Below are 68,849 nucleotides of genomic sequence, written 5' to 3'. Positions count from 1 at the left end.
AGTGCGCCATGAGCGACTTATACATGATACTGTGTATAACCCCCCCTCAAACTCAAATAGGTGTGAAGATAGAAACCTATTTGAGGTTGAAACAAAGGGATTGATAAAGCTGACTGGTGTAGAAGACACTGTATGAGTGTGTAGATAGGCTGCCCAAAAAAAAAAAAAAAATATACATGTAGATATATATCGAGCCCTCAAAAGTCGTGCCCAATCCATAAAAAGGTGTTCCATCAAAAGGTGTGCCATCAAAAGGCGTGCCGGACATGATGGGGAGGCACGTGGGTGCCTTGGTTGGCGCGCCCGTTTGTCGGCTGGTGGTAAGAGGCGCGCGATGCGCGTGGCTGCCTCGGCTATAAGACGGAGGCTGAGGCTGAGGCAGAAAACCTGCGAGAGATATTCTGAGAGAGATTTCGGAGAGAGATTCTGTAACACTCTGTTTTCTGAGAGAGATTTCGGAGAGAGACACTGTGTAACACTCTGGTGCCGAGAAAATGGCTTCATCTTCCTCGTCTTCCCGTGGTCTGCTTACTCTCTTTCCCGAACTGAACGAGTCAAGAAGAGAGAGAACTGGTGCGGAGACCAGTGAACCTCAACCAAACACCTCTGTGTTTGCTCCGTTGAACTTTCCGATGCGGTCGGTGGAGCAAAAAATGGCGATGCAGTCGGATGTAGAGGCCAATCAGTATACTTTGAAGGCATGTGTGGAAAGCATGACGGCGGTCACAAACTTGTCGAACCGGCTGCAGAGTAGGACAAATGAGGTGCAGCATTTAAACGCCCAGCTGGCTCTGCTCCAACGCATGTATAAGGATGCGCGAGCAGAGATAAGTGTGCTAAAGGCAGAAAACAAGGAACTGAAGCGGAAGGCCACCGTGATGTTCCGATTTGGAGGTCCGCCATATGCTGCAGTGGAGGAGCAGGGAGGAGTGATCGTGCCCAGTGGAGTAGGAAACACGGAGGCAATACCGGCAAGGGCCGCTCAGGACGGAGGCAAGAAGAAAAGACCGGCGGCAGAGTAGAGAAGAAAATCCGGCCTGTGGATGTGGGTGGTTTGTTGGGGTTGTTGTTGTTGTTGTTGTTGTTGTTATTGTTTTTTTTTTTTTTTTTTTTTTTTTTTTTTTTGTGCTGTAAAATAGGGATCGGGGTTGAGCCCCTGATATGAATAAAAGGACAAGGTGGTGGAATGGGGTTGGTGTTATGTGGTGTTGTTGTTTTGTGTAAGAATAAAAAATAAAATAAAATAAAACAATGGATAAAGAAAATAGATAAAAATATGGGTGGAAGGGGAATAAAAAAAAAACATTTGGTTTTTTTTTTTTTTTTTTTTTTGGTGGAATATATAAAAAAAAAAAAAATAAGAATAAGATAAGGGAAAAACGGGTGAGACTCTCACTAATAATGGTAGGGATAGGGGAAATAGAGTATAATAAAAAGATGAGAGAGGGATGTCATGTGTGAGGGGGCAGTGTGTTGAGTGGGTGCCCATGTGCAGGATGTATCAGTGTGTATTTTCTGGTTTTTTTTTTTTTTTGTTTTTTTTTTTTGTTTTTTTTTTGTTTTGTTTTGTTGTGTTTTTTTTTTTTTTTTTTTTTTTAAGTTGAAATCGTTCGTTGCCTTGGGAAGATATTATAATAAAATATATATATATATATATATATATATATGAGTATGGAGGGAATGATGAGGATAATGTGATGTGGTGGGTGGAGGATGAATTATTTATTTTAAAAAGAGAGTGGATGGGAAGGAAAAGACAAGGATTTTGAAAAAGGAGAGTGGGAGTGGGGAACATGGACGGGAGGGATGGGATAAAGAGAATAAAAAAGTAAAATAAATAAATAAAAGAAAAAGTGTGCTCAAGCAGAGAGTGAGTGGTCAAGACACTGCGGGTACACCTTTTGAGTATCCCCAAATGTGAGGTGTTGTAAGAGCACCGAACTGCTGTTGTAAATCCTCTTGGAGATGAAATTGGAGTCCCAGCAGAGGAGAGCAGAGTCGCCGGACTTCACGCCGCAGAAATTATCCCGGCCACCGGCGATGTAGTCGAAGGATCTCGCCGGTGAGATTTCGATCAACTGGTCGTTGCGCCTGCATGGGATTTGCCGGGTTGTTTGTTCGGCGACGATGCCGCAGACGGTGGCGGAGCCGTAGATTACGGCGATGGTGGAGGAGGAGCCGCCGAGGGCGTGGGCTGGAGAGACGGCGGCGATGAGGAGGAGGGTGATATTGAGTTTCGCCTTGGATGCTTTCGCTTGTTTTTCGATCTCGGCAGGAGTGTAGAACGGGTTGGCTGTGATAATAGTTATGCCGCTGTACGATGCGCCGAGGAAGGAGAACACGAATTCGGGAGAATTGTGGAGCAAGAGCATGATGACATCGCCTTGTCGGATGCCGAGGTTGTTGAGGCCGGCGGAAACTTTGCGAGCGATGAGCTCGACATCGGCGTAGGTGTAGGTGTCGCCGGTGGAGCCATTGATGATGCAGGGACGAGAGCTGAATTGGGATATGTTTTCGAAGCAATATGTGTGGAGTGGCAAGTGATTTGGGATGTAGATGTCTGGAAGTTTGGATCTGAAAATGAATTCTTGTTTCTGTTTTTGGTTCTCCATTGAGAGAGAGAGAGAGAGAGAGAGTGTGTGTGGCTCTCGGGTTTCCATGCTTGCTCAACGTGAGAAGCGGCAACAACAGTTTCGCAGCCTTAGTTCTCGCGATCTTGGCTCCAATTCTGCTTCCATTGTAGACTTCGCAGATCGTCATCATTTGAGCTTGGAAAAAATGGAGAAGAGCCTGATTTATCATGGGTTCAATCACTTGTCAAAGAATCTCCACAAGTAATGAAGGAAAGGCCTGCAGCACCAGTCTTAGGTGGTGTTGATGGATCTGGATCTTCTGGTGAGGGCTCAAATTCGAACTTGCAGATTGAATGTTGAAGAATCGGCGGCGGAAGCGGCCGCGGAGGACCGAAACTGGGAGGTATGGCAGACATGTTTTGTGATTAGTTTTCTCATCGTCCGGCGGGCGGCCAAGGCGAGGTTGCCGCCCGCCGGTGAAGCGAAATTAGTAGGTTGTTAACCTAGCTCTGATACCATGTAAGAGTTGATGTATAAAGAGAGAATAAAGAGAGAAATACGGAGAGAATAAATTGTATGTATTATTATTGATTGATATGTGTATATTTAGTGATTTACAACACTCTCATTTATAGAGAGTAAATAGGATACATTGGATGCTAACCCACCGAAAGCATAAAGATACAACAACAACATGAGTGGGACAGCTAGATAGTGCAGCTGTATTACATTAATATTTACAATAATAATACTAACAGGATTTATGGACCAACTGTCCCAAACAAAATACATTAAAAAAAATAAGAAATATGTAAGATAAGATTACACTTTAAAAATAAGAATTTGCAATGTATATCTTTTGTCGATTTGCTTTGTCTTCTTCTAAGATTTTAATCTATTAAATTGGGAAGTGTCATGGAAGCCTATTTCATATGGGACATATGAAAGACTTGTCCTTCCAACCCTGTTACGTAAATTATGAAGCAAGTTAAAGCAAACCCATAAGAACAATGTATTATATTGAAGCAAAATTCAATTTGAACTTTTTCTCCATTATAAGGATGAAAGCAAATTGTAAAATCTCACTATAAAATGGGAGTCTAGCAAAGCGTTTGAAACTTGAATTAATCAAGAGATTTGTTGAGGAATAAAAAAATAAACTTAGAAGCTATTTAATTTGTAGTTCATTTATTTTTTCTTGACAAATTTAAAATTTAAACACAATTAAAATTGTTAGTTTTGTAGATATAGAACTATGTTTCGACAATTTGTCTAGGGATATTTATATGGTGCTTGTTTGAAATATGCTATATAAATATAAATCAAAGGTAATATATATATTTCAAATGGTAGAAGAATATCCAAACAATCATAGTCCAAGAATTCTAATAGTCTTAACAACTAACCCAAAAAAAGTGCCCATAATCAGAAGGTGATTAATGAAATTATTCGGTACGAAGAACAAAATTATTATTTTCAAGAATTATTTTCTATATTTTTACTTCATTGCAACTAGATTACTGTAATTTTTGAAAAAGTCACTAGTTGCTACAGGTAGTGTTGGTGATATAGACAAATTGGATAGAGAGATAGGTGACATATGAATAAATAGAGATGACAAGTGGACAAATAGACGACGGTTGAACAAATAGGTGACATGGATATATAAGTGGATAGTAAATAGATAGATAAGGATAATATGGTCGTTTCAAATTGATTTATTCTTTTGGTTCCAAAAGAATAGACCTTGGGCCTGTTGCCCAAAATTTTACTAATGATACTCGTAAAAAAATGGGTAAACTATTAATATATTCTAATAGTTGAACTTAATTTCCATCAAGTTCTATTGAAAATTAGTCTTGGTAAAATTGTCGCTAAAAATAATTTTTTTATGAGAATTTTTTATATATGTCGTTAAAAATTGATAATTAGTGACTTTTTTTGGTAATGATTTTTATAAATTGTTGCAAAAACTTACAATTAGTTACTTTTTTATGATAAATTTTTCTCATAGGACCTATTAGATAATAAATCCACTTATTAAGACCTATACGTAAGTACTCCTAAAAAAATTAATTAATTAAGTTGAATTTTATCAAGTTGTTAATATGGATAAATCCCTTGAGTTATCTTTTTTTTCCATAAGATAACGATTAAATGACATAGTCATGAAATAAAAAAAACGGAAAGTATATATATAGACAGATATCTATACTATATATATAATCAAATGTAGTGGTTTTGTCAAAAATTTGTAAATATTTATTCCTAAATTCTTATAATTTTAAAATTCTTTCTTTCCTACGTGGCAACCCTCTTTGATTGTCTTTCGTGTTTTCTATTTTCCTCAATTTTCTATTTGTTTGATCAATTAAAATGAAAATTAATTTCATGGCTTATGGATAAAGATTTGAATTTCAAAATTCCTACATATAGATAAACATATAAAAACTGATAAATAATTTATGAAAATTAATTTCATGGTATACAGATAAAGATAAAAATTAAATAATTAATTTCATAACTTATAGACAATTTAAAATTTCTTCCCATAAATAAGCATATAAAAATTGATAAATAATTTATAAAAATTAATTTCATGGCCTACTGATAAAAATAAAGGTTAAAAAATTGATTTTAAACAAAATTACTCATGTTTTTTGCCCTTCATTTTGTACTTTAATTAATTTCATTATAAATAAACATATAAAAAAATCATAAATAATTTATGAAAATTTATTTCATGACATTTAGATAAAGATAAAGATTTTAAAAATTATTTGAAAAATAATAATTTCATGACTTATAGATAAATAAACATATAAGAATTGATAAATAATTTATAAAAATTAATTTCGTGATCTACAGATAAAGATAAAGATTAACTAATTGATTTACAAAAAAAAATTAAAATAATAAAATTTAGATAAATACATGATTTGTTAATCTATATCTATCAAAAACATATCTATCTAAATCTTTATTTTGGTTTACTTATATTTTTTTTCTCCTTTTATCACATATTATATTTTTTTATTTTGAATTTTTTATCTTGTGAAATACTCTTATCTATAACTTATAAAAAATGATAAATAATTTATAAAAATTAATTTCATGGCCTACTGATAAAAATAAAGGTTAAAAAATTGATTTAAAAAAAAATTACTCATGTTTTTTGCCCTTCATTTTGTACTTTAATTAATTTCATTATAAATAAACATATAAAAAAATCATAAATAATTTATGAAAATTTATTTCATGACATTTAGATAAAGATAAAAATTTTAAAAATTATTTGAAAAATAATAATTTCATGACTTATAGATAAATAAACATATAAGAATTGATAAATAATTTATAAAAATTAATTTCGTGGTCTACAGATAAAGATAAAGATTAACTAATTGATTTATAAAAAAAAATTAAAATAATAAAATTTAGATAAATATATGATTTGTTAATCTATATCTATCAAAAACATATCTATCTAAATCTTTATTTTGGTTTACTTATATTTTTTTTCTCCTTTTATCACATATTATATTTATTTATTTTGAATTTTTTATCTTGTGAAATACTCTTATCTATAACTTCTTATCTCCTCTTAACCTACTCCTCATCATTTTTATTATTTGTTATTATCTACCAAGTGATAAAGATATATATAAAAAAAGAATGGTTGGCTATGAATAAGAAGAGTATTAATAATTAAAAAATAAAAGCTGTATGGGAGAAGGCAATACAAAAATCTCACAAAGTTGTTTTCCATCACTATATTTATCCAAGGTAATAATTTGATATTCTTTCTTTTCATTTTTAAAAATAGTTTACATTAGATCATTGCTATGTGTTTTTTCTTTTTCTTTCTTTTTATTTTTTTATAAGATTGTCATTTTTATAGTATTTTTTCAATCTCATCTCTAAATTTTCTCTATGAAATTTCTGTTTTTTTAATAATAAAGTTTAGAACTAATTTCTTATCAAATTTGTTTTCTTGGTGCTTATTTTATTGAAAAATTGAGACGAGTAAAACTTTCATATGATATATGAAATTAATGAATATAATACAAAGATGGTAGAAAAATACTACATATTTGTCGATATCTCTCTTTTATTATTAGTTGATTTATTAGATTATATTATCAATTTAGAGCCCATATGATTTAATTCAATGTCCATGACTTTAGTTATATTCGGCCATTTTGTTGTTGAGTAACCTATATAATTTTTTTTTTGAATATATAATGATTAAAGCTATCATTTGTTATATTTCTTCAAATACAATTCAAATAATTTGTCATCATTTTTTTTTTATAAATAAAATGGATTAAACTATTTTCTTATATAATTTTTATAATCCTACGAAATTCTTATCTTGATTTTTTTTTAAAATGTTGTAGAAACTATGCAAGTATTATTCAAGTTATGGAGAATGATTACTTACAAATTATAATTAAAAGCTGAGATTTATTCATAATTTGCTCCTAAAATAATAATATAAATCATTGATTTAAAATAAGTAAATTTATGATAACTTATAAAATTTATTTCTTTTAATGCTTTGTTTTTGTTTTTGTTTTTTTTTTTTTTTTGCATGACACTATAGTCTGATACAAATTATTTATGTTATCAAGTGATTGTATAACTATTATCCCAACAATCTTTATAATTAATAATTTTTTATGTATATCAAATTTTTATTGTGAAATTTTGTAGATTAATTACTGTTAACATCAACCAAGATGGCCTAACATCATGACTTACTGCTATTAAAATATAATTCAAGATTAGAATAATTTATATATCACACAAAATGTATATAGTTTATTTTTCCGTGCATCGCACGGGTTACCGCTAGTATAAACAGATAAATATGATACATAAATACAAGACAGTCCACATTGGAACGAATATATAAACTGAGACAGATGATATCAACACATATGTCACTTGGTTTCGTTTTTATTATTTTTTTAAGAATCAACTGAACCAAATTTCTTGTTTTTATTACTTAATCATGTCACATAGTATTTAAGTAATATTTACTCCAATCATTTATGTAGTCTTAAATATCAGGTCAAAAAGTTATTCAAATTGGCCTACTGTTTCTATTTACAATAATCCTTCCTTCAAATACGTGGCAGCCCAAATTGTCCCTATTTGAGGTTTTATTTGGAATGTGAGCTGAATTTTTAAATTTTTGATTATTTTAATTTGGAGTTAAAAAGTTTTATTTTGGACGAGCTTTTATTTTTTTAACTTTTGTGAAAGAAAAAATAAAATTATTATAGTTTAGATGTGATATTTTATTTTTTTATTTTTTAATTTTTTTTTATGATTAAAATAGTCAAAAAAAACCTTCTAACTTTTTTATACCGAATGAGTGCCATGTTTCAATAATTATAAATAGACCTCTATAGAATTGAAAAATTACAAAAAACCATAAAAGATATTAGGAAAAATTATATTTGTATGAAATCTTAAAAGTAATAATTATATGTATTTAGTTACAATGCTTAGAGCTGAAATAAAAAATAATTTAGATTGCATTTCTATGTTAGAAAAGTGAGTTAAATAGATTAAATTTTATTTTGACTATTGCTTCTGAACAATCTATAATAAATTATAATTAGAAAATTATTAGTATTAAAGATAAAAATATCAATAGAAATGTAGATTATGAACGAAATTTTTTGCAAGAGTTAATATTAAACTAAATCCACAAATTCGCAATTGAAATTGGTATCAGTGTTCGATTTCTCAGCCTTGTCAATAATATTTGCATTAGTATAAAATATAACGAAGAAATAGAATTTGATAACCTAAATAATCACTATAACAAAACTAACTTTTTACACATCAACGGCATACAATAAATACACGCCGTAGTTTTTCATTTTTACGACTTGATTTTTTTGCACGTCGTAAATACTTTTTCAACCACGACGTGTCTATTGTGTAGGCTGTAAATGGTAATAACGATAATTTTTTTACAGCTTGTAATGCACGCTGTAAATAATAAAACTTTTTATGACGTGCATATGGTGTGACGTTAATACATCAATTATACACAACACACATACGCCAACCGTGAAAAGATTTTTCACGGTACACACAACGTTCACCGTTAAAAGTATTACACTTTTTACGACGCACACATCGCCTACCGTTAAAAATATTGCCTTTATATAACGCACAATGCATGTCGTGAATTATATGATAAAGAAAAAAGGCGCCAAAATGAAATTTATGGCGCCAATCACCACAAACAAAAAAAAAATTAAAATTGTTATTAGAATTTTTATTTTATTTTATTTTATTTTTTTTTCAAAATAACTATTTTGCCTTTCTCTAATCAAAATGGAACATCACAAGGGTTTGAATCTCTCTCAGTGATGATGATAAAGGCCGAATCAATTGCTAGGGTTACCAGAATCATCTCATCTCATCTCTTCTCTTCTCTTCTCTTCGATTGTGTATCTGAAATCAAAGGTATCTATAGTCGTTTCATGCTTCTCTTCTCTTCTTGGTTTTGTATCTGAAATCCCTAATTCATTCTCACTCCCAGCCCAGTCTTGCCCTAGTCTCTTTCGCTTCTCTCTCTCTCTTTCAGTGACCGTAACATCGTGTGTAGAACCCCATACAGCGACGTGGTGGCACCGCCCTGTCTCAACCACAACAATGACATCTCTCACCCCTGGCATCCTCTCCAAACTTCTCCATGTTAATGTACACCTAAACCTACTCCACTAAACCTAACCCACTACACCACTCCACCTCCACTTCACCTACTCCACTACACACTCCACTTCACCTACTCCACCACTCCACCTCCACTTCACATCTCCATCTCCTATATAATGTACATACAATACATCAAAACCTATATCAATCAATAATACATACAATTTATTCTCTCTCTATCAATTTATTTTACATGGTATCAGAGCAGGTTTAGAACCTAGTATTTTCGCTTCACCGGCAGGCGGCAACCTCACCTTGACCGCCTGCCGGACCTCAACCTAGTCTGCTAAAATTCTCTACACATACCTTCGCTTTCCTCTTCTCTTCCAGCACCTTCTCATACTCTTCAAGTGTCATCTCCTTATCCTCAGGTTCTTTTCCTCCAGCCTCATTTGCAGTGTTCTCCTTGTTGACATCTGTTGCATCCTCCTGAGGCTTCTCAGCACCCTGATTTGTCTCACCTTCATTGACAATTTCCTCGATCACTTGAGCAATTTCATCAGTTGTTGTTCCCCAGTTTCTTCGACTAGCTCCTTCACGTTTGAAATCACTTCCTCGTCCAGTTCCACTGTGGCGTTCAAAATCACCACCGGAGTTTGGCCGGAATCGAAGAGTTTTGATGATTCCGGTATGCCGGACGTTCCTTCACGGTGGCGAGGAGAGTGCGAGTTGGCTTCCGATTTCAGCACTAAACTCTGCAACAAAAAAATTGATCGGCGCTCGAAGCTTCTCAAGAGGCTACCATATGGCTTTGGGGAACGATCCGACGCTCACAGCCGGAGGAGCCAATATGGCTAACGCGCACCTCCTCGGCTACGCCAGCAGGACGGCGCGTTCACGGCAACGGAAATGGGGATCTTCGTATCTTGCTCGGCTGGAAACAGCTAGAAATCTCTCTCAGATTCTTCTCTCCCTCCGCGGCCCCTCTCACTCCCTCGGTGATAACCACATTGTTTTTCTTCTCACTACTCACCCCATGTGATCCACTCTACCACAAACAAATAAAATAAATAAATCAATCAGTAAATGCATTGAACCTCCTCGGTGATAACCACATTGTTTTTCTTATCACTGCTCACCCCATGTGATCCACTCTACCACAAACAAATAAAATAAATAAATCAATCAGCAAATGCATTGAACCTCCTCGGGCCACCCAATTCCCTATTCTTATTATTATTATATATATACTTTTCCCTTTTCACATATTTTCCACCCCACACCATCATCACATTTTCCACCGCCTAAACATTCTTTATCTTATATATATATATATTGTTTTTTTTTTTTTTTTTTTTTCTTCTTTCCACCGCCCCATTTTTCCTTGAACCTCAACTTTTTATCTTTTCTTTAAAAACAACACAAAATAAATAAATAAATAAAATAACTACATACAAAATAAAAAATACACAAAAAAAAAAAAAAACTCATTCCATCTACTTTTTTCTGCTCCGTCTTGTACCTTCACGCCATTCGGATTTGCACAATACACTCATTTTATTCATATCGGGATCAACCCCGATCCACATTTTACACAAAAAAAAAAAAAAAAAAACATCACAACAACAACAGATTTGTTTTCTTTTCTGCAGACGGCCACCCACCGACCTCACTTCTTCGCCTCTGCCGCCGGTCTTTTCTTCTTGCCTCCGTCCTGGGCGGCCCTTGCCGGTGTTGCCTCCGTGTTTCCCACTCCACTGGGCATGATCACTACTCCCTGCTCCTCCACTGCAGCATATGGTGGACCTCCAAATCGGAACATAACGGTGGCCTTCCGCTTCAGTTCCTTATTTTCCGCCTTTAGCACACTGATCTCTGCTCGCGCATCCTTATACATGCGCTGGAGCAGAGCCAGTTGGGCGTTTAACTGCTGCACCTCATTTGTCTTACTCTGCAGCCGGTGCGACAGGTTTGTGACTGCCGTCATGGTCTCCACACATGACTTCAAAGTATACTGATTTGCCTCAATATCAGTTTGCATCGCCATTTTTTGCTCCACCGACCGCATCGGAAAGTTCAACGGAGCAAAACCAGAGGCGCTTGGTTGAGGTTCACTGGCCACCGCACCAGTTATCTCTCTTGTTGACTCGTTGAGGTCGGGAAAGAGAGTGAGCAGACCACGGGACGAAGAGGCCATATTCTGGGTAGCTGAACGGGAAGACGAGGCCATGTTCTGGGCAACCGAGTGTTACAGAGTATTACAGAGTTTCTCTCTCCGCAAACGCAGACTTTTTTTTTCAGAAGTTTTTCTTCGCAAGTTGTTTGTCTTCGCCTCAGCCTCAGCCTTCGTCTTATAGCCAAGGCAGACACGCGCATCATGCGCCGCTCGGCGCTCGACGACAAACTGGGCACGCCTTTTGATGGCACACCTTTTTATGGATTGGGCACTCCTTTTGATGGCACGCCTTTTGAAAGATTGGGCACACCTTTTGAGGGCACGACTTTTGAGGGCTCGATATCTATATCCATGTATATCTTTTGGGCAGCTTATATACACACTCATACAGTGTCTTCTACACCGGTCAGCTTTATCAATCCCTTTGTTTCAATCTCAAATAGGTTTCTATCTTCACACCTATTTGAGTTTGAGGGGGGGTTATACACAGTATCATGTATAAGTCGCTCATGGCGCACTCCCTAAGTCGCCCCCTTGGTGCACCACCACAATCTGCTACAACGGTCTGACACGACCACACAATGTCTGCTACAACGGTCCGACATGACCCCATAAGCTGTCTTCTACATCGGTCTGACACGACCACACAGTGTCTGCTACAACGGTCCGACATGACCCCGTAAACTGTCTTCTACATCGGTCCGACATGACCCCATAAACTGTCTTCTACATCGGTCTGACACGACCACACAGTGTCTGCTACAACGGTCCGATATGACCCCGTAAACTGTCTGCTACATCGGTCCGACATGACCCTATAAACTGTCTTCTATATCGGTCTGACACGACCACACAGTGTCTGCTACAACGGTCCGATATGACCCCGTAAACTGTCTGCTACAACGGTCCGACATGACCCCATAAACTGTCTGCTACATCGGTCTAACACGACCATACCGTGTCTCCTATCCTGTTTTATTTTATTTATCAATTTACTTTCCTGTTTTGTTACTCTCTTCAAACTCAAGTTGGTTAGTTCCTATCCTCCTTGAGTTTGAGGGGGCTGTTAATGTACACCTAAACCTACTCCACTAAACCTAACCCATTACACCACTCCACCTCCACTTCACCTACTCCACTACACACTCCACTTCACCTATTCCACCACTCCACCTCCACTTCACATCTCCATCTCCTATATAATGTACATACAATACATCAAAACCTATATCAATCAATAATACATACAATTTATTCTCTCTCTATCAATTTATTTTACACTCCAAAATCTCATCAACACTGTCGCCAGAGGGTATTGAGAAGAAAGTGGGTGTGAAATGGGAGATTGAGGGTTCGGAGGGTCTTCGATCTTCGGAGCCATTGATTAGCCCCCAATCATATTGTGGGTCGAATACAAAACCTGATTTAGGGGTTTTTGAGAAGGTCTCGGTAAAAAAAAGAAGATTTTATGGATGCGTTTGATGAGTTTAAGATTGTAGAGAGAGAGGCTAGAGAGAGAACGTTATCCTTCGTTGTAGAAGTAGCAATCTTCGAGAGTCACAGCAACAATGGCCGCAATGGCTGCTCTTCAGAGCTCTCACTTCTTTTTCTCTCTCCTCAAATTCCTTCTTGGGCCAACGCCTCTCGTCCCCTCCCTGGTATTTGCTCTGTTCTCTCAAATTTTGTTTCTTTTTAGCTTTTAAACCCATATTCTCATGGAACTTGAATTGCCCATACTAATTTAATTTCAATTTTTTGGTGATTTTCATTCATATTATGATTTTTTGTTGATAATATCAAATGGGTTTCTCACAATTTAGAGTAATTGCTCTTTACCTGGTCATATATCAATTATTAACCCTCAAGTACTGTTGGGTTCAGTGTTTAATTTGAGCTCTTGTTCATAATTTTTGAATAGGTCTGCACAGATTGTTCAAAACCCAGGTGTTGTTTTTAATTGTCATACAAATCATAGGACACCCTACTTTCTTCTTGAATTACAGAACAGGATGCCATGACAGGGCACTAATATTCTTAAGTCCAAAAAAGCAAAAGATTTGGGTTGTGTTTGGTTAACACTTTAGAAGTACAAATTACCTTTTTGTATACTTTCAAAATGCCATTAAAACAATCTCTGACTAGATCACTATCTTGTCGCTTCCTTTTTTGTAATTGACTACATACTCCTAAGGCCAATCATGATGCTCAATGATAAAATTGAGGAGCAAAATAATACTTTTGTTTCATATGCCAACATTGTGTTACTTTTTTATTTTTTATTTTGTAAACAATGTTTGTTTCCAAAACCTGTTGCAAACTTGATTTGCTTAAAACTATGGTTTATGCAACATGAAACATTAGATGGAAATGTACTACCTATACCAACATAGTTCTATAAATTGTTTGGTTATTGTGAACGAAGATACGTTAGAGACCAGCACATATCGAAATATATCAGAACACTCAGAAATTATTAGAGAAAATCATATGAAAAACATTACATTTGGAAAAAAAAATTGGATCACTGTGGATTTGAGGGCAACTCTACCAGTTGCTGTACATTGTGCTATTGCTAAAATTTAGCAAGATGGACATAAAAAGGGGAAAGAAAAAAAGAAAACTCTAGCAGTGTGCTATCATTGTGCCAAATTTTGCATGATGTTGTCCACATCATTGTATTTTTAATATAAATTCAATAACTTAATTTAATTTTTTTTAAGATAAGTGTTATATTAAATATTTAGAATTTGAAAGAATTCCATCAGCAAATACCTATTATTAAATTTTATTTAATGCAAGTATGAATAAAGCTAAATGAATTGAAGTTTTGGATATATCAATTACTGAATTATAAGTTTAGTTTAACATTACTCAAATACATATAATTTGGTACATGTGGTAGAAATTAAATCATGTTAAAAAAATATCATTTGCACTGCTGGAGTGGGTTCTCGAAACATAGGATTTGGTTAATATGATGCGACTTTTCACAGCCATGTAACTGGATGTTGCTGTGATTGCAGAGAAAGGGTGAGAAGGTTGCTTCATATTTAAATGGCTGCTGTATATTTCTTGTTGGTGAGTTTTCTTTTGAGAATTGTCTTCCATAATCGTACTTCAAGTTGTTTTTGTGATTGAACTCTATGGAATGTGGAATCCAGGAATGATGGGCTCCGGAAAGACTACAGTGAGCAAGGTTTTTTCTGAAGCACTAGCTTATTCTTTTGTTGATAGGTTAGTGTGTTAACTTTAATGTGCTTGTTCTGTTTTTTGATGAGTACAATATGTTATGGACCAAAAAACACCGTAAGGAGGTGAACCCTGAACAATACCAAGCACAAACTATACATCATAGTTGGGATTACTTAACAAGGAGGTCATTTAGTTTGTCGCCATTAATTGGTTCTCAAAGGCATACTGTATATAGGTTCTGGAATTAAGTTTGGAATCTGAAAAAAGTATGAAGTGGGTGGATTTAGACAATTAAAAAAATATATAGGGTGTGTTTGGTTTGTATTTGTAGAATAGTTTTTGAGATAAAAAGTATGAAAACTTGTTTGGTTTTCTTTTTTTCAGAAATGGTTTTGGAAAATTGTTTTGGGGAGAGAGTTTTAAAAAAAGTGATTGATTTGATGTGTATGAGAGAAAGAGTCATTTTGGAAACTAGGTAACCAAACAAAATTTTGAGATTTTTTTTGAAAAAATTTGTTTGGTTTGATTATTCTTGAAAATTGGTTTGTAGAGAATTTTTCCTAAAATTTTTTCTAAAAAACAAACCAAACAAGGCCATATATTTTTCCCCATTGATATTGTAGAATGCTGCTAATTTTTAAGGTACTTCAACTCATAAAAACAATGTCTATTGGTGCAAACAAGATATGCAGAACTAAATATTAAATTGGTTGGGCTTGAGTTTATGGGATTTAAATTGAGCTTAGGCATTTTGAAACTTGATTTGTATACTTTTCACCAAGCTTCAGCTTGTTAACTACCCTAATTGAACATACATATATTTCCATTTCATAGCATACTAGTAGAATTAGTGATTGGAAGTTGCTGGCACACTACACTTGCTTACTTCATTGCCCATGAAACTGCAGTGGCTTTGTAGTATTTGTTAGCATCTCACTTTGAATCAAGCTTAGTGATGTTCAACTTGGCTTGTTAGGTGCCCAGAAAGATGGCAAATAGGGGGATGAAAAGAGTCTCTTTTACCTTTAAAATGTTCCAGATTTCAGATTTTTTTAGTCTCGATTTTACACTTTTACATGACAACATTTCATGTACATATTGTAAGCTGCATGCTTGTTTCGATTCTTTGCAACTCCTTTCACATAAGTTGTTCTTGCTGGTGTCTAATGAAATCTCTGCATATCCAAAAAGAGAAAATATGAAGAAAGTAGTGGTTGCAATAATGTATTTCTTGTTGGAATTCAGTAATAAAGCTTCTTCTTTCATCACTCAATTTTGTTTAGTGATTCCATTTATACCTAACATGGGATGTACAAAGGTTTCATTTTGACATTCAAATATTACAAAATGTATTAAAAGCAAATGTCTTCATTGTTTTGCATGGGTCAATCACCATGGAAGGAAGTAGAGGGATCAAATTGAATCAATCAGGATACTTGTGGAAAGTTCAGTGATAAATTTCATTAAAAATGAAGCAGTAGGTTTTAAAGAAGTCCTTGAAGAACGGTAATTGGAGTTTTTGGTATTTTTTTAATTTTTAATTTTTGAGTCTTCTAAAAGGCTTCAAAAACATTGAAGAACATACCAACGATGGACATGTGTGTATCAAAAGTTGATTAGGAAATTGGTAAGAGTTCATAAAAATATCCTCTTGCGGTTTTTTTTTTTAATTGTTGATATTCCATTGGACACCTCCTTTCCTTTCCCATAAAATATCCTGGATATTTTCTCCTCAAAAGGCATGTCATGTTGGGACCAAATTTCATGGTACATATGGAAAAACTATCATTTGGTGGGAGTAATTGTTATAACAGATTAGTCAAACTAAATTACATGTATATTGAGCATCTGATTTTTTTGACAAAGTATGTTGAGTTTCTAATTCTCTGTCCTCTTTTTTTTCTTTGCTGCCAAATTGGGGCTTCACTTTTTGTTTTACAGAATCCAACTTGTATACAGAATGTAGCTTTAGAATATATAAGGAGAAAATCTCATGTTTCTGATACTATTGAGGGTGTTGAGGAAGGAAAATCTGGTAAAGATCTTATCCCGTAAATAAATTTAGTGAGATAGTATTTGTATCTGCTGCTGCTGTTTTATTGTCATTGATACAGTTGTTATTGTTGTTTTTCTTTTCTTCTTATCTCCCTTTTGCTCTTTTTGTTGTGAAATTTTTTCTATATGGTTGGACTGCTTTACCCTCTGTTGAGCTAGGATTCTTTTTGCTTTAGCTGCAGAGCTGCGTCTGTAGTAGGAAGGATTTGGTGGATTATATTATGAGGGTGATATCTAGACAGATATCACATGCGTAGAATTGTTTAGGCAGGTTTTTGGAATGTTTTTCTTTGGAGATTCTGAATTCAAATTCCGTATATGTAGTATAGAATTACACATGTTGGTACAAAATTGTACAGATACAGTTGTGGAAGTGTCGGATTGGTCTTGATAAGGTAAATATCGAAAGGATTGCATAGAAGACGTCGTTGCTTTCTACAAACCAATTTTGGTTTTATCTTCAGATTTATTATTTATTTATTTTTTTAACCAAGCAAAATGATTGGGAGACTTTAAGGAGAGAGTGTGCTTCTATATCTTGGTATTGTTGACAGGAGAACTCTTTGTGCTTGGCCTAGTAGTGGTCCAAATGTATCATCCATATAACGAAATTTTGGAACAATTGATTCCTTCATTGTTGAGTTGTGTAGCGATTTCGGTTTCGACCCTTCTTTCATGTTTTGTGTAGCACTTGTACCCTTTTTAAAGCTTTTGAGAAGTGTATTTGAATCATTTATTATGTTTTGGGAATCTTGGGTGTTGTTGTATCTTGGTTTTGGATGAGTGAAAATTTATCTAAACTTGTTAGGATTGCTCGTTCACGCTTGTTTACGTTGAAAAATTGTTTGGAAGCTTAAAAATCTTGTTCTGGGGTCGACATCGGTCTTGGTGGTGTTGACACCTCCTCTTTTTGTTGGTCACAAGGGTCGATACCAATCTGGGAAGGGTCGACCCTTGTTTTGAAATTGCCCACTGCTTTTTGGTGTCGACACCAACCTGGGAAGGGTCGACACCATGCCTGTGCACTCTTTGTTTTCTACCTGAAGGGTCGACACCTCTGCTGTAAGGGTCGACCCTTGTTTAGATTTTGCTTACTGCTTTTTGGTGTCGACACTAGACTTGGAGGGGGTCGACACCTGTTTTGCTGTCCAGCAAAAGTTCTAGATTTTCTTCCTAAGGGTCGACACCTGTGCTGCAAGGGTTGACACCTGCGAACTTTTCTCCAGATTTTCAGTCTGGTTTTGGGTTCAACTTTTGGGGGTTTTGACTTGGTCTTTTGGGACTTTATTTCTTGTTGACCTAGTACTATAAATAGGTCCCTCACCTAACTTCTTCTTGACTTTTTCCCCTCTTTTTCTTTTCCCAAACCGTGAAACCCTTTTACCCTCTCCAAAATCACTTTTTGCTCAAAGATCCTTAGATCTACTCACTTGGAGGCATCTCCTCGCCTAGCTCCTTTGAGAAAGATTGTAGATCTCGTCAAGAGCTTCACTTTGATCCAAGTAAAAGTTGGTTTCGTCAACTTTGGAGTTACAACCTTTTGCTCATCTCCTCTTCTAAGCTTGAGGTAGGGACATTCTTGAGTTATATATACAAGTTTTGCTATTTGATGATGGTTTTAAGAGTTTTCTTCTAGTTCCTTATTGATTTCAATCTTGTGTTTCAAAAATGTAGAGAGTTTTAAATGTGGGTTGTTCCTCAACTCTATAAATCCTAGAGGGTTTTCCTTTGAGTTATACATATATTTATATAAGTTTTTAGTTGATTTTGTAACTCTCCTTGAAAATTTTGAAAATGGGTTTGGTGGCTCAAGAGGTTGGTGATTTTATAAAACAAACTCTATCTTGTGTTCATTTAGAGATTTTCTTGAAATCTTGGACAACTTGAGTTGAGATTGAAGTGTAGGATGAGATTTTATAAAAGAGGTGAACAATGTTAGGGTTTTTGTGAAAACCTAGAAAATTGGGACTTTTTGAAAACATGAAAAATCTAGGGAATAACTTCTTTTCTTATGCTAAATGGAGAAATTATTTTCTTTAAGTTGTTGTTAGATGCATGAAAAATATTTAATTGAGAAATGGTAATTGTTGTACATAATGGATGGTGAGAATGTTGAATGGTGGAGGTTAGTATTTGAAAACCTCATATGTGGCTTGAAAGGATTAAATTGATGAGAAATTGATGTTGTGTATTGAAGACACATGATTATCATGGGAAAGAGTAACGAAAAGAGAGAATGGAAAATATGATTGTTGGCATTGTCGTAGAGACTTGGAAATGGGAAATGTTATGAGTTATGGAAAATCACTGCATTGCATATGAATTAAATTATTATTTTTGCATTGTAAATTTTGATTAATGATATGTATTTCATGAAAGAAAGTGATGTGCATTAAGAACTATGGCAATGTATATGGGGTAAATACGGTGGTAAGTCCGGATAGGGGGTGTAGATGATTTGATAAGTTGGCCTGAGTGTCCTTGGTGAAAGACCAAAAGGATAGGTGTCGAGCCTTCCGGTTAATACCGGTAAAAATGACAGTTTGGTAGCACTCGTAGAGTCTACTTGCAGACATCGGCCTAGAGATTACCAGTGTCATATTTACTGCCCCTATTGAATTAATAATGGAAGTTAGAAATTGATGAGATCACATGATGATATTGAGAACACGGTGATTTTGAAGCAATGCATTGAAATGACTATTTTTCCTCATTGACTAACCTTGGCATAGCATTGCACTTCATTTACTTTTGTGTTGAGGAAGAAGCATAACTGTATATACTTTGTGAGAATTTCTCTACTGGGCTTTGTGCTCACCCCTATGGGTTTTAGTGCAGGTAAAGATGTGGTGATCCCGCCGAACTGAGGGCGTGGATATTTTTTTTGTGAAGAGTAGATGACTCTCCTTTTTGTTGTAATTTTTGTAAAGCCAAGGACTAACATGTATGGGTCCGAGCAACCATTTTGGTGTAACCAGGCTATTGCCTTGGAAGATGTAAGCCCTTAAGGGCATTTTGTTGTTTTGAGAATAGATGTTTCACATGCTATAGATTCATGTGTTTTCTTATCATTAAATGTATATCCGCATGTGGAACTTTTGTAAAGACTCTTTTATTAATTATGCAAAGATGGAAGAATTGTTGTAATTAATGTGGGATGGTTAATTAGTGTGGGTAGTTCATGTTGAATAAATTTCGGGGTGTTACATTTTGCCACTTCGATTGGGTAGGTCGGGGATTGAGCTGCCCGGTTAGCTCGCGGGGGTCCAGGGGGTAGCGCCCCTTGGCGGGTCTAAAGGCAGCGCCCTGGTGGGGTCGAGGGGCAATGCCCCTGAAGCAAAAATGCAAAATGCAAAATGCATTCGAAGTTGCTTGAGCCGCACATGCGAAAGACAGGAGAGGGCTTGTTTGGCTACTGCAATAAATGCAGGTGTGGGAGTGCAAGTGCTAGAGAAGCGCCGCACGTGCGGTGGTAGGTGAGTCCGAAATTTTAGTCTTTTCTTCTCCTTAGACTGAGTGTATCTCACTCTTGTTAGGTTTCTCTCTCTCTCTAAAAAAACCCTTTTCTCTCCCTTTTCTCTACATTTCCCTACGCCAAATTGGATCAAAATCTTGATTTCTCAAGATCCATTAGAGTTCTGCCATAGTTTCTTTATCAAAGTTGGTTAACTTCTCGAGGGCTTTGTTGTGTGCGGTGAAGATCGAGTTTCGACGCCGTTGATTTTGGGGGTTTCATCTCATTTCTTCTTCAAAACTTGAGGTAGAGATTTTCTTAGAGTTATATATATATATATATATATATATATTTGCAAGATCTAGATGATTTTCGAAATCATCTTTCGATAACTTTGAAAATTGATTGTTGATTCAAGAAGTTGAGCGATTTTGAAAGTGAGTTTGTCTCTTGTTCTTTTAAAATGATCTTATGGGTTTTGATCTTCGTTGATTGAAGAAAAGATGATTTTGGAAAGTTTTCTTTCAAAAGATTTGAGTTGTACAGTTTTGTGAAAAAACCTAGAAATTGGAAATTTTTAAAAGATTGAAAATCCATGAATAATATTGTTATATTTATTTTATGTGTCAAAATAAATGGATGTTTGGAAAATTTCTTATTTATATTTACATAAATAATGAATTTCCTGGAATATGAGAATTGTTGTTCATTTTGGAAATTATTGTTCAAACATTGAAATAGTCTTAAAATGACTAATTGTTGAGGATACTTGAGAAGAGGGAATTGTGTTATTCCTTAGATGATGAATTGGAATAAAAGTATTTATATTCATCTTGTGAAATTGGCATATCAATTCATTTGATTACATTAAACTTTGAAAGTTGATTTGAAAACTTGCATTGCAAACACCGACCTAGGGATTACTAGAGTCGTATTTACCGCTCTTGAAATGAATTGTTAAGTTTTGAAGAATTGAAATTGCATGACATCATCGAGCATGAGGGTTTTCAAAGTTGAAGATGTGATTTTCTTTCAAAAGAGCATAGCATGGCATGTGCATTTTATGTCTTGAGACTTGTATAAAATGTATATACTTTGTTAAAGAATTCTTACTTGGCTTTATACTCACTCTACGGGATTTTTGTGCAGAAAAAGATGTGGTGATGCCGCCTAACTAAAGGCAAGGAAATGTGTGTTGAGAGTACGAGACTCTCATTTTGCTGTGACTCTATGTGTAAGCCAAGGGCTGTATGTGTGTGGATTTGAACAACCGTTTTGTGTAACCAAGCTTAAGCCTTAGAAACTTATAAACCCTTAGGGGTATTTATTTGTTTATTTACTTCTTGTTGGATTAATGTATTGTTGCATGAAGAACTATTGTATCATGTAATGTAAGTTTGGAGATTTATATTCGGATTTCCTTGAAAGAGCCATGATTGTTGTAGAATCATTTGGGCTAGAAATCTGGGCGTTACAAGTTGAGGGATTCTTTGATCCATGGGAACTGCTATTCTTGTAGGTTATCTGTTAAAGTGGATAATGGAATCTAGAGTCAAAGAGAGAGAAATTGTAGAAAGAGTTCTAGAGAGTATTAGAGAGAAACTCTAAGACAAGCTCAGAAAAATATCTATTACAAATGATTCAAAAGTTGGTTTCTTGAATGAAGCAGTATGTAAACTTTTAAGAAATGCTTACTGGTGCCTAAAGTACTGGAAGGTCAACATGTTGTATATACCTTGGTCATTTTCATCTTTTCTTGTTGTTCATAATCAAAATAATCCATGCTAGCAGTTTGGTTGGCAATATGATGTCTTATAATTTGTTCAATTGCTACAGAGAACCAATGTAGTGACTATTTGATTTATTACATCTGAAAGAATTGGCTTGCTATTTGTAATCATCTTGATACATCAACATAATTGAAATCCAAGCCAAGAGAAAAGTTTAAAAAAAAAGAAGATAAAATCACCAACTTGATTGAAAAGCATACTTTATATTTTACCTTTTTGGTGCTATGAACTTAAAGTGATTTGTATTTATCTTTCAGCTTTTTACTGATGATCTATCAACCTACTAAAACCTACTGATGTTTTATTTTGACGAGTTTGAGAATTGTGGCATCATTTACGTTTCTACAGATTATAATTTATATTTGAATCTTGATTACACGGCTTAATTTTGGCACCAGAATTGATAGATGGGGCTCTTTTCGTTGCAGTTTTGTGTTAGAGGTGTGTCTTTTTGTGGTTTCCTTTTGGACATTTTTGTAGTGATATATACTTATAATGTAATTCCTAATAAATTAAGTTGCTTTGTTGCTTGGCATTGAGGTCCACGCGTGTCTTTTGTTCATCAGTTCATGGTAAAATTACAATCATGATTATAGTTTTCTTCCCTATAATTCTTATGTATAGTGACTTCCACGCATGGAAAGCGTTATATATTGCACTTGAGATGCCTACCCACGTTGCTCATATATCAAACAAGTTACAAGATGAATTGTCTTCTACTTTGAAACTCGTTAACTTCGAGCCAAGAGTCAATTCTTGTTGAAAAGAGCATCAGAATAGGATACGATAATGAAGAGAAGGAAAAGGAAAGGAAAAGGAAAAGGAAGGAATGAGACATTGGGGTGGAAAATCAATACACATGCGTACCCCCCCCCCCCCCCCCCCCCCCACACACACACACACACACACACACACACAGAGTTTTGGAGTCGGTGCTTCTTTCAATTGAGATAAACATAAGACATATTAGTAGTGTTTTATCTGTCATACATTGGCCAACCAATTCATCCTTCTCACTACTTGTCTTGTGCCATTATATTTTATCACTGGGTTAGTTGCAAGCCATTAAGTCTTAGTTGTCTGATTTGCTGCTTGTTTATCTCAATCCATGCAATATTGTTGTACTAGTTTATGCTCAAAATAATCTGCCTTGAGAATTTTCTTATCCTTATTTCCTGTTTTGATTTTCTTTTCTTTGTTTAATTTCAATATCTAGGAAGCTTCAATGTGATACAAAACTTTTGAAACTTCCCTTCTTCAATCCGAGAAAAATATTATTCATGGTTGGATAATAAGGGGGGAGAGAGAGAGAGAAAGAGAGAGCTCCTAGCCTCCAAATGATATGTAGAGTGAAATAGAAAAAGGGATAAGAAAGGGAGAGAAAGAGGAGAGGAAGCTAAATTTGTGACACCTGGAAAATGAGTAGAATATTTATTCTGAAATCTTTCGATCATGCCCTTCCCTTCCTCTTGCAAGTTGGTTATGGGATAATCTTTTGCTGGCCCAGCTCACATGCACTGAAGGCACCACCAAAATCCAAATAGCTTCCTTTGTAGGTTAACAAATTCATTAAGCACGAAAATAAATAGGAAGATGCCTTTTCATTATAGAATCCTTTTCAAGACCTACATCTGGTTGTTGCCTTTCGGTAAGGTTTATAGTCCTGTTGTCATCTGCTTCACCATTTACTGATTATATCACTAGAATTGTCCTCCCAAGAAGAGGTCTTTTTTCAATTTGCCATGTGTTCCTATCTTGATATCTTTGCAATTACAGCATGAGATGGCAGTAGACAGTGCGTGGATTTTTGATATGGATTGTTATTATCAAACTCTGATTCTTGCTAGAAGGATTTTTGGGATGGGTGGGATGGGACACATATACTCAAGAGGCTAAAGTTCTTGCTCAAAGAAGTAAACTTTATTTTGCAACATATGCATTCATATCTAAGTTTATTCAGAACTTACACTCAACTCTTCTGTTCATAATCAGTTTTGAACGTGCTTTTCTAGATTGACTTGACGATCCAAATCAAAATGAAGACATAAAACTTCCTTCAAATACAAAAGCTGTTAAAGATCTACATGTCTCCCCTTGTGGGAGACTTGTACTTTTAGCTTCGATGGGTAAAAAATTATCAATTATTAGGTATACTTATTGTCTTTTCTTTTTGTCAAGAAGATATTAGTTTTTCTACACTTTCTTTTGGAGTTTAGCTGACTTAGTTTCTTTTATTGTTTCAGCATGGGCTGCAACAAAGTTGTCATCAGTTATAGTTTACCGGTAAAAGTTTGTTACTTCTTGTTTACATGTTTGTGGATATATCTTTACTCATGCTCTCTTCTTTTTTTTTTTTTTTTTTTTTTTTTTTTTTTTTTAACTTGAGCATAGTTCTGTTTTGAAGTTCCAATTCCTGTGAAAATAATGAACCCTTCCAGTTTATTTGACTGTATTTTGCCAAGTGTCATCTTGTTAGTTGAAGTACTGTCTGATGTAGTACCTATTGCACATCAGTATAACTAGGGGACCATATGATACCAGTCCCCAAAAATGAGTAATTAGTCCTAGATGACACTGAAATTTAATTGTTACAAATTTGTCATACCTATGATCGAGTCTGGAAAGACATAAACATGTCTTTACTATAACCCCCTGCACTAGTTGTGAATATTATTGAAAAGTAGGCATGCCAAGATCCGTTTTATTTATTTTTTTCATCTCCCACTTCTTATTCTTCAGTGGCTGAAACCCTTTTCCCTGAACTTGTCGGCAAATTTTATGGTTTTGGATTAATCTGGACTGTGTCTAGAAAAGGTAAAACTAGATCAGCTAAGTTACAATAGCAAAATTTAATGGAAATCATCTAGCTCTTAGTTAATGATGTTTAAGAAATTGAGCTTGAAGCTTAAACTTGAGCTCAGTTTGTTCCAATGCAGAATGAGTGGGGACGTGTTTCTAATTTAGTTACGATTATGCTGTTCTCTATGTATTTGTCTTGCCTTGTAAACAAGTTTCTCTATATTTATGGTTAGTTTTATTTTATTTCGCTTGTTTGATTATCAATCTTTTTTCTATTAAAATTCTTGAGGAAGACAAAATCCTGATGGTCCTCAAAAGAACCATTTGTAACTGAACAATTTCTGTTGAATATTTTGGGTAGGTAATGGATAAACCTATACAAACCTAAACCTCATACATAGAGATCCTTTAACGTAATTATGCAAGTCCCAAGTAGGTGGTGCATTAAAGTAGATTAATTACACCTCTTCTTCTTTTTAAATTTGATTTTTCTCTTGAGCTTCTTATGGCCTGGATTTAGTAGCAAACTACTGAGATCTTGAATTTTTGCTAATTTTTCATTATGACATTGCTTTTATAGGGCCATTGAATTATCTTATTAATTTTGAAAATGTTTTGTTGATGTTTTAAAATTTCTTAATCATTTTTTAATACCTCAAGAAATATTTTTTTTCCCTGAGTCGTACATATGTGAAGTTTTCTTTGTTAGGCAGACAAGAAATGCAACAGGGTTAGTTGCTCCAGCTATTACCGCGGGTTTAGGTGACTTAACACATACATTGGGCACCATCGTCCCTGTGATAGGAGCAAGTGGATTTGCTACAACTGCAGCTGCAATTGCTATAGGAACTGTAGTCGGTAGTTTTAGATAATCTCTTAATAGATGTCGATATGTTTAGAAAGTTAGATATGCATAGTTTTGGATGGTTTAAAATTTTTGTACAGTTTATAACTTAAGTATATAGTTTTCGAATGTTTGGAATGTATCGACACTTGTTGAATGTTTATAATTTATAGATATAGTTTCTTTTTGATGTTTCAAGCAATATTTTGGTGGGTGATTGATGTTTTGTGATACTTATTTGTAATATTTGTTAGATTGTACAAAATTGGTCAAATAGAACCTGCTGAATTTAAAAATAAAAAAATTACATATTCTACGGCAAGCATAATAAGTCGTCGTATTACATATTTTACGGCGCGCAATCAGCGTCGTTATTTGTCTCACCAATTGACAGTGTGCGAAAATAGTAGTAGAAAAAGTAACAATGACGTACAAAATCTGTCATTAAATAGTTTTTAACGGCATACTATAACATGTCGTAGAAAAAGTAACGACGACACACAAAATCTGCCATTAAATAGTTTTTAACGGCGTAAGAAGCATGTCATTGAAAGTGAATGACTTTCTATGATTGGTCATAATATGATGCGCGTTGCACATCGCAAAAGGGTTTTTACGACGTGCATTGCGCGCTGTAAAAACCTTTTTTTTTGTTATAGTGAATAGTACTTCTTTACAAGTAGTAATAGAACAAAATAATACATTAATTAAGCTATTAAAAAATTAAGAAAAAACTTAGAACTAATCAATTAGAAATGATAAACGGAGTTAGACATTTGATACAAGATTCAAAATAATAGCAGCTATTTTTGAAGAAAAATAAGAAAAATAAAAAGAATTAGATTTATATCCCTACCTATATAAAAGAAATAATCCAGAAGAACTATTTGAACTAATTTCACTTGAAAATCAAAAAAAATAATGGAGTTAAGTAAGTACAATCTAAAAAAGCTAAAAGAAATGGTTAAAAAAGAAAAAGATAGTGAAATCAAATATAAAATAATATTAGAGATAGATGAACAATTAGATAAAGCAGATGATGAAATAATAGAAGAAATAAATAATAATAATAAAATAGAACTAGAAAAAGATATTGTGGGCGTTGATTTCCGACTTTACAACCAAGCGTGGAACTTAGCCGAAGGGCACACAGAAGAATAAATTAAACCAAACACCTGCCAATACGAAGACAAAAATACCTCGGTGGCTCGTCTGCCCGGGAGCACTTCGACGATCAAGATAGTCAACTTATCTTATCAGATATCAAACAAGTATTTAGTATACAAGTAAAAGCATACCATAGAGCCACGGGGTGCCTCACTTTTATAGCTAACAGTGCCCTTGTCCCCTAGAAATCTCATTTCGTAGGACTCAAGCACAATACTTATCTCAGACTTTTAGGTAGATAGGGATGAACTCCTCAAAAGTCTCATCCTTATCCAAACTAAGCGCATCACTTATATAGGACTCTTGTCCTCTATCTAAATATCTCAGATTCCGGTATTATTGCACTAGATCTCGGCAATACCACAATCATATCAGCAATCTGGCTTGTCCACGTGGCACCTCGGCCCATATCTCGGCCACGTGGCAGGACCTTGAAAATACATCCCCACAGATATATATATACAAACAATTAGGGTTAATTAGTCTGGGAGAAATGGAACACATTCTAATTGAAGACTTAGAATAAATAATGAAAAATATTGAAAAAGAAAAAAAATAAAATAATGTCTTAGCAGATTTTGAAGAAACAAATAATGTTAATGATATTGAAATGGCAGCATTAAACCAGAAGGAAATAGTTCTACCCCTCCACCTAATCCAAATCATCAAAATTTTAGGAATTTTACTAGATAGCAACTGGAAGATAATACTAGAAACTATGACTGTAAAAGAAGAACGAGACACTATAATTATCTAAATAGAGTGTTATTTGCTAGGGAAACACCTAATTATGCAAACTTTATCCCTAGAAAAGAAGTATTTTTAAGAGAAGTACCACTAAAATCGATACGTAATATAGGTTATTTATTAGATATTGATTGTATTACAAATACAAGTGAGATAATAAAATAATGGAAGAGAGATATGTACCATGTCTTCAATATCCATAGCAGCTGGAGCACACACAATTTTCTAAATTATATTGAATATAGCTTCATTGGTATAGTCACAAAATAGTATGACAACCTGAGAGAAAGTGACAGAGAAAAATTAATAGCAGATACTACCCCAGAATGTATGTTAAATTTATTTGTAAAACTTATTGAAAATGAATTCATAAGAAAAAAGTGGAATGAAGATAAAAGAAAAAGAAAAAGAAAAAGGGTTAGAAAATTAAGCAATATAGAAATATAATATATATATATAGAAAATTATATGTGTGAATATTCCTATTACTATTATCAAATAAGTAGAAATAAAATTCATTTAACTATATATATATTTTTTAAATTACCATATTCTATAAATGTTAATATAGAAGAAAAATATTAAAAATGTAAAATAATTAGGAGACACCACAAGCAACACCTTACGTCATAGAATTAGATATCTAAGAGAATAGGTAGAATAAGAATGCATAAAAATGAAATAATGAAGAAAAATAGAAAAAATAATATTTACACTGCTAGAAAACATTCAACTCATGGGGATGTGAACCTTCAAAAAAGAAAACATACAATAAGAAAAAGAAAAAATTTTATAAAAGGAAAAATTTTAACAAACAAAGATGAAAAAAATATAAAACAAAATATTATAAAAAGCCTTACAATTTCAACAAAAGAAGAAGATTTTTTAGAAAAAATAATTTTCAGAAGGAAAAAAACTTGTAAATGTTGGGCATATGAAGAGATAGGTCACTTCGCTAATAAGAAAAATAATAAAATAATAGAAGCATTAGGAAGCTTGGATTATGTAGAATTAAAAGAAGAAGAAGAAGAAGAAGCATTAGAATTGGCTCTAAAAAATAATAAATGAATAACAGAATTAATTGAAAAAGAAATAAAAATAGAAAATGAAGATTATAGTGATACTGATGAAGAATTGAACTTTATAATGATAGAAGAAATAAGTATAGAGAACTTAAGAAGAGAATAATTTGTCATAGAAAATTCTCAAGAATTTTTTTTTTTTTTTTGAAAAAGACTAGATATTACCAATAATAGGGAAAGACGAAATATATCAAAAATTAATATTCAAATTAAAAAAACAAATATATATGTGAAAGAATGGAATGAGATATTGAAATTAAAGATTGTGAACATGACGTAAGAGAAATAAATTTAATAAATTATGAAAATATATTAAAAAATAATAAAGATAATAAGTATAAATATATGCATATAGGGAGTGTATAAATACAAGTTACACCATTGTTTGATAAATGACAAGATATAGATATATATGCATATTTGTATGATATTAGACAATGAAATTTTGGAAATTCCATAATCAGTGAAATAAAAAGTAATCTATGAGGGGAACCATTAGATTTTAATTATAGACCAGGATATTATATTAGTTTAAAATTTGAATTCATAATAGATTTTTAATATTAAAAATAAAAACTGTAGGAATCGATATGCATGAAATTGCCTATCCATTGAGAATATTTTGAAAAATAATATATAAGTTAGATAATACTATAGATCCTAAAATACAACATAAAATTATAAAAGCAAATAAATTTGAACCTACTAATGAAATACTAATAGATAGAATTACACCTAAAAGAATAATTCCTAATGAGATTAAATTAGATAATCGATGGATAACAAGTTTTAACAATCCTACAAATATTACAAAAAGAAAAAACGTAACTAAAATTGATAATTCCAGGAATATTAAAATATAAACTCCCAACACTTTGGAAAATGATGATGAAATGGATAATGCTTGAGAAAGATGAAGAAGAGGCACAAAAAGAATATGACACATTCGTACAAAGATACAACAAAAAGAGTGAGAAAATAAAATGTAACTATTATATACTAATGTTAACAACATATATATACCTATAAAAATATTTATAGAAAAATTTAATAATTATGAACTATGTGGTTACTTAGACAGCAGATGCTTAGTATGCTTTGGGAAAACGAAACTCTTTCCTGAGTATATGTACAAAAAAAAAAAATTCACCATTAATAGTTAGCTAATAATATTACGATGATCCATAATGATGTTGAAAAATTAGTTATAGAAATTAATTCATTACCTTTATCATTCCTAAACTTTGGGCAACTGATCAACCATCACATGATGTAATCATATAAAATAACTTTGAACGATTATATAGCCCTTGTACTAAAACATTACACTCGGTTATCTTTACTATAACGATTCTGGTTTGAACCCGACCCATTCATTGTTTTGGGATCCGGGCTTTCTTGTCTTGATGGTTATTCATGTCTTCTTCATTTCATTCCTTGTTGAGTTTGGTTATTGGAGCGTCTTGGTTGAATTTGAAATGGATTGAGAGTTAGTTTTTCAAAACTGTTGCTGCCCAAATTTTGGCTTGTTCGCTCGAGCAAACTTTGAGAACTTCCAGTACATTTGCAGGTCTGCAAAACTACTAGGTGTATAGCATTCTTCGCTCGAGCGGTATTTTTTGCGATCGAGCGGTCTTTCTTGCGCTTGAGTAGCCTTTTGGAACTCTCAATACTTTTGTAAGCTTGCAAAAGTACTAGAAGGGTGGTGTTCTTCACTTGAGCAGTACTTTGTTCGATTGAGCAGTCTTTCTTTTTGTGTCCGGTCGCTCAAGGTACCATTCCTGCACTCGAGAGGTCTGCACAAATATCAGACCGTAAAAGTCACTTTTTGGATCACTTTTTCACTTCTCTCTCTCTGAGTCTCAAATCTACACACTCTCTCTAGAAACCATCTCCAAACTTCAAATACACCTTGATCCATCGATCTCTACACCCTAGTCCCTTTGATAAAAAAAAAGAGAGCACGTCGAGGTTTTTGTTCTAATCAAAGAAGTTTGTGTTTTCGGCTTCGTCGAGTTTCAACCATCTTTCCTTTGAGTCTTCTTCTTTGAGGTAAGGATTACTTTGACTCTTTTTATAATTTTTAACTTAGTTATTTGTCTTTTAAAAAGGATATTGTGATTTGGGAATTTTTGATAAAATCTAGGGTTTTGGTTTGAAATCAAAAGAATGTATATGGGATTGTAAATATAGTTGTGTTGTGATAAATGGTGGATTTTCATTCTTGAAATTGATTTTCAAAGAAAGGGTTTTTGCCCTAAAATGTGAATCTTGGATTTTGTAAAGAGAAAATGGAATTGATGTTGGCTTTATGAAATTGAAAAGATGATGATGATAGTTATGGAGTTGGATATAAATTATCACCCATATTTGGAAATGTTGGAAAGTATATCTGTGTTGAAAACTAATTATCTGTTTAGAGATATTTGTTTTGGGCTATTGGTGGAGGATAATTATGATTGTTATAGAAATTGCTTGAGAATTAGGTAAATTGAAACTAATTTCTCATCCATTTCCATTGAGCATTGTAGCATATTTAACACATTGAAAATGTTTATTGTTTTGAGAAAAAATAGTGAATACCCTGGTGAATCTGGGTAAGAAGTGTAGTTGTGGTATTAAGTTAGCCCGTGTCCTTGGTGAAAGTCCAGAAACCCGCACAGATAGGTGTCGAGCGTTCCGGTAAATCGGTAATAATGGCAATTGGTTGTGCTTGTAGCCTACTTGCAGACACATCCTAGAGATTCCTAGTGCTGTATCCACTACCCTATTTCTGTTGTAAAGAAAGTGATTTCATGAATTGTGATATAACCTGGCATTACATGGTTTTTGGAAAGAGATATAAAATGTTTTTGGCATGAGCATTGCTTATGCATTCACTTTATAACTCTGTTAAGATTCATACACTGCGTTAGAGTATCTTGACTGGGCTTTGGTTCACCCTATGTGGAAAACAATTTTCAGGTGCTGATGATATGCCTTCGCCATGGTTGTAGCTTGGAAGGACTGGGAGCCGAGAGCTTTTTGTTTTGTTTTTGTTGTATTTATGTTGTACAAGCCTAGGGCTTTATTTGTATTGAGTTTCAAACTCACTTTTGTTGTAACCAGACACCGTCTTGGAAAGTTGTAGCCACTAAGGAAATTATACATCCGTTTAACTTTTATTTCATATCTTTTGTTTATAACACATGCTATAGATTTAGGGTTAAGGCTTATGAATGTATAAATGCATGTGTTACTCTTTTGTACACTTGAAGTTTATGAATAAAGAAATATTGGTCATTATTTTGGGGACATTTACAAATAACAATAAATCAGTTGAAGTCTTAAAGCTAAAAACGACGGTTACACATCACACTATTGACTTCATCAGGAGCCAGCATGGTGAGGAGGTAATTTCTCCAACTGAGCGAAACTGCACTAAGTATTAAAGAAATTAGTTTTCAAAAAGAAATCCAAAAAGAGCAACACAAAAGATGTAAAAATTTATATAGCGACGATTCCTTAAAATTTTAGCATAAAGATAAAAGTATAGCTACATTAGACCTAAATGACTCTAATAAAATAATTGGAGTAAAATAAAAGGTACATACTTATAATGATATAGAAGAACTTAGAAAAGAGATAGAAGATCTCAAATGAAAAGGGCTAATTAGAGATAGTAATAATCCACATAACAGTCCAGCCTTTATGATTAGAAATCATATTGAAATTAAAAAAGGAGAAGCAAGGTTGTTAATAAATTATAAAAAAAATTAAATAATAACACCAGAATAAATGGTTATTTTATTCCAAATAAGTAAGTCCTTTTTAATAGAATACAAGATGCCTCCTAGTTCTCCAAAATAGACTGTAAAAGTGGCTATTGGCAAATCAAAATGGATAAAAAAAAAAAAGAGTATACTCGTAATAGCCTTTAGTGCACCACAAGGATATTATGAATGGCTTGTAATGCCATTTGAATTAAAAAAATACAACTCAAATATTCCAAAGAAGAATAGATAACATCTTTAAAGAACTAAATAACGTTTCTCTTTTATATATAGATGATATTTTAATTGTTTAAATCTATAGAACAACAAAGAATGGATATCAAATTAATAACAGAAAAATGTGAGGAATACAAAATAGTTTTGGGTGAAAAGAAATGTGCGTAAATAACGACCCCGGTTTTGACCCGACTCTTGTGGTATCCCAGACTCGGGTTCATGGTTTCTGGATGTTGTTCATTGTCTTTTCCTCTTTATTCCTCTTTAAATTTAGTTATTTGGACGTGTTGAGTGTGTTTGGAACAAGTTGGTTGCCTGGTTTTCAAACCCTGTGTTGCCTAGAATTTTGGTCCGCTGCTCGATCGTCCCTTTTTGTGCTCGAGCGGGATTTACAAACTCTCAGTACTTTGCATGTCTGCAAAAGTATTGGAGGGGTGTTTTCCACGCTCGAGCGGCGTTTTCTACGCTTGAGCTAGTGGGTGCTCGAGCGCCACTTCTTACACTCGAGTGGTTTGTTTGTTGTCTACACAAGTACTGGAGGTGTGTATTTTGCGCTTGAGCAGGACTTTTTGCGCTCAAGCGCGTCAACTCTTGTGCTTGAGCGGACTGTGCATATATCAGATCACGAAAATGACCTTTTACATCACTTTTTCAGATCTTTTCATCCTAAACCCTAAAGCTGAGACCCTCTCTCTCTACATTTGCACCTAGATTTAGTCATCTCTACACTCGTGTGCCTTTATTAAAAGAGAGTGTGTCTCAAGAGCTTCCTCTTGGTCTGTTTGACGTTTGATTTCGGCGTCTTTGAAGATCCTCAATCTATTCCTTTTCTTTCCTAAGCTTGAGGTAGGGATATTCTACACCTTAATATGATTTTCAGCCTAGTTATTTGTTGTTATGTATAAAGGATGGAATATTGGGGATATTTGTGGATAAACCTAGGGTTTGAGTGTGGAATGAAAGAGGGGTTTTCAAATGTAATTGGTAAAAGTGGTTTGGGTGTAAATGTAAAGGTTTGTTGTTGAAAAAGAGTTGATTTGGGAACCTGAGTTAGTATTTGGATAAATAGGAGTTGTGCTCTAGATGGGTCAATTTTTGTTTTGTATAAATAAACGAAATTGACTATGGTGGTATGGAATTGGATAGTTGTTGATATACATGGTGGAGCCGGATACGTGTTATCTCGCTCCTATGGAAATTTGAATAAATTATTTATCTTGAGATTGAATATCTGTTTAGAAATATCTGTATTGGTCTATCGGTAGAGGATAGCTATGATTGTTGTAGAAATTGCATGAGGATTAGGTGAACTGAAACTAATCATTTAACTGGTGTCATTAAATATGACAACACTTTAAATACATTGTATATGTATAATATTTTGAGAGGAGAAAGGGGATATACTCCATGTTCTGGGAAGAGATAGGGGATGGATTCCAGTGAAATTAAGTTGGCCGGAGTGTCCAAGGTGAAAGTCCCAAAATCACGTATATACATGGGTGCCGATCCTGTAGATGAAATTTTCGTAAAATGGCAAGATTGAAGTGCATGTATGATGATTGTGTTGATTGAGAACCACTGAGTTGTAGTCTCAGTTGGGTTATTCGGAGAATTATAAACTTGGCTCATGAATTTAAATGAAATGATTAACTTGAAATCAATAGATGGGAATGGATTAAGATGTGAATATCGGTACTCTATGGTCATGTGGAGAATGTGTGCTTTGTCATAAATATTGAATATACACTCGACACTTATATCTTCGTTAAACCTCATATATTGTGATAGGTTGTTTCTACTACGTTTTAGCTCATCCTACTTGGGAAACCACTTTCAGGTACTGGTGACATGTTTCCTCCAAGGACGTAGTTTGGGAGGACCTAGCAGCTGGAGGCTCTATTTTGTTGTTTTGTGCTTAAATGTTTATTCAAGCCAAGGGTTTTAGATATACTGAGCTTATGACTCTCTTTTGTTGTAACCAAGCAATGTCTTGGAAAGATTTAAGCCCGTAGAGCATTTATTTTGTTGATCATTAACTAGTATTACATGCTATAGATTCAGGATGTACATTTATGAATGTATATTGCATGTGTAATCTTTTGTAATACGAACTCTGATGAATAAAAGTACTTTATTTCTATTTTTCTTCCGTTTATGAGTTGGATTTATTATATTATTTTCGAGGGCATGACAACTTGGTATCAGAGTGTACCGGGTTTGAATACTTTGGGTACGTAGGAAGTGGTTAGTATCACAATAGGTTTGTCTCGCTTGGTTGAGACGTTAGTATGTATTGTATGCTTAGGTGATAACATGCTTATATGACTATATGTGTATGAGATTTAGTTCCTAAGATATCGATTGGGTCTACGGGTTTCTGGAAGTCCTATTAGAATAGCACTTGATCACTGTTGTTTCTAATTGGAACTCTAGCAACGCCATGAGACGGTCATTATCTAGGAAGGAGATTCATATGTGCTTATGTGATTATGTACTTATATGGAGTGATTTATTGTTGTCCATTGCATTAGGACGTGAGTGAGTTAGCTTTGGCACATCTGGAAATGTGTTAATCTCTTTTGTTACCTTTATTAGGATGTCAGGACGTGGACGCAGTGGTGGTAGGCGTGGTAGGCCTAGAAGGCATAAGATGCCTTTACCGAATGATATTCCAACACAAGAAGAGGAGGTTGGTCAGGCCAATGTGGTTGAACCGGTTGGTTAATAGGCCATGGGTGCCTTAGCCCGCAAAATGGCTGGAGCTTTGCAGGAATCCATAGACATTCTCAGGGCTGAAAATAAAGTCCAAGCCCAAGTAGCTGAGGCAAGGCTATCTTTCTTGAAGAGAAAGTTTTTCCGGTCGAGTTCGGACGAGTTTTTGGGTGATTCCAAGGAGCCACTGAAAGCAGATGAGTGGTTAGAGCAGATAATGAAAACGTTTGAGATGCTCGGCATCGAAGACGGGGGTTTAAGAGTGACCTTGACGTCCTTCCAGCTGAAGGGAGACGCGGGTCAATGGTGGAAGTATGCGTAGGGGTGCATTGGAGGGACTTGGGAGGCCTTCGTCAATGCGTTCTAGGAGAACTTTTTGCCTCCCATGGTTATAGAGAAGTTGAGAGACTAGTTCACAAAGTTGGTACAGTTGAACATACCTATGGCTGAGTTCGAAGCCACCTTTACCAACTTGTCTAGGTTTGCACCCAAAGTTGGTGCAGTTGAACACACCTCTTCTCTTGGAGTTTGAGAAGAGGCTGAGGATCAGGCTAATGTTTAAGGTGGCCAGTTCGATGATTAGAGATTACGAACTCCTTGTGGAGGCGGCGGCTCATCTTGAAACTGTGATGCAGATGAAGGAGGAGAGGATAAGGGGCTCCAGGAAGAGTCAGGGTGCCCAAGGGGATAGCAAGAGGCAGAAGGGTTCTAAGCCCCAGTAGTCTCATGGATACCTTTCTAGTACTGAGTTTTGGTTCTAGGAGAGGTGGATAAGCGGATTTCACTTGTTTCAAGCGTGGCTAGTCGGGCCACAAATCCCTGGCTTGCCCGCAGAGAGGAGCAAGGCAGCGATCTGTACAGTCTTTGGCTCGTTCTCAGAGCCAGGGTCAGGGGAAAGGCCAGCCGCTCACTTGTTACTAGTGTGGGCATGCAGGGCACATCAAGAGGTTTTGCCCACAGTTGGGTGGCACACCTAGTACATCTGGTTCAAGGCAAACACAGAGTCACCAGCCAGCACAGTCAGCACAGGCCTCAAGGGCCAATCAGGGAGCCTCTTCAGCTCAGTCAGTGCATCAGTCCTATGCTTTGAGGGGTGAGCAGGTAGATCAGAGGCCTACAGGGCGTGTGTATTTTGTTACCGCGCCAGATCTACTACCAGCGCATTCTGTTGTGAGAGGTACTTTCTTGTTTTGCAATTCAGTTGCTAATGTGTTGATTGATACGGGGTGCGTCCCATGCATTTATCTCGTCTGCATTTGCATCAGTTTTGGGATTAGAGTTGGCCCAGTTAGCATCTTCTATTTGTGTGGTGTCACCTATTGGTGGTGAGATGGTTCTGAAGCAAGGGTGTCGAGGTTGTGATATAGAGGTTGTCGATCGCCGACTTTCCTTTTATTTGTGTTAATGCATATGTCTTGTTTTGATATTATATTGGGTATGGACTGGTTGTCTTCATACTGTGCTGTTATAGATTGCTACTGTTAAAGGGTTACTGTATGTACCTTGAGCGGTGACTGCTTTCATTTCTTAGGGGACCGAGTTGGTAGAGTCTCATCACCGGTATATGATCCGCGTGGGTGGAGTGAACTTAGTTGTCTCCTTGCTAGCTTCTCGAATAGTGAGTGTGATGAAGTCCGAGTTGAGTTGCCAAGAGTGGTTTGTGAATAGCCAGACATCTTTCCTAAGGATCTTGCTAGTTTACCAACTCACCGTGAGATCGAGTTCTCTATTGATTTAGTGTATGGTACAACATCAATTTCTATGGCACCGTATCGGTTTACACCCGCTAGGTTGAGTGAGTTGAAGATTTAACTCCAGGAATTGTTAGATAAGGGTTTCATCCGCCCGAGTACTTCACCTTGGGGAGCACTAGCTCTCTTTGGAAAAAAGAAAGATGGAGTATTGCGACTTTGTATAGATTACCGGAAGTTAAATAGGGTAACTGTTAAGAACAGGTATCCAATGCCTCGTATAGATGATCTGTTTAACCAGTTAAAGGGGTCTTGTGCTTCTCTAAGATAGACCAGTTGAGGGTAAGAAAGGATGACATCCCGAAGATTGCTTTTCATACGTGGTATGGCCGCTATGAGTTTCTAGTAATGCCTTTTGGGCTAACCAATGCATTGATTGCAATTATGGATTTGATGAACTGGATCTTCCGTGAGTTCCTAGATCATTTCGTGGTCGTCTTTGTGGACAACATTTTGATTTACTCACCCTCCAAGGAGGAGCACAAGGAACAATTGCGAGTGGTGCTTGAGTTGCTTAGAGTCCATAAACTATATGTTAAGTTTGGAAAATGTGAGTTCTGGCTGAAAGAGGTTAAGTTCTTAGGTCATGTGGTATCTGGGGAAGGGGTGACTGTAGACTCATCCAAAATAGAGGCAATTCAAGATTAGGAACAACCTAAGAATGTTTTTGAGATCCGTAGTTTCTTGGGGTTGGCCGGGTATTACCGTCGATTCGTGAAGGATTTTTCTAGACTAGCCTCACCTTTGACTAGATTAACGAGGAAAAGAGTTAAGTTTGTGTGGAGTGAGACCTGCGAGAAATTATTTCAAGAACTTAAAGTTAGGCTGACTACCGTTCCCGTTTTGATTATTCCGGAGAGGGGTTTGGGTTATTTAGTATATTGTAATGCCTCACGAGAAGGTTTGGGTTGTGTGTTGATACAAGGGGGAAGGTAGTAGCCTATGGATCGCGGCAGTTGAAAACACATGAGAAGAATTACCCTACTTACGGCTTAGAGATAGCGGCGATGATCTTTGCTTTAAAAATTTGGAGACACTATCTGTATGGTGAGAGATTCGAGGCATTTTCTGATCACAAGAGCTTGAAATATCCGTTTACACAGAAGAATTTGAATTTGAGGCAGAGGTGGTGGATGGAGTTCATAGAGGATTGTAACTTTGAGCTGTATTATCAGTCGGGGAAGGCCAATGTCGTGGTCGATGCATTGAGTAGGAAATCTATTAGCAGCATAGCTTGCATTGCTATCTAGGAATGGGAGATGTTGGGTACTCTTGGGGAGTTTGACTTGTATCTTGATGAGTCTGTTGAGTCTGCGGCCTTGTTTACGGTAGTTGCCCAACCTACACTCGTGAATCGAGTGTTAGAAACGCAGAAGAGTGACCTTGAGGGAGAATCCCTCTGGGAGAAGATCTCCAGCGAGAAAGTGGAAAGGGGCTTGAATGTGTATCCTGACTAGAGTGTGAGATACCGAGATCGGTTGTTTGTGCCGGAGTCTTACTGAGAGGAAGTACTCCAAGAGTTTCACTATTCACACCTTGTGGTGCATCCAGGAGGCACAAAGATGTATCATGACCTGAGTTGCTAGTTTTGGTGGAGAGGTATGAAGAGGGATGTGGCCGTGTTTATGTCGATATGCCTTACTTGTCAGCAAGTGAAGGCCCAACATTAGAGGCTAGCGGGTTTGTTGCAACCCTTGCCTATAGCCGAGTAGAAGTGGGAGCATGTCACGATGGATTTTTTTGTGGGCCTTCCGAGGACTCAATGAGGTAGTGACGTCATTTGGGTAGTAGTTGATCGGTTAACCAAGTCTACACACTTCATACCTATGCGCGTGAGTGATTCGATAGACCATCTTGTCGACTTGTATATTAGGGACATAATGAGGTTGCACGAGATCCCTATGACGATTGTTTCAGATAGAGATCCGTGTTTCACAGCTCAGTTATGGCAAAGCTTGCAGAGTGCCTTGGGCACTAGATTGACCTTTAGCACTACGTATCATCCTCAGACTGACGGACAGTTCGAGCGTACTATTCAGATCCTTGAGGGTATGCTTCGAGGTTGTGTCATTGACTTCAAGGGGTCATGGGAGAGGCACCTGCCCTTAGTGGAGTTTGCCTATAACAAATAGCTTCCAATCAAGTATTGGCATGGCACCATTTGAGGCCTTGTATGGCCGACCGTGTAGGTCCCCTGTGTGTTGGGCAGAGGTGGGTGATACACCTTTGTTAGGTCCAGAGTTGGTTCGGAAAACGACGGAGAAACTAGCACTTATCCGTAAGCGGTTAATTACGGCTCAGAGTCGTCAAAAAAGTTATGCCGACTGTAGATGGAGGCCTTTGTCTTTTGAGGTGGGAGATCATGTCTTTTTGAAGATATCACCTAGGCAGGGTTTGATGAGGTTTGGGAAGAGTGGGAAGTTGTCCCTTCGATTTATTGGGCCATTTGAGATCCTTGAGCGAATTGGAGAGGTAGCTTACCATTTGGGGTTGCCGCCACAGCTTTCCGGGGTTCATGATGTGTTTCATGTTAGTATGCTTTGGAAGTATGAGCTAGATCCATCGCACGGGTTTGATTGGACCAACTTTGAGGTAGACGAGGATGCCTCGTATGAAGAGACACCGGTGAGAGTCTTAGACACACAGGACCAAGTCTTGCGAGGCAGGACGATTCCCATGGTTAAAGTTTTGTGGAAACATCACGGGGTTGAGGAAGCAACTTGGGAGCGTGAATTGGAAGTCCGAGAGAAATATCCGGACTTATTTGTTGGTGTTTGAACATATATTGAGAATTTGATTATGTTAATGAAATGTATAAGCATTGTATATGTTGAATATGTTTTGAAAATGCAAGCTTAATATGAACATTGTATATGTTGTTTAAGTTTTGGAAATGCGAGTTTATCATGAACATTGAGCGTGTTTTGGAAGTATGGAATATAGTTTTGAAATTGGTTAAAATTACGGGAAATGTATATTGGAAGTGTATGCTGAGATGTATATTGAGACTTGTTCCTTGTGTGATGAGATTGAGTGACCGGTGGATGGGTCATGGTGTTGGAAATTGATTTGTAAGCATTGTGGGAATTTGTTTAAAAACATGATTTTTAAAATGTGCTTTGTAATTTTGGGGACAAAAATTCTTTAAGGGGGGGAGGTTATAGCGATCCCGGTTTTGACCCGACTCTTGTGGTATCCAGGACTCGGGTTCATGGTTTCTGGATGTTGTTCATTGTCTTTTCCTCTTTATTCCTCTTTAAATTTAGTTATTTGGATGTGTTGAGTGTGTTTGGAACAGGTTGCTTGGTTGGTTTTCAAACCTTGTGTTGCCCAGAATTTTGGTCCTCCGCTCGAGCGTCCCTTCTTGCGCTCGAATGGGATTTGCAAACTCTCAGTACTTTGTATGTCTGCAAAAGTACTGGAGGGGTGTTTTTTACGCTCAAGCGGCGCTTTCTACGCTTGAGCTAGTGGGCGCTCAAGCGTCCCTTCTTGAACTCGAGCGGTTTGTCTGTTGTCTGCACAAGTACTGGAGGTGTGTATTCTGCGCTTGAGTGGGGATTTTTAGCACTCGAGTAGAACAACTTATTGTGTCTGACGCTCGAGCGTCAACTCTTACGCTCGAGCGGACTGTGTATATATCAGATCAGGAAAATAGCTTTTTACATCACTCTTTCAGATCTTTTCATCCTAAACCCTAAAGTTGAAACCCTCTCTTCCTTCAACACACTCTCTCTCTACATTTACACATATATTTAGTGATCTCTACAGCCCTGTGCCTTTATTAAAAAGAGAGTGCATCTCAAGAGCTTCCTCTTGGTCTGATTGAAGTTTGATTTTGGCATCTTTGAAGATCCTCCATCTCTTCCTTTGCTCTCCTAAGCTTGAGGTAGGGATATTCTACACTTTAATATGATTTGTAGCCTAGTTATTTGTTGTTATGTATAAATGGTGGAATATTGAGGATATTTGTGGATGAACCCAGGGCTTTAGTGTGGAATGAAAGAGGGGTTTTCAAATGTAATTGATAAAAATGGTTTGGGTGTAGATGTAAAGGTTTGTTGTTAAAAAAGGGTTGATTTGGGCACTTGAGTTAGTATTTGGATAAATAGGAGTTGTGCCCTAGATGGGTCAATATGTGTTTTTGTATAAATAAACGAAATGCACTATGGTGGTATGGAATTGGATAGTTGTTGATATATATGGTGGAGCCGGATACTCGTTATCTTGCTCCTATGGAAATTTGAATAAATTATCTATCTTAAGATTGAATATCTGTTTAGAAATATCTGTACTGGATATCGGTGGAGGATAACTATGATTGTTGTAGAAATTGCATGGGGATTAGGTGAACTAAAACTAATCATTTAATTGGTGTCATTGAATATGACAACACTTTAAATACATTGTCTATGTATAATATTTTGAGAGGAGAAAGGGGATATACTCCATGTTCTAGGAGGAGATAGGGGATGGACTCCAGTGAAATTAAGTTGGCCGGAGTGTCCAGGGTGAAAGTCCCGAAATCATGTGTATATATGGGTGCCGATCCCGGTAACGAAATTTCTGTAAAATGGCAAGATTGAAGTGCTTGTATGATGATTATGTTGACTAAGAACCACTGAGTTGTAGTCTCAGTTGGGTTATTTAGAGAATTATAAACTCGGCCCATGAATTTAAATGAAATGATTAACTTGAAATGAATAGATGGGAATGGATTGAGATGCGAATATCGATACTATACGGTTATGTGGAGAATGTGTGTTTTGTCATAAATATTGAATATACACTTGACATTTATATCTTCGTTAAACTTCATATATTGTGATAGATTGTTTCTACTGGGGTTTGGCTCACCCTACTTGGGAAACCACTTTTAGGTACCGGTGACATGCTTTCTCCAAAGACGTAGTTTGGGAGGACCTAGGAGCTGGAGGCTCTATTTTGGTGTTTTGTGCTTAAATGTTTACTCAAGCCAGGGGCTTTATATGTACTGAGCTTATGACTTTCTTTTGTTATAACCAAGTAACGTTTTGGAAAGATGTAAGCCCGTAGGGTATTTATTTTGTTTATCATTAACTGGTATTACATGCTATAGATTCAAGATGTACATTTATGAATGTATATTGCATGTGTTATCTTTTGTAATACGAGCTCTGATAAATGAAATGCTTTATTTCTATTTTTCCTCCGCTTATGAGTTGGATTTATTATATTATTTTCGAGCGCGTGACAGTGTATGTGGAAAAGGAAATAGAATTTTTAGGATTTGAAATAAAAGCAAGGTCAATAAAAATGTAGGGTCATGTTCTCGAAAAAATTGATAAATCTTCAGATAAAATCATGGGTGGAAAACAATTAGAAGGGTTTTCCAGAAGTTTAACTTGTGTGCCAACTTTTATAAAAGATTTAGCTAAAATAAGAAAACCATTACAAAAGAAATTAAAAAATGATGAGATTTGGACTTAGAACTCAGCCGACTCTACTTTAGTAAAATTATTAAAAGAAAAATGTAATGATTTGCTTACCCTAACTCTTTCTAATAAAAACAATGATCTAGTACTGGAAACGGATGCAAGAAACAATCATTGGAGCACGATATTAAAAATAAAAGAAAATAATCAGGTATGTAGGTGTTGCAGAAGAAGTTTTAATCAAGTTGGATGCAATTATCCCACTATGGAAAGGGAATTATTAGCCATAATAAAAGGAATAGAAACATTTTTAATATTTTTGGCTCCAAAACTTTTTTTTAATAAGAATTGATTGCAAAGGCCTACTAGGTTTCGTAAATAAGAATTCATCTAACAGGCAAGCGTTAGGGAGGCTTTTACGATGGCAACTCTGGTTAAAACAATTTACCTTTAATATAAAACATATTAATGGCAATAAAAATAGTTTAGCAGAGATACTTTAACTTGAGAACTTGCATATGGCATCCACATCCACAAGACTTACATTGCTAGAGAAGGAAACACTTCTAGCAGAGACTCAAGAAGTGGTGACATTATCAAAAAAATGCAGGCTATAAAGAAGAGCCGTTCCGTGAATGAGCTCATTAGGACCACCCACTTAGTTGCTAAAACTATTTTACAATTAGAAGTATTAAAATTATTTCTTCAGCTTCCCTATGATATCCAAACTAAAATAAGAGAATGTTCTTTTGTTAAGTTATTTTTGAAATGGTACAAAGAAAGTGTCACCCATCTGGGAGCTCAGTGGTGCTACTTTAACGGATGGATAGCCGTGTACAGTTATAGAATGTTAAAGGTCTCATTCGATCCAGATAAGGTTATCAGTCCTAAAGATCCTTTGGTTCAAATGTGGAAATTAGGAATAGTCAATACATTCTACGTTTCACCTCACCCTTTGGCCATATTTGTTTGGGTGGACTGGATTAGGTTGGATTAGCATTCCCATGACTAATTGTCCTAGGACTATGAATCCCTTTGGATTGTGTATCCCATTCTATGTTTGGATTGAGTTAGGATTATAAGGAGGGATTACCAAAATATTATCCAATCTGAGGTTTGTTTAGAGGGATTGGAATGGATAGGACATGACAGGATATGGGACATCCAATATATAGACCATAATACCTCTATCATGGTCATTCGATAGGTTAGTCCAGACTTTGACTTAGTTTCCTAATTTATGTCCCACTCCTTATGTAGGAATGAATAGTCCATCATATGTGAGATACCATATCCAGATAAATTGTTGGACCGAAGTTCAATTTTTTAACTAAACATCAGATTAATAATTTTATTGGACTATCAGTCCAATCCCAAGCATATGTCCGCCCAAACAAACATGACCTGAGAGTACTATGTTTTCTTAGCTCACCAAATTCCAACAATTCATCTTCAAGAGAATTTATGATGTCTATAAAGAATATCTGAGCATGGCACTCATTACATTTACAACTGCACAAACGGAAGTAAAGGTTGAACATCTAAATGTAGCTTGTTATCTAATAAAAATAAAAGACAAGAATGATGTGATGCCCTACAAATGTGATTGGTTCAAAGATTGGGAAAAGCTTTTTATAATTGATCAACAGAAGCAAGGGTAAGAGTTTTTTTTTTTAATGAATAATATCTCATGAAATTACAAAATTAGAATGGGTTAGGTTTAAGGTGGTTCCAGAGGTGGAAGGTTTTCTCATAGAAACACAATGTGCATTAATTTGATCTGCCAAATTTGTAGAAAGAACAATCATTCCGCCCTTGATTGTTGGCATAGGCTTAATTAAGCTTATCAGCCTTATTTTGCAACTTTTCCTCAGCATTAGATCTTCCATTCTTACATTTCACAACCTTAATCACCTAGTTTTCCTCCAAAAAGAGCTTATATTGCTTCTACTCCTTTTGTCTCATCTGACTCCACTCCATGGTATCTTGACTCAGCTGCAACAGATCACATGACTAATGATCTAAGCCATCTTCAAGTCTATGAACCTTATCAAGGATTTGAGCAGATTACTGTTGGAAATGGTCAAACATTGCCAATCATGCATACTGGTAAGGGTATTCTTCTCACTCCTCATCATTCATTCAAATTGAATAAGGTGTTATATGCTCCTATCTCCTCTAATTTGGAATCTGTGCATAAGCTCACTAAAGAGAATAATTGCAATATTACATTTATTGATTCCTCTTTTGTTGTTCGGGACAGCAACACCAAGGCCATTTTACAAAAGGGCCTTAATTCTTATGGGCTCTATCATTTTTCTCCTGTTCAGACCTGTCACTTTCCTTCATTGTCACATGCTGCTATTGCATTTTTTAGTCCTACTACTGTGTCTACTTCAGAGTCCATTTAGCATAAAGACTAGGTCACCCTTCTTCCTTTAAGTTTTCTCATATGAAGAAGCATTTTCTTTCTTTGATTAATAAAACCAAGGATGTGTCTTAGCCCTGTAATGATTGTTGTGTTTCAAAGAGTCATAGGCTTCCATTTTCACTTTCTAATTCAATTGTAAAAAGACCATTTTCTCTTATACATAGTGATGTGTAGGGGCCCTTTACCTCTTCTGTGCCTACTTTTAAATACCATGTGTTGTTTGTTGATGAATTTACTAAGTTTACATGGCTTTATCCTTTGTGCTATAAGAGTGAAGTTCTTTTTTCTTTTTCTTCTTCTTCCTTTTTTTTTTTCCCTAGAGTTCAAAGCTTTTGTTGAGAATCAATTTTTTACTACTTTACAAGTGCTGAAAATGGAAGGAGCTACAAAATTTGTTAACAAGACCATGAGCAAATTCTTACTAGCCCATGGTAGTCTTCATCAAACCTCTTGTCCTTATACACTTTCACAAAATGGTGTTTCAAAGAGAAAACATAGACACATAACTGAAACATCTATAACTCTTATTTATCATTCTTATGTTCCTTTCAAATACTAGTTTGATGCTATTTCTGTTACTACATATCTCATTAATAGAAAGCCTAGTTCCAAACTCCATCACAAATCTCCTTATGAGTTACTATTTCATCATTCTCTTTCTTATGACTTCATGAAAGTTTTTGGCTGTCTTTGTTATCCTTGGCTCAAGACCTATGTCACTCATAAATTCTTGCCCAAATTAGTTGCTTGTGTCTTTTTAGGTTATAATCCATCTGTTAAAGGCTATAGATGTTTGGATCCTCTCTTAGGGAAAGTCTATCTCTCTAGACATGTTTTATTTTATGAAGATGTTTTCCCTTTCACTCAACAAGCTCAATTTGCTTTTTCCTTTTCTTTTCAGCTTTCTTCTCTTTCTTATATTTACTCTTTCTTCTGGTCTTCTTTTGCTTCTCCTTCTAATTCAGCTCTAACATCTTTTTCTCCAGTTTTCTCTATTTCTTCTCATTCTTCACCACTTGCTTCTAGTCCTCTTGTTCCACATGTTCCCTTTGTTCCCACCCTTATTCAATCTATTTCTATTGAGTTACCTCTTCCTTCTCCTATTCCTCCTTCTCTTAACACTCATCCCATGACCAGTAGATCTAAGTCTCATTGCCTTCTTTCTTCTTCTCAACCCATTGTTCTTTCTTGCCTTTCTAACTCAGAACCTTCTAGTTATAATCTTGCTCTTCAAAGTCCTGTCTGGACTGCTGCTATGGAAGAAGAAAATCAAGCTCTTATGAAACACGGGACTTGGTCTCTTGTCCCTCCTCCTCCCTCCAAAACACCAATTAGATGCAAATGAGTTTTCAAAGTCAAAGAAATTCTAATGGCACTATTGCCAAACATAAAGCCCGGTTGGTTGCCAAAGGTTTTTTCTAACAAGAAGGGGTTGATTATAATGAAACCTTTAGCCCAGTGGCCAAAATACCCACTATTAGAGTTTTGCTTTGCATGGCTTTGCATTATAATTGGCCTCTTAAGCAATTTGATATAAGCAGTGCTTTTCTCCATGGGGTCTTGGCTGAGGAAGTTTATATGTTACAACCTCCTAGTTTTTCACATCCAGCTTATAGTCATCATGTTTACAAACTTCAAAAGGCCCTTTATGGACTCAATCAAGGCCTTAGAGCTTGGTATTCCAGCTTCTCTAAGTTTTTTCTTGGTCAAGGGTTTGTAAACAGTCATTGTGACAATTCTTTTTTCATTCGGAAATCCTCTTCCTCTATCATCATTTTGCTTGTATATGTTGATGACATTTTTCTTACTGGGAGTAGTGCTGCTCATATTCATTTTCTTATTCAACAAATGCACACAGTCTTTGCCATGAAAAAGCTAAGTCCCATTTCTTATTTTTTGGGTTTTTCCATCAAGTCAGTTGGTAGCTCCTATGTTCTCTCTCAATACAAGTATGCATCTGAGATTCTTGCCAAAGCTGGTATGACTTCTTGCAAACTTGCAACACTCCCATTGCTGTCAAGACCTCTAAAACTCCTTTTGATGCTCTTCCTTTTCATCAGCTCGAGCTGTATAGGTGTTTGGTGGGAGCTTTAGAATATTTGACTATAACAAGACCTGATTTGTCTTTGGCTATCAATCAAGTTTGTTAACACATGCATGCTCTATCTAATTGTCATTTTGCTACTCTCAAAATGATTCTTCGATTTGTTCAAGGTTCTTTTTCTTATGGGCTTACTTTCTAGCCCAGTTCTTTTACTCTACAGGCTTTTTCTGACTCTAATTGGGTAGGAGATATCTTAGATAGGAAATCTACTTCTGGCTATTATGTATTTATTGGCTCTAATTTGATTTCCTAGTTTGCTAAAAAGCAACCTACAATATCCAGGTCCTCTACTGAGGCTGAATACAGATCTTTGGCTCATACCACTGCTAAACTTAGTTGGCCACAAATGCTCCTTGTCAACTTAGGCATTTATACAGCTGCCCCATCTATTCTTTGGTGTGATAACCAATCAGCTATAGCTCTTGCTTCTAACCCTGTTTTTCACACTAGATCAAAACACATTGAAGTGGATTGTTGTTTTATTAGGGACAAAGATATCTGCAAGAAAACTTGTCCTTAAGTATATCTTTGATCAGATTATTGATATTTTCACAAAGCCCTTGTTAGCATCTAGATTTCATTATTTACAGTCCAAGCATCTGGTCACTGTTCTTCCCACCAGCTTGCAGGGGGCTGAGGAAATAAAGTCTACAAGTGCTGAAAAGGCTAAGCTAGCAATAACTATACATTGTGTTGACAAGGTTGAGACTGCAACCACAGCTTAGGTTGCAGTTGTAGACGCGCCTGAACGTCTCGGGAGGAAATCCCGTTTTGTTCATTTGGGCTTAATACAGTTCAGGACTCAATGTCACGGTCCTGTATCTAATCTCGCAGAGTGCAATACAAGACTGATGAATCATCAAAGAGTCCAAATCTGGCAAATCGTTTTTGAAAAATTGATTTTTAGAAAGAAGTGCCAATCATGGACTACTTTGCCAGATACAGAGTCGCCACCTAAATATTTTATTTTGGGGGAATTTAAGAAACCCTGACTCGTGCCTAAGGCCACGTATCCGTCATCACCAAAGTTGCCTCGGCTCGGGAACTTGGGTACGATTGGGGAAGGTCACTTCGTGAGCACCCCCGCTCGCCTGATCAAAGATCGGCCTCCACTAACCATGATATCGAGTTTTGAAAACATTATGCGTTCTTATTCTGGTTATTAACCTAGAATTACTATGTGATGCGCACAGGATACAAGTATAGACTAGATTGCCTAATTTAGAACAAAACATCGCATATCCATTTTGTTTTGAAATTGGATTGAAGTTTGCTACTCGTAAGTAGGCTAAACACGGGTTTCGACGAATTATTTTAATTCAAGCAACCCAACCTTCACCCACAGGCATTCAGGGAGTTATATCACATAAGCACATAGCCTCATGGCAAGCATGCTGTCATGTTAACACTTACACACATGCAAGGTGCTAAAGCATAAACACTCACAGTGTACTCCGAGCCAAAACAAGAACATGTCAGTAATCAAATGTATGATCCAAGTCCATGTTAAGATGGCTAATGCAACACATACGAGATGCAATTTAGAATAGGCTCGGCTAATCTAAGATGGCATAAGATATGGGGCAATTTGATACGCGTATTCAAGTTGGAATTGAAATACTATGCAGTTAGTATGATGCGCCAAGCCCGGTGCATGCAATACAGATGAATGATGCAAACATTCATAGCATAAGGATGCTAATTGAAACATGCCCCAGAACTAACCATCGTAAGCGGTTAAGTAAAAGGGAGAAAGAAGTGGAGGTTGGAAGACATGCATCGCACACACGCACGCTTATTACACAATTGCGCCCTCTCGGGGGAGGGACCGAAAGAATAATACAAATCAAATAATTAACTAGCTATCGAGCTAACTAATTATTACACATCACTTAACTAATTAAACAAATTAATTAAGCTAAGAAAGCAGTAAAGAGGCCTCGGGAAGAGGGATGGATGCGTGCATGCTCGGCTCCGCTCGGAAATCCATCGCCATATTCATGCTGCCTCTGTCTACACTGATCTGTACTTCTGAAAACTTCACAAGTCCCAAGGAAGCTTCAGAATCACTCCCTGAGCACTGTGGGATGTCACCGACCAAGAGGTGAGGCCACCGGCCATGGGGAACTGGTCATCGACCATAAATGGGGCTCTCGGCCAAAAATTTGTAGCCGGCCGGTACAGAAGATGGTCGGCCGACCATCTCTTCCTGCAGAATCCTATTTTGCTGCAACAGAGGACAGACAGAACATGGCAATGCATTTTCAAAGCAATGTTTGGACCACCACCCTCCTTATAATGTTTGAGACTCAAAGGAGTATGGTTCTCGACCCTCGGGCCATCAATCACGCATTTCAATGCATGATGGCCCAAGGTGCCAAGTGTGCATTTTAATGTCAAATGAAATGCACACAAAACAAATGTGGGACCCCTAACGTCTATCATGGTTGATCAAGAGGCAAGGGATGAATGCTCGATGCTATGAAACCTAAACATGCGAGCATACTAGTGCAAAATGAGCATACAAGCAACAATGTTACACAAGGCAATTAGCATATGACAATATGCAAAGACAAGCATACGAACAAGCATGTGACTTCATTCAATCATATAACAACATGTGAGGCAAACATGTAACAACATGTTAAGCAACGTAAAACCAAAAGAATGCATGCCAAATGCACTATCGCTTAAGCATGCAACAACATATTAATAGGCCAAGTATGCGACAACATGCAAGGCAAGCATGCAACAACATGCGGGAATGGTCTTACACCAAGATGGACAGCTCTCTAATAGGTCCAAAATAGTGGCCAAAATGCTAAGGGCATGAGGGCAAATGCACATACAAATATGCATGCCAATGGCCCATCACTTTAAGCACAAAAGGGGCAACCTTTAAACACACTTAAAAGGAATGAAAAGCATGCAAATGTGACAACATTACATGCTCTGAAATGAAGCTAGGAGTGATGCCAAATCACATAAACAAGCCAAGCATGGCATGCTCAAGACTGAAGCCTAAGACTAGTCGAGGGACTTGAACCAAAACTACACAAAACAAAGAACATATGGCAAGAATGACCCAAAATAGTCCTAAATCATGCTAAAGTGAGCCTAAAACATGCAATGACCAAAGCCAAAACAAGCTAAAACAAAGGGGCAAAATCATGAAGCATGCAAGGCCATCAAAGAGGTGTTACACTACACCTAATACAACCAAACATGGCATGATTTAAGCAACCCAAAACAGAGTTATGACATGTCAAAATGAGCCCAAAAACCCACTTAGATGGCATCCCAATGACCTAAGCATGATGGCATACATAATGACACATTCATGAGGCATAAGACACAAACTCTTTAAGACAGTAAATGAGTGATAAATGTAACTTTATAAGCATGAAATATGGACTGAAATAGCATTCTAAGTGATGATAAACCACTGAAATGATCCACATAGAGCATGCTAGAGGATTCAATACTCAAAGCTAACAAGCAAGATTGCATGGTGGCTATACAAAACAATGCAAGCATAACTAAAACAATGAAAAACAGAGCTTAAGCATGCTACAACAAGGCTAAAAGCTTCATGGAGTTGTGCCAAAATCATGCTAAAAACACATGTTACAACATGATGCATGTGAAGGCCAAATCATGGGATTATAAGACAAGTGTATGAAGCATACATGGCATGTCTAAACCAACTCAAAACAGAGGTGTATCATGAAAAACAAAGCCTAATACATGTTGAAATGGGGCTAAAACAAACTAAATACACATGCTACCACATAAACCATTCATGCAAGCATTAAAGACAACAAGGAGAGGGGATCATCCTCTCCTATTTAGGTCCTCAAAACCACCTCTCCATCACTAAAAATCCTCTAGATTTCAGTGGTAGAGAGGTCATGCAAAGACCAAAACGATGGCCAAAATGTATGGCCTAAAACAAGGCCTAACAAGGCCTTGGAGGGGAAAGACAACCCCAAACCTCAAAGTGACCTTAAACAAAGTTCTAAAACACACAAAATCAGAACTTTTATCAGTTATAGTCGAAGCTTAAAACAATAAGAAAGATAGGCTAAAAGCTTGTGCAAAAATGGGGAATAAAGAAGGTAGGTTCTCACCTTTGAAGAACCTCTTCAAGAACACTACTCCTGCACCTTCCTTTGGTCAAAACTAGTCCAAGAACCCTAACAACAACCTTCTAAGGCCTCAACAACCCAAGGATGGTGTAATACTAGGTGTTCTAGTGCAAAAGTAAGACAAAGCTCACTTTAGGGCACAAAATAAGACCAAACCAAGAAAAATAGATACAACACTATATCTATCCTCTCTAACCCTAATTTTTTGAACCCTGGAGGAGGGAGGAGGGGCTCCCTCTTTATAGAGGCTCAAATTCTAAGGCTTCCAAGAGAAGCCAAGCATGGAGCAAATCCCTCTATACACGTGTATGGAAGGGGTGTAATGTGGATGCCAGCTGTGACAGCTGGCATAAAATATCTGCCAAAAGCAGATGGAAAGGGGTCGGCTGAAAAATATGGCCGATTGGCCAAAAACAATGGCCGGCCGACCAAAAACATTGCCGATCGACCAAAAAAATTGGCCGGTAGCAAGAAAACAGGGCTGGTGGCCTCAAGCCAAGGTCGGTGAGGTGTGGGGATGGCCAACAAGCCATTCTCTGCCCTCAGAAGCAAACACACAAGTGTTTGGTGCACAACCAAGCACAAGACAAACAAGTCGAGAGGTCTTGAGGCAAGGTGCGCGACCGAAACCTCTGAGAACTCAAGACGAACATGAACATGGATGATCACCGAGTGTTCAAATGGTGACGTCCAAGTCTTGAGGACGGTCAAAAATGGGGTGTCTACAGTTGCCCCTCTTTGACAGAACTCGAAAGTCATAACAATGACGAGAGTGAGTGTCAAAGCCCAGAGACGACCCATTTTTGACAATTCCGAAGACTTAGACAAAGCGTACAAGCTAGCAAGACATGTGCCCGTAGGCAGGGGCAAGATGCAAAGAACATGCATGATGCCGAACATAACTTATGATCATGCAAAGAGAGCTGTAACGAAGCAAATACATATAATAAATGCAACAGTTTAAGCAGGCGGATACAAATCTAATTACATTACAGGCAGAAAGAATGTAAGAGAATTATTCAATTCTCGCTATGTCTCACGCAGAGAATACAATACCTGTGCGGTTCGTCTAGTCGTGCCAGCTTCAAATGAACCGTACATACAATATCGTGCCTGTGTGGTTCGTCTAGTCGTGCCAGTTTCAAATGAACCGTACATACAATATCGTGCCTGAAAAAGAAAGAAGACCTAACAGGTACAATATTGTTAGAAACATGCATAGCAACGCAAGTGAAAAGTGCGTGACAATGCGAGTGAGAGGGTGCATGACAATGCGGGTGGAAGGGGTGCATAACAACGCAACTCGAGTGTGTGCATAACAATGCGATTTGAAACAAACATAACAATGCTATGAAGGTACAAACACATGTAAGTAAAACATACGCGACAGCGTATACAATGTGTGAAGGTGAGGAAAAGTATACACATGTAAGTAAAGCAAACGCGGAAACACATGCAATGTGTAAAGCAAAGAATAAAATGTACACATGTAAGTAAAGCACATGCGACAACATGTACAATGTGTAAGGCAATTGTGAAGATAAGCATGAACACATGTAAGTAAAGCATGCGCGACAATGCAAGCAATGTGTAAAGTAAGGAATAAAATGTACACATGTAAGTAAAGCATGCGCGCTAACGCAAGCAATGTGCATAGCAAGAGAGGTATAAACACATGTGAGTAAAGCATACGCGAAAACGCATGCAATGTGTGTAACAATGCGAGAAGGGAAGAAAGGGGTTAGTAAGGGTTAGTTACGTCCACACGCGGCACGCGAATGGAGAAAAGTTAGAGTTACGTCCACACGCAGCACGCGAGTGGAGAAAAAGTTAGAGTTACGTCCACACGCGGCACGCGAGTGGAGAAAAGTTAGAGTTACGTCCACACGTGGCGCGCGAGTGGAGAAAAGTTAGAGTTACGTCCACACGTGGCACGCGAGTGGAGAAAAGTTAGAGTTACGTCCACACGTGGCGCGCGAGTGGAGAAAAGTTAGATACGTCCACACGCAACATGCGAGTGGAGAAAAGTTAGATACGTCCACACGCGGCACGCGAGTGGAGAAAAGTTAGAGTTACGTCCACACGCAGCGCGCGAGTGGAGAAAAGTTAGATACGTCCACATGCGGCACGCAAGTGGAGAAAAGTTAGAGTTACGTCCACACGCGGCGCGCGAGTGGAGAAAAGTTAGATACGTCCACACGCGGCACGCGAGTAGAGAAAAGTTAGAGTTACGTCCACACGCGGCGCGCGAGTGGAGAAAAGTTAGATATGTCCACACGCGGTGCGCGAGTGGAGAAAAGTTAGATACGTCCACACGCGGCACGCGAATGGAGAAAAGTTAGATACGTCCACACGCGGCTCGCGAGTAGAGAAAAGTTAGAGTTCGGAACATGTTCCGAATGCTCTTATCCAAAGAAAGGGAAACATAGGGACATATCCCGGTATTCCCAAAATTAAGAAGGGGGGGACATAGGGACGTATCCCGGTGTTTCGGAGAAGGAACGTGCAAAACAATGCAAGTTAGAGGGGTGCAAGACAATGCACATGAAATATGCGACAATGCGAGAGATTGACATGCATGATAATGCAAATGGAAGATGCATGACAATGCGAGTTGTTCGAAATGCATGACAAAGCATACAAGAGATGCATGACAATGCACGTTTGTTGAAATGCATGATAATGCGAATTGTTGAAATGCATAACAATGCATATACTGAATTGCATGATAATGCAGAAGAGACATGCATGACAATGCATGATAAGGAAATGCATGACAATGCAAGAGAGATATGCATGACAATGCATGATGAGGAAATGCATGACAATGCAAATGAGATATGCATGACAATGCATGATAAGAAACATGCATGGCAATGCAAATGAGGCGTGCGCATGACAATGTGAGATAAGGAAAATGCATGATAATGCATGTATGGCGTGCGCATGACAATGCGAGATAAGGAAATGCATGACAATGCAAAGTAAAGAAATGCACAAAAATACGAATGAAATGCGCATGACAATGCGAGATAAGGCGTGTGCATGACAATGCGAGATAAGGAAATGCATGACAATGCAAAGTAAAGAAATGCACGACAATGCGAATGAAATGCGCATGGCAATGCGAGATAAGAAAGATGCATGACAATGCATGTAAGGTGCGCATGACAATGCGTGGCAAGGAACATGCATGACAATGCATGTAAGGTGTGCATGACAATGCGTGATAAGGAACACGCATGATAATGCATGCATGGCGTGCGCATGACAATGCGAGATAAGGAAAATGCATGACAATGCAAAGTAAAGAAATGCACAACAATGCGAATGAAATGCCCATGACAATGCGAGATAAGGAAGATGCATGACAATGCATGTAAGGTGCGCATAACAACGAGTGACAAGGAACATGCATGACAATGCATGTAAGGTGCGCATAACAACGAGTGATAAGGAACATGCATGACAATGCATGTAAGGTGCGCATGACAATGCGAGCTAAAGAATGTGCATAAATAATGCAAGTATGGCGTGCGTGACAACGCACAAAATGTGTGCATAACAACGCGAGTGAAAGGATGTATAACCAACGCGCGCTCACAACAAAACGTTGTAATGCAACGCATGTAAAGCAATTTCCAAATCTCTCAAGAGACAAAAGGATACAAAAAAAAAGGATACATCTCGTACGCATCAAGTGCCACGCACAGAAGACACGGCTCGAGGTCAACACGGAGACCGGTTAAGCTTTGAAAATGCACTTTCTTGCACTGTTTTGAGTAATGAAGGTCCATAACCACATAAATGACCCAAACAAGGATGTAGAAGATGCACCAGCCACTGGGGAAGACCACCGGCCATCCATCGGCCATGAAATAAGGTCACCGGCCAAATATTTGGCCGACCGGCTAACAATTTGGCCGACCGGCCAAAAATTGCTGTATCAGGACAGTTTTGTCCTTTGGCCACGGGTCTTTAAATATGGGGTTCCAAACCTCATATTTTCACTTCTCACAAGCTCGAAAACCTCTCCCCTCTCTCTCTAGGTGATTTTTCAACCCTCGATCGGAGTTTTTACAGTGTTTTAGCGCCCTTTTCGTCGTTCGATTCGCGAAAACCTCCTCATTTCGCACGTTTTGAACCGAACAAATCTCAGTTTCGGTGTACTTTTCTTGATTTCCACCACTTGGGGTTTGTTTCCCCCGAGTTTACCTCGATCTTTGTGCCTTTTTCGGACTCTGACCTTTCTGCCCATTTTTCACCCTCTCGGGGTTGACTTTTGGGTTGGCTTTTCACATTCTTGCCCGGTTTTCACACTTTCGGCCATTTTCACACTATTCTTGAAATGGCAGACGACATTCCAGGCGATGGGGCTCCCCCAGAGTTGGACATGGACCCTGAGGCTGAGCTCCTGCCTCTTTACATTTGGCAGTTCGATCCGGCGGCCTACAGGCCAGCGATACACGTGCTTCCTCCTGACAGCCTTCGTCACTTCAGAAGCTATGAGCGACGCGTGCCACTAGAGCTTCTACTGTGCGAGCCAGAGTCACATCTGTCCTATGGCGCTTCTGAGGTACACTCTTCCTTGTTTCATTTTCTGCAATGTGGAACACATAACTGCAATAGCGATTCTGTTCTTTAACTGCTTAACTCAGACACACTAATACATCGCATGCTGTAGTTCACTGCGAGCACACCTGCACCCGATACCTATTTGAATCTGAACACGTGTAAACACGCTGTATTTTCCACTGAACCACTCAAACACACTGATACATCACATGCTGTAGTTCACTGCGAGCACACCCGCACCCGATGTCTGTTTGAATCTGAACACGTGTACACACGCTGCACTTTCATCAATTCTGAACGCACTTAACACTGTATTTGTAGCACTTCTTCGCAACTGTTTGTTTTGATCACAGGGAGATTCCTATGCCTTCCGGGGGTATGGGAACACTGTCGCCAGAGGTTGGTACATGGAGCTGCCTGATGCGGTCCGTCGCATTGTTGACTAAGCCAGCTTTGGGACCTTCTACATGGGACTCTCGCGCCTCACCACAAGTAGGCCCCTCCTTGCTGCTTTGGTGGAGAGGTGGTGGGACACCACCGACTCCTTCCACCTTTCTGCCACCGGGGAGATGACAATGACTCCCTTCGACTTCTCCATGCTCACAGGCATCGGAGTGGGGGGTGATTCGATCCCCTTTGATACATACATGGACGAGTGGGACGCCATTCAGCTATACTTGCTCGACACTCAGCCACCTCTCGCTCGGGTAGGGTTCGTGCGATACTCATGGTTCGAGGATCATTTCTGGATCCAAGCACCTACTATTCGGGAGGAGGAGGAGCAGTACGCTCGTGGTTTTATCATGTTTCTGCTAGGGACCACACTTTTCGCCGACCGGGCGAACACCGTCGCCCTCTATCTACTGAGCGCGCTCGTGGATGTGACACAGATCGGCCGCTACGACTGGGGTGGCGCGGGCTTGGCCACTCTTTATGGGTTCATGAGCTCATCTTCCCGCCTCAGCGGGCAGTTACTTGGAGGCTATTGGCGAGCCTGGGAGGTACACATTCCCTTCCTGTCTTTTCAATTCTGCCTTTCATTATCTGTACACCATACACACTGCGCACACGCAATCTGTTCTACACTGACTGTACACTGCACACACTGCACAACACACCGCACACATTACACAATACACTGCACACTGTTCTCTGATTTCCGCTTTTATCTGTATACTGTTTTATCTGATAAGCCTACTCATGTCTGCTCTGTTATGTTCTGTAGTTGTGGGTGTATGCCTACTTTCCTAGGCTTGCCCCAGTACCAGACGAGGAGATGCCCCCCATGGTCCCATTTTCCCACCGTTTTGACGTGAGATGTGAGCGAAGGCCGCGGGAGCCCTTCATGTTCTTCCGCTGCTACTTTGACACCATCACCGTAGCCGAGGTATGTCAAACATTTCAGTTTATTAGCTTTTCTTTGCAATGTACCTTAAATAACAGATAGCAAACTGTATTTACTGCTATTTACAGATCACCTGGCAGCCGTGGGCCTCGTTGCTCATCGCAGTTCGGGAGCGGTATGCCGGTGCTCAGGACACTGCCCGATTCAAAGTCTTGTTAGAGGGCCCGGTTTGCCGTGCCTGGTACTTTGGGGAGCGCTTCTTGCGGCAGACCTTGGGCGTGCCAGAGTAGCCGGTTCCAGCACCTCCTCCTACCCATGCGAGGGACACTAAGAGATATACCTTAGCAGAGATGATGAGTTACACCATCGGTTGGAGCCATGAGCGCTTTGTAGACGAGGGCGACTATGCGGAGTTCGTCCAGACCTATATCATGCGGCCTCTGACCGGTGCCGGCCGAGTTGAGAGAGAGAGACCAGCAGCGCCAGCTGCAAGAGCAGGAGCATCGCGGGCACCTCGGGCATGAGGTAGGAGTGGGCCCCGGAGAGGGTAGGGAGCTGGGTGGCCCGAGCTGCCTACTATGATGACATGCCGAGGGCAGGGTGGGGAGACTTTCCAGATCCCCATCGCTCCCCCTCCGCCTGATCACGAGCTAGTCGGATTCTACGGCTTGCCTCCGGTATGTACTACTGCATTTTGCATCTTGTACAGTCATTTTATTTCATTTCTCTTGATGTTCTGCAGAATACTGATGTTTCTAACACTCTTGCAGACTTCTGCCGAGTACACTTGCCAGTCTTTGGAGTTGACTGCTTCTGTGATGGGGATGCTACAGCGGAGCCTCGACCTGCTGGCTATTTACGGTATCCCGGTAAGTTTTTTCAACCACAATCTCGAATTGTGCATAATCTGTTTCACACATAGTCTGATGCATCGCACTGTCAACATGGCACTTGATACGCGGCCCTCACGGCTTTGATACACTGTAACCCACGGATTGTTCACAGCATTGCTCACGACATTCATACACTGCATTCTATACTGACACACTGCTCACAGTATTCATACCCTGTACTCATACACTGCATTCTGTTCTGATACACTGCTCACAGCATTCATACACTGTACTCATACACTGCATTTTGTATTCATACTCTGCTTTGCATAGCATAACTGATGTATTTACCATTTGTCCTTTTCAGCCCCCATTCCAGATACCGGCTGCAGGGAGTGCTCCAGCAGGACCATCCGTGTCTGCCCGAGGAGGAGGCGGAGCAGGGCGAGGGACCACAGTACCCCCCCGCACCAAAGCGGGGCGCACTCATGTTGGGAGCAGCTCGCGGGCACCGATTCCAGATGATGATGAGTCCGAGACAGAGGCAGAGGCAGAGTCGTCTGAGGATGAGACTGGAGATGACTCGGGCTCGGGCTCAGATGGTGGGGCTAGCAACGATGCTCCTGGACCTTCGTCCAGGAAGAGGACGAGGACAGACTCTCATGCCTGAGACCAGTTGACATTGATCTAGACTTTTGCTGCTTTTCTTTCTTTTTGCTTTATTTTCCTTTTTTAGCTAGTAGTTTGAGCACTTTGTACTGCGTCAGACAGCTTTTATTTTCCTCAAAGCTATGTACTTAAAAAGATAATGGAATGAAACAAGCTTTTTGTTTGAAAAAGAGTTATATTTGCACATTTTATTCATCGCATCGCATCACTTTACACAATAATGTAAATGAGATTGAACTTTTGTTTGAAAATTAAACACTTGTATCGTAATAACCGGGTGGTGAACCGACTAATAACAAAGCAACTCATACAACATACTGCTCATTCTGAACACATGGCTTATAACACAGCGCTAAGTTCATTCGGCACACAGCTCATACAACGCACTGCTCATTCTGAACATACAACCCATAACACAACGCTTGGTTTATTTGGCACGCACTAATTCTGAACAAACAGTTCAATTCGAACAGACATGATGCAAAGATGGGATTGGCAGAAGTTGAAACATACTCAGATGCTCCAAATGTGGAAGAACAAACGTGGAGAATGGCACAGCACTTTGAAAATTGAGAAATGAACTCTCAATCGGGTATTGAGCCTACAACTGAATACAGCAAAAAAGACTCAACAACGAAAAACAAAAGGTAAACAATCTAAAGACAAACACAGACACTTGAAACGACTCAAGACAAGAATCGAGACAAACAAAAACAAAAGACACGACGCTCAGACGTGTTACAAAGGTGAGAGGCTCCTCAATTTCGCGAGGAGCTAGTTTCTTCGGATATTATTTTCCACCCTTTCTCATTTGTGATTCTCACATCACTCTGGCACTCAATCGCTGTTTTTCTAAAAAAGCCCTTTTTCTCACTTTTTCTCGACGCATATCTCTCTATTCTTCAATCTCTCATTTTTTTATCCCTCCCCTGGGTGGTTTGATGGATAAACAAAAAGTTGTGGGTTCATGCCCAGCATTACCAGCTCGTGGCTATTTCTTCTGGTGACGTCTAGTCGGTGTCACGGATAAGGGAGTGGAGTATCTTGATCCATTCCAATTTGCGCGTCGTGTTTGGCTTGACACCTCGCTGCTCGGAGGATGCGAGAGCTTTCGACCCCTTTCTGTTAGCTTCCACTGTGCCCTTCTCTGGCAGGTAGAGTGCCCTTTCCGGCAAGTATGTTGACAATGGGGGAAAAGACAGAACACCTGACTCAACTGTGCCCCTAGTTCATCATTTTGACCATTTTTTGTTTTGGTTTTCTACTAAAACAATTTTGACCAATATGAAAGTTAGATTAACATACTTGTTCAACTTTAAAATCATGCAAGTTAGATTGTGAGCACTGAAAATTTTCCTTTTTGGGTCCAAGATAATGGTCCGATTTTGGAAAAATGGAATAATTTTCGAGAGAATTATTCAGCCTTAGTAAAAATTCTCAAAAACTATTTTTTGCAAACGGCCACTGCTCAACGAGCACGGAACCTACTCTCAAGATGCGCAACCTCAGATCCGAAGGAGAATCGCCCCTTGTCTGAACGACACTACATGGCAACGGAAAGTTGTCCCTTGTTTGAATAGTACCGCAACACACTGTATGGCAACGGAAAGTTGCCCCTTGTTTGGATAACGCCGCAGCACACTGTAATCGGTCCTCAAAGTGATGATCACAACCAACCTCTCGGATACAGAGAAAACAAAGATGATCAAAACCATTACATGGACATAATCGATTTGGAAGTGTTTGTGGCTGGACTTCAGAATGAATTTGCCTACGTATCCCAAACATGGGAATCAAGCCTTACGTAGTTCCGGTTAAGGGACACTCGGGTATTAACCTCTCCTTTTACGCTCTAACTTTTGCCAAGGCCGCCCTTCTGGGTTTTCGACCTTGCGAGCTTTGTTCTTCTTTTCTTTTCAATTCTTTTTGTCCTTTTTTCATTCTTTGCATTTTTTCTTTTCTTCTTTTTTCTTGCTCTAACTTTTGCCTGGGTCGCCCTTCCGGGTTTTCGGCCCAGTGAGGCTCTCAAGGGTAAAAGTGTAGCTTTGTCCATGTCAAATGATTTTGAGATCTCGAAGCCATCTGAATCTAGGAGAGTGGCTGTCATTTGCTGATGATGTCGGAGTCCATCCAATGGGGGCTGAATTTACCCCTAGTGTTGTGGATAGGAACTCGATTGTTCTCTGGCAGTGCTTTCTTCTTTCCTCCCTTCTAGGATTTGGCATTCTTGCCGATCTTCATCTCAGACTCTTCGAGTGCATTATCTGACGTCTTTTGCCCCTTGTTCGAGAGGTGTTTCTGATCTGGCCATACAAGCCTCACATTGCGGTTGACCTTGAACATTCTGAATGCAAGTTCAATTGTTTGAAAGCAAAAGGGGGTCGAGTCTCGAGGCTGAGAGCGATCCTAAGCTGCACGATCTCAAGAGTGATTCCACATAGGTCTTCGCAGGACTGCGCAAAATATTTTTTGAAAAATTTTAAGAAAGCGACTAATCGCTCGCGTTGAGGACAGTGTAGAACCAATCTGGATCAAGTCAGGATCCTTCTCAATACTCACATTAACAAACATGATCTCATTCATCAAGGGCTTAGCATGCCTTTCTTTCTCTCAAGTTGATCAAATTTTGCAAATCCCAAGGAATTCCTTCCTCTTCGTTTTCATTACAGTGTTCAAAAATTTTTAAAAAAACTTAGGTCAATGCAATAATTTCAATGCGCAGAAGGGAAGGTGAAGTGTATTGCCATTTCATTCTAAACTTGCTGGTACAACAGGCTCAAAGTAGCAATAGGCACAAAAACATGATAGTCACAGCTGTTTCGTTCAAATTTCCTGATTGCAACTGGCTCCACAGCAGAGACAGACTCAGAAGAAAGCAAAAAGACAAACACAAAACAAGCAAATGATGTTCGAGGTAACATCCCTGGAATCACCTGACTTCTATATAACAGGATTGACTCGATACAACAAGACAGACCCGACTGACATAGTACAAAAAGACTGACTATATACAAGACAACAAAACTGACTGAATACCCAAGTCAGAAAACACAAAACTAGCATTCGCAAATGTTCAAAAATAGTGCGTGCCATACGCCACATCTGAAGTAAACTGGACACCACCCCCGATCACATACTTGTATTACCCTCGAAATCCATCAATCCAGTGCTGACAGACTTTGTTGAGCTCGGCGGGAGGATGACTTCGTTGTCAATCAAATCTCTCACTTCGTGGCGAAGGGTTAGGATTGGCAGGAATAGTTCCGGTGCGACGGTCCTTATCCCAATTTTCCCTCTGGCTTGAACTACTCTCGATCTGAGTGGGGAAGATGTCATCCACAGTCTTAGTCAAAACCGCGAGTACTTGTTGCTTATTCAACCCCTCGTCTTTTAGAGCCTCAACAGCTTGCTGAAGTTGTTCGTAGGGATCAGCGTCCACCTTCATCTTGTTCTTTCCACTAGCCTCAGCTTGGTGGGAGGTTTGGGTTGTCGCTTCAGTGCGAAGCTCCGTTGTCGTTGATACGTCATTGCTGGAGTTTGAGATAGCTTCAGGTTGGCTGAGCTCAATTACAATTCACCCTAGTAGCGGGGGCCGGATGTGGTTGGTGGCGAAGCCAACATTCCATAGACGAGGTCAGCCACAGACCTTTGGAGGTCGCCAATTATTCCCATCAACTCAAACGTGGTGGGCTCACGAGTTTGAAACAACTGGGGCATCCAGATCGGGTGCGCGACAAGCGACCTAGGCGGATGCGGTATTTCAACATTGGTCTCATCCTGCAAGATGATTCCTTGGTCCAATGCGGCTGCCATAATCACAATTTCCTCTGAATTTTGTGTCATCATAAGTCCACTGAACTGAACAGAGATGATGTAATCGGTGACTGACGGAGTAGGTGAACTGGTAAGCCTTGACTGGTCTTGCCTCAACAAAGGCTGCTCCAAACTGAATCTCTAAACTTAAAGAGAAAGTAGGCATGATCTTAGCCCAATTTTACTAGAACAGACATAAGTATAGCTGAATAACTATATTCGACCACTGCTCACTGTTCCCCAAAATTACTGCCCTAAATCTGAATCTGATACCCGCAGATATAATTGATTCTCAAAGCATTGATGCCCACAGGCCTGATGCCTAGAATTGCAGACTGATATGTGTATTCCCTGTAGAGGTCAACTCTAAAGCACATAACAAACAAGTGAGGGCAAAAATACCCCTATGGAGGGGTAGGGTTTCCCTGTCCTATTTTGTCAGGAGCTAGGGTTTCACTATGCACACAACGGTTTCAAACAACCTATAATCGAGTAAACAACCTGTCCTAGTTTGGAATAGTCACTATGGATTCCGAATATGCACTAGGTCGAATGGTCAAAAAGGGTGCCCCGGTGAAAATCGGGGTTTGTGTTCCCATCGTGGCAGAGCCCGTAATCGGTCAGCCTTATGGCACGCTTCTCAACGCGAGCCTCCGACAAACCATTCAGGAGTAGCAGATGGCAAACACGGTGTCCTAGGTGCACCAATGCACATGCAATGCAAAGAAACACATGAGTGTAGTAAAAACAAGATATCATGAGTTCGAGTCAAGTTCTCGAAATCCCCAGCGGAGTCGCCAGAAACTGTTGACGCGCCTGAACGTCCCGGGAGGGAATCCCGTTTCGTTCGTTTGGGCTTACTACAGTTCAGGACTTTATGTCACGGTCCTGTATCTAATCTCGTAGAGTGCAATACAAGATCGATGAATCATCAAAGAGTCCAAATTTGACAAATCGTTTTTGAAAAACTGATTTTTAGAAAGAAGTGCCAAACATGGACTGCTTTGCCAGATACAGAGTCGCAACCTAAATATTTTATTTTGGGGGAATTTAGGAAACCCTGACTCGTGCCTAAGGCCACGTGTCCGTCATCACCAAAGTTGCCAAGCTCGGGAACTTGGGTATGATTGGGGAAGGTCACTTCGTGAGCACCCCTGGTCGGCCGATCTACTAACCATGATATCGAGTTTTGAAAATATTATGCGTTCTTATTCCGGTTATTAACCTAGAATTACTATGTGATGCGCACAACATACGAGTATAGACTAGATTGCCTAATTTGGAACAAAGTATCGCATATCTGTTTTGTTTTGAAAATGAATTGAAGTTTGCTACTCGTAAGTAGGCTAAACACGAGTTTCGATGAATTATTCCAATTCAAGCAACCCAACCTTCACCCACAGGCATTCAGGCAGTTATATCACATAAGCACATAGCCTTATGGCAAGCATGCTGTCATGTTAACACTTACACACATGCAAGGTGCTAAAGCATAAACACTCACAGTGTACTCCGAGCCAAAACAAGAACATGTTAGTAATCAAATGTATGATCCAAGTCCATGTTAAGATGGCTAATGCAACACATACGAAATGCAATTTAGAATAGGCTCGGCTGATCTAAGATGGCATACGATATGGGGCAATTTGATACATGTATTCAAGTTGGAATTGAAATACTATGCAGTTAGTATGATGCGCCAAGCCCGGTGCATGCAATACAGATGAATGATGCAAACATTCATAGCATAAGGATGCTAATTGAAACATGCCCTAGAACTAACCATCGTAAGCGGTTAAGTAAAAGGGAGAAAGAAGTGGAGGTTAGAAGACATGCATCGCACACACGCACGCTTATTACACAATTGCGCCCTCTCGGGGGAGGGACCGAAAGAATAATACAAATCAAATAATTAACTAGCTAGCGAGCTAACTAATTATTACACAACACTTAACTAATTAAACAAATTAATTAAGCTAAGAAAGCAGTAAAGAGGCCTCGGGAAGAGGGATGGATGTGTGCATGCTCGGCTTCGCTCGGAAATCCATCGCCATATTCATGCTGCCTCTGTCTACACTGATATGTACTTCTGAAAACTTCACAAGTCCCAAGGAAGCTTCAGAATCACTCCTTGAGCACTGTGGGATGTCACTGACCAAGAGGTGAGGCCACCGGCCATGGGGAACTGGTCATCGACCATAAATGGGGCTCTCGGCCAAAAATTTGTAGCCAGCCGGCACTGAAGATGGTCGGCCGACCATCTCTTCCTGCAGAATCCTGTTTTGCTGCAATAGAGGACAGACAGAACATGGCAATGCATTTTCAAAGCAATGTTTGCACCACCACCATCCTTATCATGTTTGAGACTCAAAGGATTATGGTTCTCGACCCTCGGGCCATCAATCACGCATTTTAATGCATGATGGCCCAAGGTGCCAAGTGTGCATTTTAATGTCAAATGAAATGCACACAAAACAAATGTGGGAACCCCAACGTCTATCATGGTTGATCAAGAGGCAAGGGATGCATGCTCGATGCTATGAAACCTAAACATGCGAGCATACTAGTGCAAAATGAGCATACAAGCAACAATGTTACACAAGGCAATTAGCATATGACAATATGCAAAGACAAGCATACGAACAAGCATGTGACTTCATTCAATCATGTAACAACATGTGAGGCAAACATGTAACAACATGTTAAGCAACGTAAAACCAAAAGAATGCATGCCAAATGCACTATCGCTTAAGCATGCAACAACATATTAATAGGCCAAGTATGCGACAACATGCAAGGCAAGCATGCAACAACATGCGGGAATGGTCTTACACCAAGATGGACATCTCTCTAATAGGTCCAAAACAGTGGCCAAAATGCTAAGGGCATGAGGGCAAATGCACATACAAATATGCATGCCAATGGCCCATCACTTTAAGCACAAAAGGGGCAACCTTTAAACACACTTAAAAGGAATGAAAAGCATGCAAATGTGACAACATTACATGCTCTGAAATGAAGCTAGGAGTGATGCCAAATCACATAAACAAGCCAAGCATGGCATGCTCAAGACTGAAGCCTAAGACTAGTCGAGGGACTTAAACCAAAACTACACAAAACAAAGAGCATATGGCAAGGATGACCCAAAATAGTCCTAAATCATGCTAAAGTGAGCCTAAAACATGCAATGACCAAAGCCAAAACAAGCTAAAACAAAGGGGCAAAATCATGAAGCATGCATGGCCATCAAAGAGGTGTTACACTACACCTAATATAACCAAACATGGCATGATTTAAGCAACCCAAAACAGAGTTATGACATGTCAAAATGAGCCCAAAAACCCACTTAGATGGCATCCCAATGACCTAAGCATGATGGCATACACAACGACACATTCATGAGGCATAAAACACAAACTCTTTAAGACAGAAAAGGAATGATAAATGTAAGTTTATAAGCATGAAATATGGACTGAAATAGCATTCTAAGTGATGCCAAACCATTGAAATGATCCACATAGAGCATGCTAGAGGATTCAATACCCAAAGCTAACAAGCTAGATTGCATGGTGGCTATACAAAACAATGCAAGCATAACTAAAACAATGAAAAACAGAGCTTAAGCATACTACAACAAGGCTAAAAGCTTCATGGAGTTAAGCCAAAATCATGCTAAAAACACATGTTACAACATGATGCATGTTAAGGCCAAATCATGGGATTATAAGACAAGTGTACGAAGCATACATGGCATGTCTAAACCAACTCAAAACAGAGGTGTATCATGGAAAAACAAAGCCTAATACATGTTGAAATAGAGCTAAAACAAACTAAATACACATGCTACCACATAAACCATTCATGCAAGCATTAAAGACAACAAGGAGAGGGGATCATCCTCTCCTATTTAGGTCCTCAAAACCACCTCTCCACCACTGAAAAATCCTCTAGATTTCAGTGGTAGAGAGGTCATGCAAAGACCAAAACGATGGCCAAAATGTATGGCCTAAAACAAGGCCTTGGAGGGGGGAGACAACCCCAAACCTCAAAGTGACCTCAAACAAAGTTCTAAAACACACAAAATCAGAACTTTTATCAGTTATAGTCGAAGCTTAAAACAATAAGCAAGATAGGCTAAAAGCTTGTGCAAAAATGGGGAATAAAGAAGGTAGGTTCTCACCTTTGAAGAACCTCTTCAAGAACACCACTCCAGCACCTTCCTTTGGTCAAAACTAGTCCGAGAACCCTAACAACAGCCTTCTAAGGCCTCAACAACCCAAGGATGGTGTAATGCTAGGTGTTCTAGTGCAAAAGTAAGACAAAACTCACTTTACGGCATAAAATAAGACCAAACCAAGAAAAATAGATACAACACTATATCTATCCTCAGTAACATGTGATCACCTTACCACAGCCACCTTTGCTTGTCGCTTGTTTGTTTTCTATCAACAATAAAATATAATATGTAAAATATGTTATGTCTATAGATTAGGTTGAAATCTAGGCTTGAAGTCCATAAGTGCCTATATAAAGGCCTTAATAGAGAACAAAATGGGACACAAATTACTTAGAGTATACTTAGACTAAGAAAGAAGTCTGGATCTTAGGCCTTCTTAGAGCAAATAATACTTTAAGAATGTAATAGTTTACAGACACCCCTTTTTTCCTTGTAAATTTGATGTTCAATAAATAAAAATATTTTCTTTTCAAAAAGAGTGTACTGCTTTTATATGACATATTATTGATCTTACGTTTCCTACACATAATGAAAGAAACAGTTTCTAAAGTTAGGGTCTGAGGTAGGAAATGAAACAAATATATGCTAAGCCTGATCTAAGGAAGGAAAGGTTGGGGTTAGCCAGCTCTATAAACTGGAAACTTACCATTGCCAGAGCCCTGTGCCGATTATGTTCAGGTAACTGTCAAAATCTTTAGATACTATTCTTATTTTGAAAGTATAGTTGGCCTAAATCAAAAGCATCTAAAAAATATAAGAAGTAATAAGTTTTTCTTTTTTATGTGTTTATCATTTATCATCACTTGTATGTTCAAGATTTGTCGTTAGATTGTAATCAAGTAATAATTTTAATAGAAAATTGTCAACAATGATGTAATTTTCTACTAAAAACTAGTACTACTAGAGATATAGAATTTATTAAAAAAAAGAGTTGATAAGAGATTTTATATTATTAACAACAAATAAATTTAATATCATAAAAAATAAATAAGTAAAGTTTCCACATGAACGTCACATAAGCAGTCCGCCTCATTTGGGCGACATGGGCTATCCTATTCACTGTGTGGATTTAGTACCACCTTTTTATTTGTTCACTATCAATTAAGTTCTTTTGGACTTGGTCCTCTCTGTGACATTTTGTTCCAAGTGATTGCTTGGGCGGTGAAAGTACCACTCGAGCGAAGATTGCGGGTATACAGTAGTTTTGCAGGTCAGGGTGGATCACTCGAGCGAAGATTCAAGGCTCTCAGTAGCTCATTTTGTAGACAAAAGTATTGATAGGTGTTGTTCATCGCTTGAGCGGTCTGTGCGAATTCAGCAACTTTAAAAGTAACTTTTTAGATCATTTCTCCATCTTTTCTTTTCTATTTTTTTCCCCTCCCTTTCCTTCCGAAAAATCCTAAGCTCCTCATTTTAATACCTTTCATTTCACTAAGATCTAAGTCAAAATCTCTTGTAAGAAGAGAAGTATAAGTGAAGATCTTCCTTCCTACTGATTGGATTTCGTCCTTGCAAGGGATTCTCCTAGAGGTCTAGCCTTCTTGCTCTTTGTTTGAGGTAGGGTTACTTTTAACTTAGTATCTTTTGTTTTGAAGATGATTATATGATATTGCTGTGAATTTATGACTTAATTTGAGGATTGAGTTAGATAGAAATTTGTATTTCACAAAAAGGGAAATTTTACTCAACTCACTACAACAAATTTGGGGTTTAAAGACGAAACAAATTTGTCCCCAAATGTATACATTTCGTCACCCAAACTAATTACAACGAAAAGTTGTCGTCACCCGTTTTGTTGTCAAAGCGTTGTCGCTAAAAGGTCTTAGAGACGAAAAAATAAATTCGTCATTGAAAAGGGTAAATGTGTGACGATTTTTTTTTTTGTCTCCAATATACTCTGTTGGGAACATACTTGTAAGTAATTAGCGACAAAATATTTTGTCATTAAAGGAAGGAATTAGAGACAAGAATTTTGTCATAAATATAAGAAGAAGAGACAAAATAATTTTGTCACGTTTAATATAAACGAAGACGAAAAAAATTTGCCAAAGAAGCTACCAATAGAGACAAAAACAAATTCATCATTAAAAATGATGAAATAATGTCAAAAAAAATTTGTCACACATTGAGGGTGATAGTGATAAAATGTGACAATATTTTTCATTACGACACATTCATTTAGTGACGAAATAAAGAATTCATGACAAAATTAGTCATCCACCTAAGCCAAATAAGGAACAAAAAAAACATTCTTTAGGGATGAAAAAT

The 68,849-nt window shown here is 37.9% G+C and overlaps 2 long non-coding RNA genes across 18 annotated transcripts; both read left to right on the top strand.

Moving 5' to 3' along the window:
• The first annotated feature begins 8,917 nt into the window (after positions 1-8,917).
• On the top strand, positions 8,918-25,765 carry LOC114319514 (uncharacterized). Of its 17 annotated transcripts, XR_014340263.1 has the most exons (8): positions 8,921-9,065; positions 14,457-14,511; positions 14,595-14,667; positions 16,027-16,131; positions 16,567-16,661; positions 22,305-22,365; positions 24,168-24,207; positions 25,433-25,765. It is a non-coding gene; the product is annotated as an uncharacterized LOC114319514 (long non-coding RNA). The 17 variants fall into 17 exon arrangements; XR_014340278.1 differs by lacking the exons at positions 22,305-22,365; positions 24,168-24,207; positions 25,433-25,765 and adding an exon at positions 19,514-19,831 and having other exon boundaries at positions 8,918-9,065; positions 16,567-16,660; XR_014340277.1 differs by lacking the exons at positions 22,305-22,365; positions 24,168-24,207; positions 25,433-25,765 and adding an exon at positions 19,519-19,831 and having other exon boundaries at positions 16,567-16,660.
• Positions 25,766-57,799: 32,034 nt separating this feature from the next.
• On the top strand, positions 57,800-58,701 carry LOC145799182 (uncharacterized). The gene is made up of 2 exons (XR_014341200.1): positions 57,800-57,898; positions 58,230-58,701. It is a non-coding gene; the product is annotated as an uncharacterized LOC145799182 (long non-coding RNA).
• Positions 58,702-68,849: the final 10,148 nt, after the last annotated feature.

This window comes from Camellia sinensis, chromosome 9, assembly GCF_055761805.1.
Source record: "Camellia sinensis isolate YWXY chromosome 9, ASM5576180v1, whole genome shotgun sequence".
In the NCBI taxonomy this organism is placed as follows: domain Eukaryota; kingdom Viridiplantae; phylum Streptophyta; class Magnoliopsida; order Ericales; family Theaceae; genus Camellia; species Camellia sinensis.
The sequence above is the reverse complement of the archived record's forward strand: the minus strand, read 5'-3'. Positions and strand labels throughout refer to the sequence as shown.